This window comes from Ambystoma mexicanum, chromosome 3p (genome assembly GCF_040938575.1).
Source record: "Ambystoma mexicanum isolate Mex_15411 chromosome 3p, UKY_AmexF1_1, whole genome shotgun sequence".
In the NCBI taxonomy this organism is placed as follows: Eukaryota; Metazoa; Chordata; class Amphibia; order Caudata; family Ambystomatidae; genus Ambystoma; species Ambystoma mexicanum.
In genome coordinates, this window is record NC_090925.1 from 788,944,753 (window position 1) to 789,016,140 (window position 71,388).

General features: G+C 46.6%; 2 protein-coding genes across 2 annotated transcripts; both read right to left on the reverse strand.

The window, feature by feature from the left end:
* Positions 1 to 5,549: 5,549 nt before the first annotated feature.
* Positions 5,550 to 11,576, reverse strand: LOC138580887 (hemoglobin subunit beta-2-like). The gene is made up of 3 exons (XM_069651781.1): positions 11,402 to 11,576; positions 10,268 to 10,490; positions 5,550 to 5,904 (listed from the first exon to the last, which is right to left on the reverse strand). Exons 1-3 carry the CDS (start codon positions 11,491 to 11,493, stop codon positions 5,776 to 5,778), a joined length of 444 nt encoding a protein of 147 aa, XP_069507882.1. The 5' UTR covers positions 11,494 to 11,576; the 3' UTR covers positions 5,550 to 5,775.
* Positions 11,577 to 48,036: 36,460 nt separating this feature from the next.
* Positions 48,037 to 56,338, reverse strand: LOC138580886 (hemoglobin subunit beta-2-like). The gene is made up of 3 exons (XM_069651780.1): positions 56,163 to 56,338; positions 55,044 to 55,266; positions 48,037 to 48,392 (listed from the first exon to the last, which is right to left on the reverse strand). Exons 1-3 carry the CDS (start codon positions 56,252 to 56,254, stop codon positions 48,264 to 48,266), a joined length of 444 nt encoding a protein of 147 aa, XP_069507881.1. The 5' UTR covers positions 56,255 to 56,338; the 3' UTR covers positions 48,037 to 48,263.
* Between the last annotated feature and the right edge of the window lie 15,050 nt (positions 56,339 to 71,388).

Below are 71,388 nucleotides of genomic sequence, written 5' to 3' on the forward strand. Positions count from 1 at the left end.
ATGACTAGGCTGCATCAGTGAATCTGTACATTGTCACAGACATGTGTCATGCATCCATGGCATTCACAAGTCACAGACACGCAGGTCAGGCACACAGACATGGATACCATATATGTACCTGGCATCAGCACCCATCCCTCACCCCCACCCATGTCCAGGAACAGAGACTGCCATGCTCTCATGTGTACAATCTGCATAGGGCTCCCCATGTCGCATTTAAACACATGCAACAACCGTGCGGTTCACACATTACTGGTCGCACATGCATTACCATGATGTCCCTGCACACATACATGCGTACATGGCCTATGTCACACATACAGGCAAGTATCAGACAGACAACTAGCACACTGCAACATGCCCTGTCTCACACAGCAATGCTTGGCCACTTACCGCTCAACTCCAGACGGGTCTCCCTCTCAAGGACCTGGGCGTGGAGCGCTGGGTGTACGCGTTCCAGGACCCTCATCTGGATGGAACTCATGCGGCCCCGGCCCCCCTCCACGAGGCACCGGGCCTTTATGAGGGTCCTGGACTTCAAGTCCTCCCAGCGCTTCTTGACCTTCTGGATGGTGCGGGTTGCCACCCCCTCCGCGTTGATGGCAACCACACAGTTGCCCATATCCTCTCCCGTCCTTCCTTGCTGGTGCGGGACGATCCACCACTTGCTCCACCACTTGCTCCACCAGGACACCAACTTCGGTGGCAGTGAAGCTGCTGCCCCTCTGCCCCTCTGGCCGGGGGTTGCCACTGGTGCCAGATGTTGATGCGCCCGACATGGCAACCCCAGGTGCAGGAGTGGGTGGGCAACTGGGTCCTGGGGCTGGGCTGTGGAGCGATGTTATCCGAGTCGGGAGTCTTCTGTTCCAGCAGGGTGGACACAGCAACTGGACCCCTGCAGATGGCTGATGTGCAGGCACCAAATGGCAGGGCACGGTGGCAGCAGGCAGGCAGGCAGGCAGCAGCAGATGGCACGTGGGCGGCTGCTCGGGGCACTGGGGGGCAGTAATTCGGCCTTCTGGGCAGGAGCGTGGTCTTCCATGTGTTTTCACGTGGCCAGCTTGATACGGAGTGATTTGGCACGTGAAAATCCTGCACGTCAGCGTGAAATCCGAGGAAAGGCCCTTAGCGCGTAAGCGCGTCAGCACGCGTACGCGATTTCATTGGACCAAAGGCCCTTACAGCGTAAGCGCGTCTGTGACGTTTCGCGCACGGGCGTTGCCCTGGCAGGGCTTGGAGATCCCGCGTGCCTTTACACTGCTCTGTACGTGCTTTTCGTGCGGTGCGTGTGTTTTCCATCCGTTGGGGTTCATACGCTATTACTTCACAGCGGGTGTTGGCTACACGTTCTTCTACACGCAAGGCAGATGGTGAGTGGTACCCAACCCCTGAAATACACGTAGCCCGCTCCCCCAGGCCCGATCGCGTGAAAAAGTTCACGCGAACCCCTGATATACACGTAGCCCACTCCCCCAGGCCCGATCGCGTGAAAAAGTTCACGCGAACCCCTGAAATACACGTAGCCCGCTCCCCCAGGCCCGATCGCGTGTAAAAGTTCACGCGAACCCCTGAAATACACGTAGCCCGCTCCCCCAGGCCCGATCGCGTGAAAAAGTTCACGCGAACCCCTGAAATACACGTAGCCCGCTCCCCCAGGCCCGATCGAGTGTGTGACTTCCCGCGCACCCCCGGAATACACGTACCCTGCTCAATCGCGTGTGTAACTTCCCACGCAACCCCAAAATACACGTGCCCCGCTCGCACAGGCCCAATTGCTGTATGTTGCCACTTTTGTAATGCGCAGGGACGCTACCGCCTGCCTTCGTGTGGCGGACGTGTTTCGGCTTGTGCGTGTCTTTGGCTGTGCGTGGCTTTGCCCTATTCGATTCCATGAATACGTGTGGTTCGGGTGCGTGTGGACGTTCCGTCTGCTTCCCTGCAGTACATCCCCAGTTACGCCCTTATTTTCGCGCGTTGTTCCCCATTCCGCGCGTTACGCCCCGTGTTCCGCCCACTTTCTAGTGTATGCGCCGAGGTTGTGCGCTTTCACTATGCGCGTCGCGCACTTCTTTCGGGATGTTGCAGTGACGTGTGCGCAATGCACGGGTTTGGCGCACATCCCGAGGAAAACACGCGCAGGGACTTCCATGAATCGCACGCGTGCGCATGCGCCTGTTTTTTTGCGCTTGCGCCTGCTTGCGCCTGCTTGCGCAAAGATTTTCGGGGCACGTTTGTTCCATGAATCGGCCCCTAAATGGCGTCAATTTAATGAGGCAGTCCAGCTCCAGGAGGATTCAAGCAAAATGCAGCACAGCAACTCTTCCCGTCTCCGGAACAGCAAGGAAAGCAAGCAGGACTTCAGAGTGGTTGGTGCTAGCAGTCCAAGAGAGGAATGCACCCAGTTCAGGTCTGTCTAGTCGATAAGAAGGCAGGACTCAGCAATTGTCCTCCTGTGTCCTCTAGTGTTCCTTCAGCTTTGAATATTAAGATACTGTAGTCTACTCCAAGAAATAGCACCACTTCCTCTCTTCTTATCCTAAATTTCAGTTATGGTGGGACCCCAACCTTCCAATAATAATGACCTTAAGCTTTCAAACAGGTAGGGGGTGTCCAATTGTGGACAACACAGTCGGCTACCTCACATCTGCCCAACAACAAGAAATTATCCTGGCTTGCGTGTGAAGGGGGTTGGGCAGCCCCTTTTGCCCTTCCCTGCGAGCCCCGGTACTACCAGGTACCAGGCACACTCTCCCGGCCTTCTGGCAAGATTTCCATGAAGATGCATGGCCTTACAAGGCTTTCTCCAAGCTTTCAGGCAGAGGTGTCTATCAACAAGGATGCCTGCAAGTGCAGGGATTAACCAACGAAGTCCAGGGCGTTATGGCCTGGTACATGATCTCCTCCTTATCAAGTCATGCAGGAAAACACGTGTTATCTTGGTTTTTTGTGGAATTTGCTCCACCATGGGATCCTTGAGACATCCCATTCCAGGTTGGACAGCTGCATGTAATGCAACCACTGGTCTTGGCCTAGTGGGTTCCTCGACAGAACTCAAGGATGGGGCTAGGAGGGTCTGTAGAAAGGGAAGACGGACAGAAATGGCTCATATTGGTCATCATATCAGGTGCCCTCTGTCATTGGGCTGTCACTTAGCCAAGTGGGAGTTTCCCTGAGGTGATGTTGATGTTCACCCTTTGCATTTTTCCTTCAAATCCCTCTAATTGGTGGAGGCCTCACTTGCAAGGATGAGGAGACAAGAGGGTACTAGAGAGATCTGAGGAGATCGTCAAAAGGGGAATATCCTTACTGTTCTTCCTCTGCACGCGGCCCTGCGACGAGGCTGAGTGATCCCGCACCTGTGCAGTAGGGAGAGGCACTGCTCTCCTCTTTCCAAGAGGAGTCTCCTGTGCGCTCATTCTACGGAGCTCCGCTCCACCCCAGGACGAAGGCTGGCATCTTGCAGCCACCGCACCAGAGATATCCCTTCAGGAGGTTCCCGCATCAGACACCTGTGTATCCAGATAAAGCCAGAAAGCTGGATAGTTTTTGGGAGAGCCCATAGTGCTGGGATGAGGGATCTCTGGGGGTCAAGGGGATCCACATTACTCAGACTAATGGTTCCTGGGGAATAAGGTTGCCCAAAGTGCAGTTGCTCGCCTGCCAATTTAAATAATTCCCCTAGAGACTGAGACTTTGTATGCCCTGCTGGTAATTCTTAGGACGCTGTATAGATGTTATACAGAGGCTGAAAGTCATCTGCCAGTGGGTGAGGGAATATTCCCCAACCACCCATTCTTAGCTGCTACACTACAGGAAAAGCCCTTACTAGAACCTGTTTACGCCTCCCTTACTAGAACCTGTGTACGCATCCCCGGCTACAGGGGACTGCCTATCTAGGAGTCACAGATCCAGCATCCTTGCATCCTCATTCATGATGTTTGTTGTTTGACTTTCTCCACCGTTTTCTATGTCATTATGTCCTATCCTTGTCTCGGGTTTATGTTCCCACCTTCCACTGCAACATCTGGTCTTCAAGTCACATTCTCTCACCCCAATTTAAAGGACGCATGTCCTCCGCTCTGTTATCAATGGTAAATACTGCAAGTGGTTTCATGCTGTCCTTGTGATTTTTATTAATAAGCAAATAAAAACTGTTTTAAGTCGCCCTCAGAGTCATTTCTGCATTTTGGGCATTTGCAGCTGAGTAACATCTGGAAGCTTCATTTTCTGGAGCCTTTCGCCATCCACTCTGTACCAGCTACTCTCCGTTGGCTTTGGTGTCTGCTTTGGCAGGAGCGGAAACACCAAAATCTGGAGCATATCAAGAGGCCTTCCCCTGGGGAATGAGAGTGCACTGTCTCAGAGGAACAGGCAATGCCAAATCCAGCCAGCATAGTGGTGCCACTTCTTCTACTCTATGCCCCTATTTCCTGGCACTGGGACACATGTTTGGGTTTATGAGGTTTCTCTTTGCCTGCCCTGATACCTGTTTACAGTTGGTTTCTCCCAGTGCTTTGTAAGTCTGTGAGACAGTGGTTTATCTGTGAGGTACCAGGTCACGCAGGTGTCCGCTTGCAGGTGGCCAGTGGGCAATGCTTCTTACTCCCAGACCCCAGAGACCATATCTACAGAACCCTGTGAAGGATACTTATCTACAAGGCGTATACAGGTGGGAAACCTGGCACCATATACCCCATTGGCCCTTCACCATTCTTCCACTGCACTCGGGTGACAGTCGGAGGGTGTTTGCTGTATGACTCACACCCGCTATAACTCCAACCCAGACAGAAGGCGCCAGTCTCTCCCTGACTCTTGCGTAGACCAGATTCACTGGAGGTAAACAGAGTCTTTCTTGGTGTTCTCCTCTCTGCAATCCTAGCGATGTTCAGTGACCGGTGGGGACATGAGGGAGCCCGACAAAATGAATGCATGAATGAACAAGACAGTACAAGATGGCTGACAACAGCACCGCCATCAAAGGGGCACCAGGCGTGCCAGAGCAGGCCTACAAGGCGCAAACCTGGCTGCATTGTAAAAGAACATGGACCTCAGAATGGCACTTTACCTAAATCCTTACACCACCACACCACCCCTAAAGGTGCCCACCATGTGGAATTCATAGCCTTGCTGGTCCAGTGCCATGCCAGCTGAGCCGGCAGTGCTTTTTCTTTAGTAGAAGAACTCACATTGGTTGGGCCAGATCCCCAGGGTGGGAGGAAGAGAGGGCAGCCTAGGGGATGTTAAGAATGGCCTCTGACCAATCCAGCCACATGTACCACAGTTGGCTGGAAAGGCACTAAGCAAGTCAGTTAGGGAACATTCCCAGGAGCCTGGAAAATGACCATGTTCTCACTTGGGTTTAGAGCAAAATGGAGGCACTTGAGATCAACTCCTTGATTATGATCACACGTGTGACTATCACTCGCCCTTTAATCTCTGCAAGAATTGAGCAATGTGTTTCTGGTAGTGGTGAGTGACACTGATACATTCCCAGTTAATGGAAGCACTGCGGCCTCTAGTGGAGGAGACATCACACAGGACACAGAGGGTATTAGAAAGGCGCTGGAACTCTTTATTATTGATGTTGTAAGATGTTAACACAATTGCAAATGAAACCTCTGCCTGTGCTGCTGGAATTCACAGGCCGCCATCTACAGACCACTGTCCCCAGACGGCCGCTCACGGAAGGCTGTCCTCAGACCAGTGTCATAACAGAGCAGCGTCTGCAACCAACACACACAGAGCGACGCATGAAGCCTCCAAGCAGACAAGCCTTTAGTGGTAGTGCTTGGACAGGCCGGCGCAGGCCACTGCCAGGAACTTCTCCCAGGCGGCGTGCACTTCCGGGGTGAAGGCGGCTCCCAGCTTGCGGGACAAGACGATCACCAGGCAGTTTCCAAGGAGCTGAGGGAGGAAAATATAGGGGCTGTTAATGAAGGTGCAGCAATCGGGAAACCCCACTGAGTGTGGGATACACTGTGACATCAAAGAGTGTGTGCATCGCCAGGGCCATCCCTCAAAGTCTAATTGAATTTCATTTTATTGGCATGACAAGTTTTAGCAGTGCTCTCAAAGGAAACACAAGACTTTTATTTAACAGAAAAAACACCATGTTACTTTTCAGCTTTGACAGAAAGGCACAAACATAAACATACATATGTTTAGATAGGTAAGCTTGATATTATATTTTTCATCTAGCCTGCTGACATAAGCAAACATATCTGGCAGCTGATGAGTATTGACAAGAAGAACAGGAGACGTGTTGGAGGTAAGCTGGGCTTAGCAAAATGCCATGGGAATGCTTAAGTGAGAAACAGAGTTGGAACCCTGGTAGGTCTGTAGCTCGGCTGAACCATTGGGAAAACAACTATGAACTTCAATACTCTAATTAGGAGGAGTGCAAAGATTAGGGATTGACATGTGATTACCAAAAGCCAAAATGAATTGTACCGGACTATTAAAAAAAGCCACATATCAGCCAAATACTTTTACATATCTACTGATATGTTTACACGTGAGTACACCATCTAGTGATTTCATTGCACACCCTAATTTGAGCCTCAACTTTTCTCCTCACATACCCAAACATTTTGACGATTCGGTCATAAAATGATGCATAGGAAATGCATTCAATAGATGCCTTCAACGGGACAAACAAATAATGTGCACTCTTCTTAAAATCAATCTTTGGTGTGGTGTTAAGATTGACTATGGGCCTCATTACGAGCATGGTGGTCCGGGAACTACGGTACCTATAGGCATGCCCGTACCATAGTTCCCAGACTGCCATACTACGAGCTCTGCTCGCGGGTGCCGTCTCACCCACTAGATTTTTCCTGGCGGGTGTAATGGCACACGCGAGCAAAGCACTTCGGAAGCACGGCACAACTCTGAATGTGCCGGTGCATCCGACGTCCCCATCCCCATTCAGCCCTATGAGGGAGAATGGGGATCGGGAGGCTCTTGATTCCGGCACCCGCGAATGGGCAATTACCGGGTCCGCCAAGCACGGTTCTTGCTCATTCGCGGGTGCCGGAAAAAATGCAACTCCGGCGGCAGCCGTGCCGTTTTTAACGGCACGGCTACCGCCAGAGTTGTAATGAGGCCCTATGTCTTAGGACTGACCTGCCCAAAGCTTCCCACGAGAGGACACTTCACATAATACCTCTTGACCTTCTCTCCAAATGAGACTTATTACACAAATTGATGCTCATATTTTATTGGTGCCGTGCCTTCCATGCAGAATCATTCATTCATTTGAGTTCTCACTGCTTTCTTAAGCCGACTTCATGGATGCCCGTTTAGTTGCATCATTTGTATACATCCTGTCAACTGGCACTTCACGGGGAGAGCAACAACTATCCTCTTATATTGTCAGATCAGTGGTTTCTTATCAGGTGGGCTTTTGTAGACCACTTGCTTTGGTAACCAGACCAATATTCCAGAATATTAATGAGTTATAGTGAATGTAACCTCAAGAGGGTGATGCTATCGGGGCATAACCTAAACAGGTGTGACTCCCTGAAAAAAAACGACCACTCGGCTTCAAGAGCAACAGACATAAACTACTTGTAAGAAATACTTTGTTCAAGAAATGATTCTGTCTCTACTCCACAAAATGCCCCTACTTGTGTGTATGTGATAAACACAAAAACTCTTACATCTACGCCGAAATGTGATACCTGGATATGTTTAAGGCGGGTGAGTAAAAAGGGGGAGAGCAGCACGGATAAGAGAAGAAGGGAAATCTAAAGGCGAAAAGAAAAAGAGGTAGGGCAAAGGGAGGGAAAAGTAGAAGGAGACAAACGAAAAAAGGGTTAAGGGCAAGGCTAAGATTCAATAGCATATGGCTGGCAACTTCTGTAATGGTGCAGACCAGTGTAACAGTCCTGGCATGGAAGATTGCCCAGAGCAATGCCCGTGGTCATGATATGATAAGACTCATAGACACATTGTCTTTCAATCAGTGAAAGTTTGTTTACATCCGTTAAGGATTTTACAGAAAAATGTTCTTGTTGGATGACCAGGAGAGCGCAGGCCATATAATAAGGCCATGGATCATGTGATGGCAACATTAAGACTCTCATGGAGAAACGATCCGCCATTTTATGCCAAATCCAAAAGAAAGGTCTCACTAATGCAAACACTGAAATCCTGGGCCCATGGTCGCGACCGTTTAGCCTTATCAGTGGGAATTTCCAATGACAAGGCAGGGGCGTTGCTAGGGGGGGGCTAAGGGGGCTATAGCCCCTGATCTTTTGGTTGTAGCCCCGGATAGAATCTCAGGAGCTACAGCCAAAAGACTAGCTAGCCCCCAGTCCCAACAGTTCTCACATCAGCATAGCCCCGGGTCTTTTCCAGACCTAGCAACTCCCCTGTGACAAGGTATCAAGGATATGTCCCCCTGATCTCTCTGTACACTCTGGGGCCAGTGCCTTGAAGGTGATCCCGGCGCTGTTCTCTGTAACCAATATGTGTCAACTTTGCAGTGTTGTGTTGCGTGGCCACTGACGCATATACCCCTTCTACGACGTAACCGGGGCCTGGCCAGAGGTTTTCCATGGCTCCATATGCCACTCATTCCTTTATGTGTTACAGCATCTTTAAAATGGTTTAATACACATCACTATGAAAGCACAGGCGAGTGTTGTATATCCTGCCGAAAATCAATTCGGTATGAGTTTGGACTTGGTTCTTTGAAAAGTCTTATGGACTGTAAAATGATTGCACTATACAGAAAATGTGTACTTAGCGATAGTAATTCTATGTATAAGCTACTTAGTGACAATGTGACCTAGGATTTTATGCAGAATCTGAAAATTGATGTGGAAACAATATTGTCAAACGTTGGTGTTACAATGAAATGTCTTATTGAGAAACCATTAAAGGTAAAAAGCTAACCAAAGCGTTTGATTGGGTGTGTAATAACGCAGTTATATTGAATTCTGAGTTGTACTGTCAAATTGTATCAGCCTGGGAATGGCACCCAGAGCCAGAGAAATACCCTGTAAAATACCCCTCGCGTCATCTGAGGAACAGTACGATGCGATTTAGGTGCAACGTCTTAAATACAAATGAAATTGGTTCTATGCGTAAATTAATCCCTGAGGACCTGAAAGTATGCAGATTTTGTTTAGCCGTTGGGGAGACTGAAACTTTGATGCACCTTTTATTGTTCTGCCCATAGCTGAGTAAGGAGAGGTTGGACTATTTCTCCAAATTCGTCCGTGATACATCTAATGTACAAAGTGACCTGATTTGGAATGAAATACTACATGGTTTATCAATGTCTTTAAAGATCAGGGTGAATTCCTTTTTTGAAGAATGTTTGTAATGTGACTTAGGGTGCAGATATGTGAGGTTGTTTTATATTGAAAGAGGCTTGTATTTTTGTTGTGTTGTCAGGAATGGAGTGATCGTCGCTTTGTGGCTATTTTATCCCTGTCTATTTTGTATTTGGGAATTTGTAATGATTCTGTGTATGTCAAGGAATTTTTGTTTAACTATTGTGCTAGGAATGTCTTGTTCCTTTTGAAATGATAAGCATTTGAATGCTTTACTTTATGTTCAAACGAATTTTGGAGATTGTTTTTGGAGAACATTTGAAAAGATGTTACCTGAATGTTTTAGCCTTATGGTTTAAAGAATTTTATGAGATTTTGTAAAGGTTTATATAAACCAATAAACAATATATGTATAATATTAAGTATGGGTATAATTGCCAGCTTTTCTCTTCCATCCCAGTTCCTTCCACTTGCTGCACACCATTCCATCTCTCCTCAAGTCTTCCCCTCTGCCTCTTGCCCCGCCTCTCTGTCAGTCACTATAGTTCTTGCACTCACTGCCTGTCTCCCCTCACTCTTTAAATCCTTTTATCTCCCTCATGGCCCATCTCTTCCTTCTCTCTCTCACGCTCGGCTCTTTCCCCTCTCTCCTCTCTGGGGCAAGCCCTCATATTAGTCTGTTGTCTTCTTGGGGCGCTAACGGTTGCTGTTTCCATGGGGATGGTGTGGAGAGAGATTTTCTGCATCTAAGAACATTCCCAGCAGGACCTTCTCTGGTCTATTGGGTTAGTCCTCTGAGAAGTATTTACTCGTTCTTCTGTTCTCTTCTCCCTTAGGTTAGACTCGTAAGAGGTATATTCACTCCCTCACTCCCTCACACACTCATTCCCTCACTCTCTGTTGCCACCCCTCTTAGGGGTTTACACTTTCTCCTTGAGGTCACCCCTCTGAAGTGTGTGAATGCTGATCAGTTTCCTCCTTACCTTGAAGTTCTGGGGGTCCACGTGGAGGGTGTCGGCGTGCAGCTCGCTTAGTTTGCTCAGCGTGTGTTTGATGCTATCTAGGTGGTGAACGGCTCCTCCCAGGGCAGTCAGGACTTTCCTGCCGTGCTCGCGCACCTTGGGGTTGCCAGAAATGGCTGCCGCACTGGACAGGGATCCAAAGCTGCTGAAGTACCTCTGGGTCCAGGGATAGACTATCAGCACCCTAAACGGCAGGAGACAAGAGGGGGGCACGTTAGGGATGTGGGGTGGGGCAAATAGTTAATATTTTCATTTATCTGAGTCAGTCTTCATCTGTGATAGAAGGATACACATGACAACCTCCAGAGGCCCAATACATTGGACAGACACACTGGCGAGAATATGGAGCAAGTGGCCCTTTAAACATATATATAATTTATTTATTTAGTTAGTTATTTTGTAATTTGTATGGCGCACTCAACCAGGAGGCATCTGGGCGCTGTTCTTTACAGTAAGATAATCCAGGTTACAACGTCACGCAAGTGAGCGTGGCAATCAGAGGTACAGAAGGGGAGTGTGCGCCCTGATCTGCCAGAAGAGGACCTATATAGGGGTGGACAATATTAGGCTTTAAGTTCCGGTGTTTATATTTCCCGTCAGTCATCGGCTGCAGCCTTCCTCCTCTTTTGCAGGATTAGGGAAAACACCTGACTGCGCTGCAGAGGAAGGGAGGGTGACTGAGGAGTTGTGGAAGGGCGGGGGAGGGGCAGTTTACATGTGGGAGGGATTACATACTGCAGAGGGAAAAGTGAAGATGATTGGAAGGGCCTGCACAAGTGAGGCTTCATGGGGGGTGGGGGGGGGTCATTGGAGGTTGGGGGTCTAAGTTGTTTGGCGCAACTGCATTTGAGACACAGAACACAACGCATAGAGATAGAGAGGGTGAGAAGGTAAGGACGTGGATACACAAAAGGACTAGAAAATAGTGAGAATGAATGACTTGCAGTTATTAGAGGTCAAGGAAATCAAAATGATTAGACCCAGGTAAAATATGGAGGTGCTTATCTCAATTAGGGGTGTGAAAGTAAAAGGAAACTAAAGGAAAGGAAGTAAAGAAGTGGAGCGTGGGGTGCGCCAGCGATTGGCTCTGGTTACCTGGCCAGGGTGTCCTGCCCATCAGCCTCCACGTCCACCTGACTCCACACAGAGGCGATGGCGGCCTTCTCTTCTGCTGTCCAGTGAACCATCTTTGCTTTGGGTTCTGATGGCGCTGTGGTCTGCTGAGTCAGATTCTGCTGCTGGAAGCTGCTTCTGCTGGAGAGTTGCCAGAGCCCCGGAGATTTATAGGGACCTCTGCCAGGTCCCACCCAGTGCTGCTCCTGCTGAGTCAGTGTCGCCCCTCTTATCTCTCCTGCCAGACCCTTCTGCCCCTCTCAAACAGCCTTTTCAGGACCCTCCCTTTAAAGGGAGGTGTTTCTTTTTTGAGTGTTTTCTGCATCGCATCCCCAGCACCTAGAACACTTTGCCATTCTGCTTTCCAGTGTGATTTTCTGCCATGCCTGGTGGTGTTTCAATCAAACAGTGAGGCAGCTTGATGGCTGCATCCATCTGTCCCAAAGAGGAGGTGGCACCTTGCTAATGGTATACAAATGTGTATGACACGTCCTGCTGGAATTTTCATTCTTGCAGAAAAGTGTGGCAGGGATGTCCTCTCTCACAAACACACACACACACAAAGGTAGCAACCCCAGATTTCCCCCTAGCTCTCTGCCACAATTCCATGGCCTTGCTGCGCTCCTCAGAATATCAGAATTCATGAAGCAAGCCCTTTCTGTTGACCTGCCCGTCCTCTGCTGCACTGTGGGAGAGGGTCGGTTTCTTCCCTAGGTGGTACATTCAACTGAACACCTATTTGAACCCTCACACCCCTCACACCCTCGCTCTCGCGCTCTCTGCCTCTCTATGTGCAGAGCGCACCTGCTCTCCTGGGATTTCAGAATCAAGGGAAAGCCTATAATAATATATGAAGTCCTCTTTCACTGGCAGTGCGGAATTGGCAGGAGGTATTTGCTCTCCTCCAAATGTCAGAGCACTGCTCAGGGGACTGTCCTCTTCCTATGCAGTGTGGCAGGAAGTGACTGCCTCAAACTAGTATGAGAGTACACTGAGCACTTCCTTTCGCTTTCGCATTGAGGCACTGTGAGGGTGTACTTGCTCTTCTCAGAGTCTAAGACTACATGGACTACTACACAGTGAAGTGTCCTTCCTCTATGTCAGTTTGTCTTCCCTCACAGAAGCTTGAGTATATGATATCATTGGATAGGTTTTTTATAACACTCTTAATTCCCAGAGGTTTCTAAGCGCGGACCCAGGATTGAACCTGTGTTGTTCCTGTCGTCTTGCTTCCAAGGCGAGCACGTTGCCCGTGAGCTATCCATACATGTATCCGAGGGCTTTTGTTCTCCTACTTGGGTGTCCCATGTGCCAGGACGATTTACGACAATTTTATTTTCAAATTTGTTTATTGGCATTTATTATTTAATACATTTACAGGACCTGATATGTCCATAATTCGAGGATAATGAGCATTTCAGAATAAAACATTTAACAAATTAACATTACAACATTAACTATCTCCCAGTGTTTTTCCCGTTGAGCTAATGCCGCTTGGTGGAGCGGGGGGGGGGTCCAGATGGTCTGGAGGGGGGAAAGGGAGGGGCCCATGCCTGTGAGAGCCCAGTGAGGTAGCAGTGAAGTGGTCACAGGTCTTGCCAATTCAGTTCATGGGTCTGTTTTCAGTGGATTCATACCAGTTCATGGGGGCTTGTCATCTGAGGGGTAAAACAGGGAGTCTGTGAGTTCTTTCCAGGCCTCGAGGGTCATACTAGAGTCATCTGTGGATCTGGCTACACTGTCCTCTCAAGCCGTTGTTTCTGCTCGTACCCAGCGTTTCAGCTCAGAGTGACAGCTTTTCTGTTGGGGCCCGGCCGTTTTCTTCCAAGACATTGCCATAGTCCTCTTTGCCAGTATACACATAATGTCCATTAGTCTGGTGAGGTGCTTGAGTTTGGCCGGTCTAGTGTATGTGCCCAATAGGCATTCCTCTGGGGTCCGTTTGTATCTAGTCACCCCCAGATTATCGCTTGTCTGCTGGATGGCAGTCCACAGGGATTGTGTCTTAATGCACTTCCAGAACATGTGGATCAAGTCAGCATTATTCTGTCCACACCATGTGCAATTGGAGGGCGACATATTATTGATTTTTGCCAGCCTGGATGGGGTTAAGTATGTTCGGTGTAGCAGGTTGAGTTGTACTTGTCTGAATCTGTGGTTTCTGGAGACAGACTTGGGAAATGTCAAGGCCCTCTCCCATTCTCCATCTGACAAATCCCGGCCCATGTCCGCTTCCCAATTTGCCTCTCAAAACGGCACTCCGTGGGTTGGGGATGTGTAAGAGTGCGGATGGGAAAAGACCACTCTTGACACATGTTACGTTGAACTAGTAACTTTTATTAAACTTAGAGTCCATAACCTTTTCTTCAGGCTTTTAACAGTCTTTGAATTGGTGAGGTTAGAATTTGGAATGTCCCTCTGTAGTAACTGCCACTGTTTGTAGGGCAGGGCCTTAACCTCAGAGGTTGTGTCTTTTCTATAACATGGATCTCACCCCCGTTCAATAAAGAGAGTAGATGTGGCCTTTAACTGATTAGGGTCAGCTTCGTTCCCCCAAGAAACAATAATTGCTCCCTTAAAAGTCTACGACCCTCATTGACATCATGAGACCTCTTTCACTTTCATAGTTCCCTTATAAAATGCTTTTGCCTCTGGGTGTATAACAGGCCTCTCTTCACAGTTCAGACTGCCCTTTGTGAACGATTTGACAATAGTCCTCTACCTCTCTTTAACATCTCGGGAAATCATCACACTCCTCACCTCCTTTATGTTCTCCGCCTCCGCAGCACTGTCGATGGAGCAAGGCCTCCTCCTTGCCTTTCTCTCCTTATGTCTCTAGGAGATCGACTATCTCCGGAGATCCTCGTTCGCTCAAAGACCTGGTCGCACAGTCAGCTGCTCCTTGACAATGCAGATCTCCCCTGTTTGGGAAGCTGCGTCGCCTCAGCCAGCTCTGTGTGGGACTCCGCCCCTCCGACGGTGGGGGCCGGAGCGCAGGAGTGAGCAGCACTCGACTGTTGGACTGAGCGGCTGGGAGGCACAGCTGACTGTCAGTGTCAGCTTCGTGCTTCAGGTTCCGACAAAGGCTTCTCTGCGTCGGTTATCCTATGAACTTGACTTATAAACTTTAACCCCTTTTAAACGTGCTCAACCGGAGCTTCCAGCGTTAGCACGCCATCTCTTTCCTAATAGGTCCATTCATACGCGGCCGTTTCCTCATGCGAGTCTCCTTCCTCTTCGCCGCTTTCAGCTGCCTGCAGACCCCATCTACCAGAAAAAAACAAAACAAAACATCCACATTAAAAACCAGTATTGTTTTAAGAAAAGCACCCTTTCTTTTCCCTTTCTTTTCTCATTTCGAACAGAGACCCGACTTTCCCTGGAAGACCCTCCCATCACGACATCATCTCCTGCTGACATCACAATCCCCTCAGCTTTCCTGCCTTCCTGGATGACTGCACCATCAGTTGATTGGCTATGATAAATGCTCTGATCTGCACCTTTCCCTCTTAAACTGTCACATTTCCCCTCCCTTAAGCCCTTACGCTCGGGAAGGGCATGTATTCTAGACAGGAAATCTGCTTGAGACATCTTGCTTCCAGATTGGTTAACAGTCTGGAACGAATAAGGCTGCAACGACAGGAACCACCTCAGGACACGGGGGTTGGTCTCTTTGTTTCGGGACAACCAGACCAGTGGCGCATGATCTGTAACTAGTGTGAACTTCCGGCCCAGTAAATAATATCTCAAGGAATCTATTGCCCATTTTAGTGCCAGGCATTCTTTTTCTATCGTTGCATACTTCAGTTCATGCGGCATCAATTTCCTGCTAATAAATAGAATGGGTCGCTCGTCCTTCCATCTGTTCTGAAAGAGAACGGCTCCTATGCCTGTTACCGATGCATCTGTGTGTAGATAAAAAGGCACCTTAAAATCGGGGCAGTGAAGAACAGCTTTGTCCGTTCTTGAGTGCCCTAACTGCTCCTTCAGTTTCAGGATTCCTCCACTCCCTTTTTGGCAGTGCATCAGATTTTAACAAATTCGTTAAGAGTTGAAAAGTGTGGTATGAACCGACGATAATAACCCACAAATCCTAGAAATGCTCTAATCTGGCTTGTATTTGCTGGGAACTGTAACTGCTGGATGGCCTCCACCTTCTCTTGCTGCGGACTGATGGTTCCTTGTCCCACATAATATCCCAGATATCTGGTATGTGAGTTTGCAACATTTGTCTTCTTTGGATTTATATGTAGACCTGTTCCCTTCAGTCTTCGAAAGATTGCCCCCAAATGTTTCAGGTGATCCGCCCAGGTTTGGCTATAAACCATAATATCATCCAAATAGGCCCCCACATAACCGTCATGGCCTTTAATTAGGTGATTCAGCAACCTTTGGAAAGTGGCTGGGGCCCCGTGTAAACCAAAAGGAAGGACGGTAAATTGAAACAAGCCGCTGGGTGTAGCGAAAGCAGTCTTTTCCCTGTCCTCAGGAAACAAAGGAATCTGCCAGTAGCCTTTGGTTAGATCAATCGTTGTCAGGAATTTTGCTTCACCCAGTTTCTCTAGGAGGTCATCGATCCTTGGCATTGGATATGCATCAAATCTGGAAACCTCGTTTCCATGCAAAATCCATGCAAAAGCGAATGCTCCCGTCTGGCTTCGGAACCATCACAAGAGGAGAACACCAGTCACTATGGGAAGGTTCCACCACCCCTAGCCGAAGCATCTCTTGAACTTCTTTCTCCACAGCTTGTAACCTGGCCTCTGGTATTCTATACAGTCTTATTCGTACTCTGATACCCGGATCAGTCTGAATGCGATGGCAAGTCAATGTCGTTCTCCCAGGCACTGAGGAAAACAAATCTGCATAGAGATCCAGCAACTCGGCCAGTTCCTTTTTTTGAATAGGGTCTAGCTGTGAGTTGATGTTTAAAGTCTCCATACCAACTGCCTTCTCAGAAGTCGGTAGATATTCCGTTGCTCCTTCCTCCATGTTTATCATGGCAATCATCACGTCTGGTTCCACCCACTTCTTTAATAAGTTGACATGGTAGGTTTGAAGAGGGATTTTATTATCAGGTTGGCATTCCTTATAGGTCACCGGTCCCAGCACCTTCTCCACCGTATACGGGCCCCTCCAAGACGCTAACATTTTGTTTTCAGAGGTAGGAAGAAGCACAAGGACCTGATCCCCAACTTGGAAAGTACGTAACCGTGACTTCTGATTATAATATTGCTCTTGCTTCCCCACAGCTTGTTGCAGATTCTCACGGGCCACAGCTTGAAGCTTCTCCACTCTTGTCTTTAACTCTGAAGCGTATTCTGTTACGGTAACCTCTGGGTGAGCTTGCTCCTCCCATCCTTCTTTTAGAATATCTAAGAGAGTCCTCACTGGTCTTCCGAACAAGAGTTCAAACGGGGCATAACCCGTTGAGGACTGAGGTGTATTCCTCAATGTCATTAAAATCTATGGTAACAGCCTATCCCAATTTTGCTCTGCAGGTTGTACAGTCTTCCTCAACATCTGCTTTATTGTCTGGTTATATCTCTCAACCAGGCCATCTGTTTGGGGATGGTAAACGGCTGTTCTAAGTTGTTGTATGTGTAAGGTCTCGCATACTTGTCTCAACACAGCTGATATGAAGTTGCTGCCTCTATCTGTAACTATCTCTTTAGGAATACCCACTCTTGCTATAAATGGAACGAGGACATCACATATCTGTTGCGCAGAGGTGGAGCGTAATGGAAAAGCTTCGGGTTACCTGGTCGCATAGTCAACTACTACCAGCAGATATTTGTGACCTCTACTGGTGGGATCCAAGGGACCGACGATGTCCATTCTTATTCGTTGAAAGGGTTCTAAAATCAGTGGCATTGACTGGATAGGGGCCTTGACTACATTTGCTCGATTCTTTTTTGGCATTCCGAACACTGCTGGCAGAACCATGCTACTTGGCCATATACCCCCGGCCAGAAAATTCTCGCTAAAATCTTTTGCGTGGTCTTCTCTACTCCTAGATGACCTTCCCCTATTTATGCCTTCCTGGATGACTGCACCATCAGTTGATTGGCTCTGATAAATGCTCTGATCTGCACCTTTCCCTCTTAAACTGTCACAGGATGTCACTTTGGTGGCCGTAGATCTGGGACACCGGCTTCCAACCTTCACCCAGGGCATAAAGTAGTGTAATCAGGGGGTTTGATACCGGTTCCTCCGTCCATGACGTCCACTTGGTTTGTGCTACGGTTCTCATCTTCTGATAACACAGGAACTGGCCTATATGGACTCCATCTACACTCTGAGGTGGTGCAGATCTGTGACGGAGCCGCATAGGTCCGAGAGTAGTGGTATGTCCGGGGAGTAGTGGCGCTTAGTGCAGGTAAGGGTTACTGTCCTGCGCCAAATTATTTGTCCCAGGATGGCCGTGAAAGGGGCATTTTGCATCAGGTGGGAGGGGGCCCAGATGAGTTCTTTCATATGCAACGGGTATACTAGGGTCTGCAGCAGGGGGGTCTCAGATGTGGCTTCATCTGCTAGCCATTTGGTGAAAAAACTAAGCTGTGCTGCCAGGTAGTACTTTTCAAAGTTTGGGAGTTGAATTCCCCCCTGGTGTACGGTAGCATCAGGGTGGAGAGTGCTATTTTGCGTCTCCCTGACCCCCACAAGAAATCCCGGGTTATCCTTTCAAGCAGGCGGAAAAAAGGCACATTGATGTAAAAATGTATATTCTGGAACCCGTACAAGAATCTGGGAAGGACAATCATTTTAATTATTGCAGCTCTTCCCATCATGGATAGGGGAAGTTTCACCCAGAATTGCATGGATTTTCTCAGGGCTGGGATCGCAGTCTTCGTATTGTGCTCATGCATTAATGTAGGGGTATGCATTATGTGTATCCCTAAATACTTGAATGAGGTCAGCTCCCACTGTATTCCTACCGCAGGAAGTTCTGTTATGTCTTTCCCCTTGAGGCCTGCCAGGGGGAATAGGCAGGACTTCGCCCTACTGAATTGTATACCAGAAAAATTTGCAAAGTTGTCTAAGACATCTAACATCGTGGGCACGTTGTTTTGTGGGTCCCTGACGTACAGTAGTATGTCGTCTGCGTAAAGGGAGATAATATGGTCAATACCCCCCAGCCATATCCAGGCGTCAAAGAATTGTCTTCGGAAGTATATAGCAACGGGTTCCAGTCCTAGTACGTAAAGCATGTGGGAGAGTGGGCATCCCTGCCTAGTGCCCCTACATATGTCCCAGGCCACTGATATGTATTTTCCTGTTTTTACTCTGGCCTTAGGTTTGGTATAAAGTATCTTGATCCATCTAATGAACCCTGGGCCAAAGCGAAACCCATAAGAACCGCCACTAGCCACTCCCAAAATATAGAATCGAACGCCTTAATGGCATCAAGGGACAGCAGCTTATATGTCTCTGTATTAGCCTCCGTCTGAGCAATAATCTGTTGTACTCTACGTAGGTTCTTGGTCGTGTTCCGGCCTGGTATGAAGCCACACTGATCCTCATGCATCTACATCCCCTATGATTTTGGCCAGTCTACCTGCTAATACCGTGGTCAATATTTTCACGTCGTAATTAAGCATGGCTATTGGGCGGTAGGAGTCACATTTGTCGGCAGGCCTATTAGGCTTGATAATTGGAATTAACAGGGTCTCCCTCATGCTGTCAGGAAGTATCCCTCTCTCATGTGCCTCCTGAAAAACCTCATGTAACAAGGGTGTTAGGGAGGTCTCATATGCCTTATAGAACTCAGTGGGTAGTCCGTCGCTCCCGGGGGTCTTAGCGGTGGCCAGTGACTTGATTGCCTCTGTTATATCCTCCGCTGTGATATCTGCATCAAGAGCGTCAGCCTGTTCAGGGGTCATTTTGGGGAGCCCTATTTCCTCCAGGGTGTCTATGATTTGCTCTCGGGGAACCTGATCCCTGTGAGAGTAAAGGTGTTCATAAAAGCCCTTGAAGGTTTCGTTTATATCTTGCTGTGTCTGTACTACCTTACCTTCTTCAGTCTGTATCATGGTGATCGTGTGTTTGGGGTGTTCTTTCCTACATAACCAGGCCAGCATTCTGCTAGGTCTATCGGCTTCTCTGTGCGTTCTGTTTGTTTTGGTGGCATAATCAAATGTGGCTAGTCTTTCCCATGCCAGGGCACATTTAACTCTAAGTTCCTTAAGGTTATCTTCTCTTTGGTGAGTGTTCACCGGGGTAGCTTCGAGTTGCTCAACCTGTCGTTCCCACTGATCTAATTCAGCCCTCAATTGTTTCCTGATGCCCATTGCTTTCGCGATGATTTCTCCCCTCGCCACTACTTTAAGAGCGTCCCACATCGTGCTCAGGTGGGTAACGCTCCCTGTGTTCCTCTCAATGAAACTATCTATAAATTCATGCATTTCTTCCCTGAACGCCGGGTCGCTTAGGGCGTCTATCGGCATTCTCCACATAGGGATAGGGGGTCTGGGGCCAGTTTGATTCCATTCTATTAAGAGCGGCGAGTGGTCAGAAATGGTTCTTCCCAAATTTTGTGCTTCTTCTATTTGTGACAGGTGTTCTTTACCTATGAAGATGTAGTCTATCCTCGTGTGAAGATCATGAGGGGAGGAGAAGTATGAGTACCCCCGGGAGTCAGGATGACGCTCTCTCCAAATGTCAGCTAGGTTCAATCTATCTGATAATAAGGACAAGGCTGTGGTTGCCGCTGAGGGGCCTTTCGGGTGAGGCAGGGACCTGTCAAGGTTTGCATCATGGACACAATTAAAGTCTCCCCCCCAGAAAAAAATACTATGTCTGTAAGGTGCGATTTTAGCATACATAGAGTTCAAGTGTGTTGGAATGTTAGCATTGGGGAGGTAAGAGTTTACTATGCATATTTCTTCCTGTTCCAATCGGCCCCAGAGAATTACAAACCTTGCCTCAGGGTCTGTCTCAGACCTGATTAAGTGGATTGGGAGTTGGGGATGGATCCAAGTGTACACACCTCTTGCGTATTTAGAGTAAGTAGTGCCCACGCGCTGTCCCCCCCAATGTTCCCCCAGTCTAGCCAGGGAGTCGCCGTGCAGTGTGTCTCCTGCAGCAGCGTTATTTGTACTCTTTTTCTGTTCAAGTAGGACTTGATTCTGTTTCGTCGTAAGTAGGCTCCCAAGCCCCTCACATTCCACGTCATTATCTTTATTTTAGCGTTAGATGCCATGTCAGATCAATCGAATTGTCTCTGAATCAGTCCGGCACCTACCAGTGTCTTCTGCAGGTTCACCTGATCCCTGCCATCTCCCCTCCCGTCCACCTTCTTCAGCATCTTTTGTTTCACTCGTAGGAGATTCTGTAACTTGAGTAACTCCCATTGCCTTGAATGGGGAAAACAAACAAAACAAGTTGAACAGTCCCTAGCAGTTGCTCCCAACTTGCAACGCTCAGGGGGTCCCGAGCCTTCCAGGCCACTCCTGGCCTTCTGGATCAGGCTGTGTGTGAGCAGACTGCTCACACAGTTTTCAGTGGGGTGGGTTGCCTAACTTCGCTCGTGTGGTCCTTTGAGCTCTCGTCCGGTATAGCTTACTTTACAAAAGACTTGCATTGAATTGTGCTTGGCTGGGGTCGGTCATTATGTGGGGAATACCCATTTCCTTTTCTTTCTGGCAGGTTCCTGTTCAGCCCCGATCCAACTTTGATAGTCCTGTTCCATCATCTGCCAGGTTGTTATGTTCAAGCCACATGTTGGCGGCGGCTGGAGTCTCTAGGAATATCGCTTTTCCGTTATAGAGAACCTTGAGGCATGATGGTTAGAGCAGCATGTATTTTAAATTAAGTTTCCATAGCCGGGCTTTTATTGGGATCATGGAGTTCCTTGCACGTTGCACTGCAGGGGTATAGTCGGGGTATATAACTATTGTTGAATCTTTCCTCTTTATCTCCCCACCTTCTCTGGAGTATCTCAATATGGTTTCTCGATCTCGGAAATTTAAGATCTTGGCTCTAATTGGGCGTGTATGGGATCCGGGCGGAGGACGTTTCTGAAGGGATCTATGGGCCCTTTCCACGAAAAATCCTTGGGAGAGGTTACCCGGTCCTATTTCCTGTAGCAGTTTCACTGAAGTCTGTCGGGTCTGGGCCCTCCAAGTCCTCAGGGACCCCTAGTATGCAAATATTATTTCGGCGGGCTCGCCCTTCGGCCTCCTCAGAGCTGGCCTCCAACCTAACCACTTTCTGTTCCAGATCCTGGACCGTCCTCTTCAGGTCTCGGGTGTCCTCTATGTTTTCCTGGAGAGTAGTCTCTGCCACCGTGACCCTTTCAGTTAGGTTGTGGGCGTCCTGCTTGTAGGACTTGCGTATGTTTGAGATCCTCCCCTTGTTGGGGCAGTTCGTCGACAGGTTCTGGATCTTATTGTGACTGTCTCTGGGGTCTAACTGTACGATTTACGACAATATGCAGCCCAGCCTGCATCCAAAATATGGGGTTTGAAAACCCAGATCTCAGTATGATGAATACTTTAGTTATTAATGCAATCAACATATAAAATGTATTTGCACTTTTCTCAAAGTGTATGACAACGGGTTGTTAAAGTGTTGATATGTTGTGCTGTGTATGTTGTTGGTTATGCCACGCTTTGCTTGTTAGTGGCTATACTCAGCCAGCAAAATAATGAATTCTCTCACTTTTATTCATACCCGGTGGGAGTGGGGATGGCAGCCTGGCCTGTAACTATGGGCCCAAGGGCATTACCACATCAAGTAATGCCCTGGGGCCCCCTGCAAGGGGCTCATTGCTTAATTGGTACCCTCGATGTGATGTGCTGGGTTTTTATAGGTCGATATGTGGGCTATACGAAACAATACAGCCTGCAGATTTTTCAGCATGTTACATTCAATCTGCTCAGCCCCACTGCGCCACCATTAACTGCTGAACGCATATGCATGCATTAGTAATGGCTGAACCCCAAACCCTCACCCATAATGATAGGCTCACAACTTGGTTCAAGTGTTGGCAATAAAAAGGCAGTAGGATTTTATTGTACAGATATGGGTTATGACAATAACAATATCACATATCAGATGGGTGCCGTCGTCGAGAAAAAGGTCTGGGTTGCCTAGTGTAATGGCTGCGTGTTTTATGAAACCCAGTCCTCTAGTCATACAGAATCTCTCTATGGTCCTGTTCAGTTTTCTTCTGGATATGTCTATAGCTTTGTAGCAGTTGGCCCCTAGCCATTTCTTTCTTGGTTAAATGGCTGAGAAATATATTTCGGTACCCCTCCAGTTGTGCGAAATGCCTGCTAGGGAGGAGCAAATTTCTTCGCATAGAGTGCGTCTAGCTGTGCTGACTAGGTCGTTGCCCCCTAGATGTATTATCAGGAATTCAGGTGGGTCCCTGTATGCCACCAGTTCCGCTAATGTTTTTTGGACGTCCGCCCAGCATAGGCCTCTGTATCCCCACCATGAAGTAATGGTGTTTCTGAAAGGTGGCCCCTCTTTAGTCTCTTCTGCCAATCTGCCTGTCCTGAAAACGAATGAGTGGCCAACTATCCATGCTGATCAGAGTGTGGTCCTCAATTCGCCTGTTGTTTCTGTGTTGGTGGGAGGGAGGGAAAAGCAAGACAAATTATTAGGGCGGATGGCTATATCGGTTGCGGTCTGATATATCTTTTATAACAGTCTGACTTCCATCCCCCTATGTTTTTTAGTAGTTGCGGTGCTAAACCTCCTTGCCATGCTGCTGTGGTGGCACCTATCCTGAAGGAATGAGTGCCGAAATGTTTGGGATCCCACCCTGCTCGGCTGATTGCTTTCATCAGCACTCCTTTAAATTGGTAGCAGCTTAGGGCTGATGCATCCTTGTGGATTAAAAAACTCCCCCGTACTTTGGGTCGTTGTGCGTAATAGAGGTTGGTGATGCACACCGGGCAGTTTGTTGCCTCATCGATGCAGCAAATATTGATGGTTCTTTTTGCACCCGTTTTCGACTGTTGCATTTCTATATTAACACTCTACAGTCTCACCCTGATTTCCATGACGCCCAGGCCGTTTGTGGCCTTGGTGCTGGAAGCGATGAGTTCTCCTATCCGTAAAGCCCCGAAGTAGGCTAGGAAAAAGGCTGTTTTAAATAACATTATCTCGTAAGGGTGCCAACATATGGCTTCCAACTGGCTTGCTATCTGAACCAGTTTGGTGAAATCAAGGGGTCGGCGGGTGTCCACTTGAGGCCCCTCTAATCTGCCCCATCCCTTCATTGCATAAGAAATGAGGGTGTTCTGGGTGGGGTCTGAATCGCCCCGTATTTTCGTAAAGTATGAGATTGCCACCAGGTGTCTTTTAGCCCAATCCCTTTTGAAACCTTGTTCCCGGGCCCATTTTAAAAATACTTCTATATCTTTAATCGTTATTAGTTCTACGTGGTTTAAACCTGTGGCTTTGAATACTGTTTGCAAACACTTACTGTACTGTGTTGCTGTGGTGCTTGCCACCGCCCTCTCTGCCATCTCTATTAGGAAGCCTGTGAGGTTGTTGGCACCCGTTGTTGTTGTGCCTGATTCTTTTTGGGCATCCCGGCCTGGGCTCTCTGGCACTCGCGTTGATGCCAATGTGTTGCTGGCACCCCTTTTAGAGGTGCCTGCTTTGTATTGGTCATTCCGGCCGGCACTCTCTGGTGTTGGCGTTGATGTTGATGTGTTGTTGGCACCCGTTTTAGAGGTGCCTGGTTTTCGTTGGGCATCCCGGCCTGTGCTCTCTGGTATTGGCGTTGATGCCGTTATTCTTGTCTTCCCATTATTGCCCAGCATTCTGCTGGTATTGGCGTCATCTGTTCTTGGGCGTGCGGCGCTAGCTCTCGGAATCTTGTCCACTGGAAGCGAGATAAGGCATCAGCAATGTTATTATCTGCCCCTGAAATGTGCTTCGCTTTGAGTACAACGTTTACTTGTAGTGTGACTGTTGTAATGGCTCGTAATACTTTTAGTACTAAAGGGCATTTCGTAGACCTTCTGTTTATGGAGCCCACTACAGCTATGTTGTCGCACCAAATCAAAAGTTCCGTATTCGCTAGTCGCCTGCCCCAGATGTGTAATGTTAGCCAGATGGGGAATATTTCTAATAAGGTGATGTTTCTTGTCCACCCTGCTGCTTGCCATGAATTGGGCCAGTGTCCTGCCACCCATTCGGAGTCTAGTATGGCTCCAAACCCCTTGCTCCCAGCTGCGTCGGTGTATAGGACCCTGTTAGACGGGGTGTTTAAAGGCGTTCGGCAAAGTAAAGACCCGTTGAAATCTCTGAGGAATATTCCCTATGTTTCCAGATCCTGTTTCACCTCTCTGCCTAGCCGGATATGCAAGTGTGGTTTGGTGAGTGATTTGATTTTGAACTCCAGGCTTTCTGGAAAATATCCTCCCTTGAGGTATTATTTTGGATGTGAAATTGAGGCTGCCTGCTAAGGATTGTATTTCCTTTACAGTCCCCTTATCTCTCATTGTCAGGTTTTGTATTTTAGCCCGGAGTTCGGATATTTTTGTTTTTGGGATTCTGCAGAGCCCCTTTGCTGAGTCTATTTCAATGCCCAGAAAGATTATGTTTGTGTCTGGTTTGGTGGTTTTTTCCCTCGCTAGGGGAATTCCCCACTGTGCGGCCATGTGCTCCATTCCGCAGAGTTTGGTGGCCCTATGACCATGAAATCATCTAGGTAATGCACTATTTTTGTCCCTGGTCTCTGCTTTAGGAAAGCCCATTGAAAAAAGGAACTGAATTGCTCAAATAGTGCTCAGGATACTGCGTACCCCATGGGAAGGCATCTATCTACGTAGAATTTGTTGTTAAAAGTGAAACCTAGCCACTGCTGTGACTCTGGGTGGACTGGCAAAAGTCTGAAAGCAGATTCGATGTCCAGCTTAGCCACCAAGGCGTTTCTGCCGCACTCTTGTATGAGCCTTACCACTTCTTGGAAATGCGTGTAAGTTATCGCGGATTCTGTGTGTGGGATGCCATCGTTTAAAGACTGGCCTTTAGGGTAGGATAGGTGGTGGATTAGTCTCATTTTTCGGGTTCTTTTTTTGGGAGCAGGCCTAGTGGAGATATGAAATAGTCCTTTAGAGGCATGGCATTCCAAGGACCTGCTACGCTGCCCAGCTGCAGTTCTTTCTTGATTTTGGTTGCTACTATCTGGGGGTTGTCCCTGGCTGACTTTAGATTCATCGGGATGTATTGTGACCCAGAGCCCTTAAATGGGATGAAAAACCCTTTGGTGAAACCCTGCGATATTATCCTGCTGGTTTCTATGTCTGGGTAGCTGTTTAGGGCGTCCCTAAAATTGCCCGGGTTGATGGGCGTTCGTCCTGGTTCTAAAATTGGGATATCATTCTTTCTTGGCTGGGAGTCTGGTGCAGTTGCTTGTTGCATGGTCGCCGTTGCAGTTTGTGCAGGTGTGTTTGTACCAGCATTCTTTGCCCCATATACACTGGTTTTTCCCAAAATTTCTGCATGGGATGTTGGATTTGACAGCCTGCTGTTTGTTCTGTCTGTGGACATTATTTTTCGCCGCCCAAGGCTGGTTCCTCCGAAAGGGCTGCTCCCTTTTTTTGGATTTATCATTGTCATGGGATTTGCTTACTTGCAAATTTTTGCTATTTTTGGAAGAAGAATGCATGGTATCTTCTTCCTGGGGGGGTTCGGCTTTGAGGGTGTATAAATCATTCTGGACTTCATCCCACTCAATGGCTGGCCTTTCTGACATGCTCCTCCTAAATCTGATGTCGTATGCAAGCCATGTCTTCCCCCTCTGTGTTACTTTTACTTCCCTTATTTTATCAACGTATGTCCAGAGCTTCCTACCATCCATGGGGAATTTTTCTTCATATATTGTTGCTAAGATGGCAAAAGCCTGTAACCAGTTGTCCCAGTTTTGTTCGACCTGGGCGTTTCTGGCAGTAGCTTTTTCTTCACTTTTTTGGGGGGTCTCTGAAAGTGTCTTTCCCTTTGCGCTGTGCTTCTATTAGGGAAAAGATTTCTATAAATTCTTTGGCCCATATGGTTTCTTTGATTGTGGTATCAATGTTCCATGCCAGGCATCTTTTGTATCTATTTAATATCTCTGTCTGTAAAGATTTCATTTTTTGTTCTAATTGTGCATTACAGATTGTTACAATGTCAGTTGTATTGCTGTCAGGTGCCCCTGTTGTGCCTGTGTTGTCTGTGCCTGGCGTTGTCCATGCTTTTAGGGCACCTGTTGTATCAGTTGCTGGAGTTGTGGAAGCTGTTGTATTTATAGCTGTGGGCGCTATTGGCAACTGCTGTACTTGTTGTGGCGGGATTGCTATCGGTAGAGTTACGGTTGGGTTGACAACCGTTATAGTAGGTTCAATTGCGATGGAGGGGTTTGAGGCCCCAGGTTCCCTTGTGGGTGGTGTCTGTTTCCCCCTTATTTCTACCATTAGTTGCTGTAATTCCGCTATATTCTTGCATAATTTTGACAATTTGTTGGTACCTTTTCTGGCGTCTTCGGATATTTTTCTCCTTTTTAATGGTGCGGAAAACTCCTCCTGGCTGGTTGAGCTGCTAATTCCTTCCCTGGGTAGGCCGTACATCTTTTCTCTAAACCATGCCCATCCGTAGTGCTCTGCCGCTTCAAAGGCTGCTAGCAATTGTGGTGATTTGGGCTTCTCCGCCGGTGTTGGGGGTGCCTGTGTTTTCCGTTTGGGCCCCATGTTTTTCTATGCCTGCTATAGGAAAGAGAAAAAGGAGTTTTATCATGGAGTTAAACCGTTTGTTATCGGCGAATTCTTTGTGTCTGTTTTATTTGTTGCCCATGCTGGGTAACTGTTGACTGGTGCCTTCTTGCCCGGGTTTCAGAAAATTGGGCACCCCCCAGGCTTGATTTACTGGATTTAAATAATAGGTTTCGCTGTGAGGACGCCCTGCAATATTACAGAAACTATTTTAAATCTGCAGTCTTTGGGCCCGCCAGCTTGGATCTGTGTTAGCCAGCTCTGCGTGGTGATATCCTGCCCTGTCTGTCGTTATAACGCGGGGGTTCCGGTCCACGTAATAAAATGTATCTCTTTTGGACATAAATGTCTATTTTTCCTCCCTCGTAGCCCCAGCGCGGTGGCACACCTGTAAAGTGATGAATCGGAAGCCGTCCGCGCTGTGCTGTTTGAGTGTCGCTTCTCCATCGCTCGCACTGGTCTTGGAGATGATTCCGCAGCACGCGTCTTTGTTTGTTGTGTTTGGACACGCTCGCCGCTCGCTTCTCGTTCTATGCCAAAAATTGTTGAAGTTGACAACGTCCGCGCTGGCCGTTCGGTTGCCGCTTCTTCCTTCGTTAAAGCTGCATTGCAATTGCTTTGAACAGTACAATGTTCAGGAAGGAAAAGACACTGCGATGTACAGCGAACTTCAAGAATTGCTAAAGAAGCAAGAAGATTTGGAAGACACTGAGTAAACAGTGAACCTCCTGTTTGCTTGGGTCCCCGTTCAGGGTCCATAAACAGATTGTGTTTACTCTGAGCATGCTGCTCTCATTTATAGGACCCAGGGAGGCCCTGGGTCTTTGTTGTGTATGTGGTGGGGGCCGCTGTTGTCGCAGCCCCCGGCCGGATAGCTGACTGTCTGACCCCCTGGTAGGGGCAGATCTTTGAACCTGGGCCCTGCCTGATGGCTGTTTCCTTATGGCGCTTAGCACCTTGCTGTTTGGAGGAAGGGTGCGATGACTGTTCGCACCTTACCCTTCCGTGGCTTTTGTGCTGCCGAGACTGCATGTCTCTGTAGCCGGGGCGAAGGAGAAGAGCAGGCGGGGGGGTTGGGGCTGCCCCTCTCCCAGCTGCCAATGGTGACAGCAGTTACCCTGCCTCGCTTGTGGGATGCCCATGTAGCATTGCCCATCCTCATTCCCTTCAGGTCCTCGCACAGACATACTTACGGTTTCTCCTTCAACTGTGAGGTTCCTGAGCCACAGGGCTCCCCTCAGCTTACTGCATCTCCAAGCAGCTGTTCTTCTTGCCTTTCAGACTTGCCCAATACTTTCGAGACTCTCACCCGCCACTCCTCTGCCTGTCACTTCTTCTGCCGCCATCTCACAACACTCTGTATTAATACCATGGGGCTGCGGCGGGACACGTAGTTGGACTCAAGGGTACTAATAGTTGTATACACCTCTCCCATGGGCTACTAATCCCTGAGCAAATCACCACCTGTGTAGCCAGTAGGGCTATACATTCCAACACAGACATCCTTTCAGCCATTCAGAATGCTCGGAGCCCAGTCTACAATCAGGGCTGGACTGGCCTTTAGGGAACTCTGGTTATTTCCAAGTAGGCCTCTGCACCCAGAGCCTCTTTTGTGTGGTATTTCCACACGTTTTCATAGGAAAGGGTTGGGATTGCTGAAAATATGTAATATAGGGCCACTTTGAATAATATATCCAGGGACTCTTAGTTCCCAGTCCACCCCTGTCTATAAGCATCCTGAAAACATTCCCTTTCATTCTTAATTGAACAGCTCCATGTGGTAATAGCTTTACAGACCCCTGGGGAGTCCATCAAGTCTTGGGCATAATGACCTTCCCTAAATTATATCCCTCAGCAATAACTTGGGGGAATGGTCCCTGCCAGTAATCCTGGCCCCTCCATCGGTCTATAAAGCTTATTTAAAACATCTATTCACTTTCAATCTCCAAACAACTATCATCAATTCAGTGGAAACGAAGAAACAATATATCTTTAATCTCCTTTTGTAACATACGCACCATATGTTCTTTCATTGCCAAATTGGTATCCAGTGAAAATGTTGCCAACTAAAATGTCAGTGAAAAGACTGTGGTGAAAATATATTTGCAGTGAAAAAATCAGCAATCAAAATGTAGTAAAAATGCAGATGAAAAGTAGCCAAAAATGCAGTGCTGTAAAGGTAAGGTCAAGGGTTAAGTACAGTTTTGACAGCTTGTGATTGGCTGCTTTAGGTTTAGGTTAGGGGTTCAAGTAAGGTTATGGTGGGTTAAGGTAAAGGCTTTGGATATAATTAGGGTAGGGGTTGGGTCGGGATGGTTGTGAAGGGTTGGTGTTGTCGGGTCTGGTTATGGCTTAGGGTAGAGTAAGGGTCAGGGTATTAGAGTAGGGGTTATGCTAAGGCTCAGGGTAACAGTGTATGGATTTGGGTTAGAGTTAGGGAAAGGGATAGGGAGGCTGGTGATGTTGGAATAGTATAGGGAGCGGTATCAGGTAATAATGTCCCTATACTTGATGTCCCCATACATAATTTTGCCGGCAAAAGCCATTGGCAACATTATATATGGTGATATTATGTATGGGGACAGGTTGCAGGGATGTCCCCTGCTCCCCTTGTAAAAATCAATTCAGGACCCACATGTTCAATGTAATAATGTCTCTGCAAAAAACAGCGACTTTTTTGGCAGGAGACATTTTTGAGGGGACATTATTACATGGAACCTAGGGAGCTAGGATAAATGTAGGGGTTAAGGTAGAATAGGGGTTAGGGTAATTGCTCGAAGGCGGGTTAGGGTGAGTCTAAGTTTAGCGTTAGAGCAAGGGTTTGGTTTAGTGTAAGGGCAATGGAGGTTGTGTTGGGCTGGTGGTGTGGTTCTGGTTAGGGTCACTGTTCAATTTCTATTTTTATTTATTTGGTGTTCTGTATTGAATCACATGCACATAAGATGCTTTAGAGCAATGAAGGTTTAGGGTGAGGAAAAGTTTAAGGGTGAGGCAGAGAGTAAGGATTGCAGTTAGTGAAAGGTAAGGGTTTGGTATAGGATGATTGTGTAGGGCACCAGCATCCCGCTGGTGCCCTATAATGCGCCCCCGGCACCAAAAACTGCCTCTGCTACTGAACATCATGGTGTGCATTTTCCATCCTGTTGAACATTCGTCCAATCTGCATTTGCCTTTCTCAAACATGGCAGCTTCAGGCACACCCTGAGTGGGTGACTACTCAACAAAGACAAGCATTCATGCAATCAGGCTGTGCCTGTCCTTGGTACTACGTTGTTACTTCTTTAGTTGACTCAATTTGGTGGAGCTATGTTTGACCTTTTTTTTGTTAGGGGTTCCACCCATTCCCACCATGCCCAGTCCCTGTGGGAGTCTCCCATCTGCCCCCTTCTATCCACCCCTTTTGCAAAAACCAACTCCCCAACCCCTTTACTCCACTAACCCATACACACACACAAAAGTGTAAAAATGGACTAAACATTTGAAGTTCTTGGTAAGATTCATTGACGAGCTATTTGGGTATGGGATGGTTGAGCAGAATTCTTTGAATTTATGAACATGGTGGCTCCCAGAATTAAATTCACATCAAAAACCTGTAAATCTGCCATAGAATTCCATGATGTTGAAGTGTATACCAAATTTGGTAAAATTGAAACTATAGTATTTACTAAAGCTACCGACAGGAATAGTTTGTTGCATGCCAAAAGCTTTCATCCAAAGAAAACTGAGGTAGGTATACCATTTAGCCAAATCCTACGTTATAGGCAAATCATTTCAGAAAACTATGAACCTATCATCAAAGTGAAAAACTTAAAGTAAAATGCATTAAACGAGGATATGACCAGGCATTAGTGAACACTAGTGCAGAAAAAGCTGTTAACACCAACAGACTAGAAGCATTGAAACTCAAAACACGGGTTCTAGTGGAAAACTTGTGAAATGACCGCCAGCGAATTGCAGTTAGAGGAATAATAACAGTCCGTCTTTCCTTAAAACACATTGTTGTTACGGTATGTACACTGTTTAATTATGTAACTATGTTAGCACAGAGTTTTAATTTACCATAAGATACTAAACAGGGATTGTTTTTCTAGGTCCTTCATAACGTCTACCAGCACATTGAAAGACACTTTCTCAAAGCACCTAGTATCACCAAACGGCTAACTCTGAGTAACCTGTGATTTTGGTAAGAATCCAAGCGTATAATTACTTTACCAGAGAGCAGCAGGCATCATCATAAGAAAATGCAGACCTTTAAGCACAGTCTATATTGTTACTATTATACAGGATTTTGAGCGCTACACTAGTGCAAAGCATGAAGTTGACTCGATCTCAAGCAAACTAGACCCATTGCTTATTGCATCGAGGTGAGCATTTTTATCTGAACCTTTTTAACAAAAAACGTTAGTGCATCGTATCTTTTCATTTCCAAGGGCCATGATATGGGACCCAGCACTATTTTGTAGTGACACACATTTGTTACTTATCTTAGTTTGTTTCCCATTTTCCCCAGATTACATCCATTTATCCTAAGAAAAGATGTAATCATTCAGGTCCTCAAGTGGCAGCCATTGCTGAGGTTAGATGAATGGCTGAGATACTCAGGTCAGTGAATTCACACAGCTATCGTAGATTAGAAAGCATTATATTAGCACTCTAAAGCAGCAGGTAGTGATGTGTATATTTATTTAGTTCACAGAACTGATGAATTATTATACCTGATGAAGGGCAGCCAAGCCCGAAACTCTTTGTATGTATTGAGAGAAACAATATATACTGAGAAATCATTGTTGTATCCAAGTGTATATCTTTATTTGTGGAACCAAGAAAGTATCCATGAGATTATAATTTACTAACAACCATTTAAAAATTGTAAAAAATAATTTACTATTTGTACCATTTGTTAATGTTAATGTTAAAGGATATTTGTACCATGCACTATCACCATCGGAGTGGTCCCCTGGAGCTCTGGTGGCTCTGAAAATGGGATAGGGGGGGTTGATTTATTGGGAATAAGCTGGAAAAGTGCAAGAGAGCAGTGATGTGCTGTTGGCGGCCTCAGCCCGGTAACTGCGTTGGCTGGGCTTGGGGTGTTTTATGGTCGGTAGTCGTCGTGTGCTGTTGTACGAGTCTATGTGTGGTTTGTTTTGTTGTTGCATTGTAGTGAAGTTTGTGCAGATTGTTGCATTGTAGGCTTATGGTTGTGTTTAGTTAGAGTTTGAGAGGTGTATGCAGAGAGGTGAAATTGTTAGTGAATTGGTTAATTGGCATTGCTGTCTGGAAGCGAGGCACTAAACCTCCGTATTCTCCCCTGGGCGGGTGCGCGAGCATCTCTGTGTCTCTGTCCAGATCTGGGCCGTCCGACACTCACAGTCCCTTTCACACATGGCATCCACTCACATTCGTAACCTTGCCCAAGTTCGGCCCCGGCCACCTACGTGACACCTGTCTGTATGCGGGGCAGGTAGGCGTTTGTGCGTACCTTTGTGAAATATCGGAGTGTGATTGACACTTGAATATTATTGTTTTTTTGATCAATCATTCCATTGTTTTGCAAATTAATTATTCTAAATTACACATTAAATAAATGTATGATATGATATGATATGATATGATAAGGCATTTATAACGCACCCATACACAAGTGTTTCAGGGCGCGACGAGGCAAGGGAGGGGAAACAGTGGGAAACAGACAACGATCCTACTAGGCCAGGTGACATTCAGATCGCGCAAGTGCATGGGTAGGGAGAAAGGGTAGGTGCCTGGGGGAAGGGAGAGGGGGAAAGTGCAATGCAAGGGATAGAAAGAATAAATAAGATAATAAAAGCGGCCAGATGGTGGCAAGTGCAGGGTAAGAGCAGAATAAGTGCTGGTAGGGGACTGTAGGGATACAGAAAACAGTCCCCAGGTGCGATGGGTTGCCAGAGGGGGCAGGGCAAGTGTGCAAAAAGCGGGGCCTGGCCTGGACCCAAGATCAGAAAAGGTGGCCAGGTGACCAGAGCAGTTTCAGCCACGTGTTTCAGCAGGGGAGAGAGGCAGAGAAAGCAGCAGCAAAGAGGAAGGTTTTGAGGTGTTTCCAGAACCATAGATGGTTCTCCTCAAGTTTCAGGGAGGCAGGAAGGCTGTTCCAGAGGGAGGCCCCTGTTGCAGTGAGAGCTTGACCACCCACTCGTTGCTTGGAGAAGCGACTGACCCTGAGGGAGTTGGAGACAGATGAGCGAAGAGCCAGAGAAGGAAGGTGTTTGGGAAGAGAGAGTTGAAGGTATTCCGGCCCCAGGCCCCAGAAGGCCTTGTGGATAATGCAGAGGGTATTGAACTTAATCCTTGCAGCCACTGTGAGCCAGTGCAGAGATTTCAGTCCTGGAGAGATACGATCCCTGGGCTTGAGGCCAAGGACAAGTCTCGCAGTCCCGTTTTGGATAAGTTGCAGAGGGCGGAGAGTAGAGGCAGGCAGATTAAGATAGAGACTGTTGCAATAGTCCATCTTAGAGAGAACCAGGGCTCTGGAGACGGTGAGCTTCTGGGGGAAGGAGAGGAAAGGAAGAACACCTCTGAGGAGGTGCAGCTGGTAGTGGGATTTCTTAGAGACATCTGAGATGTGAGGGGAGAAGGAGAGAGAAGAGTCGAAGATGACCCCAAGGTTTTAAGCCCTGCAGGTGGGAGCAGGACGAGGGCCAAGAGAGGCCGGCCAGAGAGCTGCAGGGAAGGAGGGAGTGGGTGTGCCAATGAGTAGGATCGCAGTCTTACTGGCATTAAGGCAGAGGTCATTGGTGGTACACCACTCCTGGATAACAGATAAACACTCAGAGATGAGGGAAGGAGAAGAGGAGGCCGAGAGTAGCCTGAAAATGAGCTGGGTATCATCCGCATAGCACTGAAAGTTGGGGCAGAGAGCGGCGATGCGATGGGCAAGGAGTGCCAAATATTGGTTGATCAGCCAGGGAGAGAGGTTAGACCCCTAGGGGACACGACAGGAAGAGAAAAAGATATCGGAGAGGAAGGACCCGAGTTGGACCTGGGAGGGTCAGTTGGAGAGGAAAGAAGTCAGCCACGCCAGAGCCTGTCCAGTGATACCCAGGGGTTACCAGTCAAATGGTCGAAAACATTTGGTCGACAGACAATTTGGTCGACACCATTTGGTCGAATGCAAAATGGTCGAATTTTTTTTTTTTTTTTTACCCATTTTTTGGTTTTTTTTGGGGGGGTCCCCCCCCCAATCCCCTTTTTTTTCTTTTTTATTTTTTTTCCCCACACGAAAACCCACAAAACACATATATATATAAAAAAAAAAAATTCGACCATTTGGCATTCGACCAAATGGTGTCGACCAAATTGCAGTCGACCAGTTTGTTGTCGACCAGTTGACTGGACACCTACCCAGGTTGTCACAGAGACGATTGAGTAGGATGGCATGATTGAAAGTGTCAAAGGCAGAAGAGAGATCAAGTAAGATGAGGACACACGGGTTGTTGGAGTCAGGGTTGGAGAGCAGGTCTTCATGGATGTTCAGGAGAACAGTTTCTGTGCTTCTGGCAGCCCTGAAGCCAGACTGATGGTCATGAAGACAACCAACAGATTCGGTGTGGAGATTAAGCTGGGAGATGGCAAGTCTCTCCAGGAGCTTGCCCAGGAAGGGAGTGATGGAGATTGGGTGACAGTTAGCTGGGCAGGAGGGGTCAGCAGAGGGTTTCTTAAGAAGAGGGTGCACAAGGGAGTGCTTCAGGGGGGGTGGGAAGACTCCTGTGGTGAAGGAGTGTTTGCAGCAATCGGCCAGGGCACGATCCAGGGAGTTGATGTGGTCCTTGATAGTTTTGGAGGGAGTGAGGTGATAGGAGGAGAGTGAGGACAGGATGTCCTGAGTTTTTGAAATGAAGTGAGAAGCCAGTGCCGTGCAGATGGCCTGGGAGGGGGAGGGGACAGGAGAGGTAGAGACTGCGGCAGAATTGGCCAGTTCCTTGAAGATTTTAAAGAGTTCAGCCGAGTTGTTAGATGTACCCTGAATTTGTTTGGCAATGTTTGTTTGCTAAGCAGTTGTGCACAGATGTTAGTCTCAGTGTACAAGGTGAGACTCATTTTTCCTCACACACTTCCAATGGCTCCCACAAGATTGTCTTTGGGGCAGACTGCTTGGGCAGAAACACTTGTGCACAAGCACGTTATAAATAACTCATCGTTTCCAGTGAAAGACGAACCATGTGAGCGGACGACATTGGTGCTTGCATTCACTTGTAAGCTTAATTTGGTGATAGGCCTACCCTAGGTCAAGGGTGGAAAATATCATGCCTTTATTGCTCATACTTGCCATTTTGGTAATAGCGGGAAGCAAGTGACTGTCTATTTTGTTGTTCCAGTTCACACTATAGAGATCCACACACATCCTGTTGTCTCCCTCAGAACCTTTCCTTGCTACAACAATGGAGGCAGCGGTTGCTTCCACCCTCTCAATTATGCTGCCATCGGTCATTTCCTGTTGTAGGATCTCCAGTTTGTTTTGAAGGTTATAGGGTATGTTCCAGACATGGTGCTTTATAGGCTGTGCTCAGGCTTTCAGGACTGTCTTGTGATGGAAGCCTATGTGTTTTCTGATGGTGCTGGTGAATATGGGGTAAGGGATTGTAAACGTGTGCATCATACTCGGTGCGTATATAAGCATGCAGACTTATGTCGTTCTTGGTCGAGTTCCGCTATTCCTTCTAGTGGGTCGGCCCTCAGTACTTTTTTAGCAGCTACAGGACCAGCAAGGGTAAATTTCCAGCTGATGTTTATAGCTCGAAACACAGGGGCCTGTGGCAGCAACAAAGTTGTGTGCTTGGAAACACCCCAGAAATGTTATCAGGTGACCAGATTATGAGGTCATGGTGGTAGTAGCCATTGCTAGTGTGCCAATCTATCGGGACAGCCGATTGTTGAAGATATGGAAGGGCATGATGACGTACAAGTACCCATAACTGGGCAAGGAGATATTTGTCCATGTTAGTCAATCTTTCCGTGAAGATGGGTGAACACAGCAATGGGTCATGTCGGCAAAGTCCACAGAGTAGGACCCAAAGTGAGGGGGTTGGCATGGAGAATGGCACAGAGGAACGTGGAAAGTGCAAGAGGAAGAGATGTGACCGCTGGGTGGCGACCATAGCTCTCAACCATTTGCCTCGAAAAGGCGGGTGAAATCACCCGATTTTATTTTTGGCGGGTGAGATGCCCATTGGAATGAATGGGAGTGCAGGAGGCTTGGCGGGTGAGTCAGCCCTTTGCAAGGCGGGTGACACCCGCCAAAAGCGGGTGAGTTGAGAGCTATGGTGGCGACCCAGAAACAAGATGAAGGCCGGGGTCTGTGAGGTTCCATTAGATGGCAAGAGCAGAAGTACTCACATGGAAGTGGGTACTAGTGTAGCTGTAATCTGTGCACATTCACACACTATCCCCATCATTACACACCAATGCCGTAAACACTACACATACACTTCCACAGCAGTGAGTATACACTCCTCCCAGCAGGGCACAACCACTGCTCCATCATTGAACACACACTGTGCAGGGTAATGCCCACCATCACAGACATAAAATAAATAAAAACCTTACCACACATATACAGCCACCAGCATCATGCACAAAAACAGTCCATAGGGACTCTGACCTTTGAGGGGAAACTAGCCCTATTGCAACCTGGGCTTACAATGGTTGCTGAAGATAATTCTATCTGCCTTTCCTGTGATAAACATGAATTATGGAATGTAGCCTTACTCTGCTAACTCGGCATATTGGAATCTGGTACTGGTTTTCTAACTTTTCAAAATAATATCTGGTCTCACAATACTATGTGGACTTAATGGAACCTGGCATTGCTGTCCCACTAGGGCGGAATGCAGTCTGGCGTTCTTACTAACTATGCTTAATTGACTCTGGCAATGCTTTACTAATTAGACATAGCATAATCTGGCAATGCTTTACTAATTAGACCTAATGGACTGTCCATATTTAGTACATGGGATTGTTCATCAGGCAAACCTATTGGCTATGGCTGTGCTTTCTTCCTGTTTCCTGTGAGTGGATGACCGAGTAGACATAAATGCACTGAGTGCTCATGAAACATTTTCATAGATCTCTCCTTGACTCTGTGCTGTCTTTTTTCCAGGTTCGGGGCTTCCTCTACTCTCTGGCCCTCAATTTGCTATAATTAGCTATGCAGGATGTTTTGCTCTCTCTGCTGAGTGGTGCTAGGTTATGATGTGTAGGCCCTACTTGCAGACATCAGCAACCGCAATAACGGCGTTACCTAGCAGAGTATGGTATGAGGGACTAGGTCTGGCAGCAGAGACATCACTAGGGGAGGGCTGGGGGGCGGGGCAGATATAGCCCCAGGTCTTTTGGTTGGAGCCCCTCATATTATATGAGCTATGACATTTATAATGCACCTGTACACAAGTGTTTCTAGGTGTGACAAGACAAGGAGGGGAAACAAAGGTAGGACAAAAACAACAATCTTACTAGACCTTGTGTCATTCAGATCGTGCAAGTGCTGGGAAGAGGGAGGGGGAAGTGCAGGTAACTCAATAAGTGCAGCCAGCGGGTGGCTTAGAAGCGCAGTGAGAAGTGACTGTAGGGTTGCAGGTGCAGACCTTTAAGTGCAGGGGGAGCCCGGAGGCAGTGTAAGGGCAACTGGAAACCCACGATCCTGGGCCTGAGTTCAGAGGGTAACAAGCTGATCAGCGCGTGGGGCAGTGAGGGACATCATCAGGGAGAGGAAGAGAGAAAGCGGAAGTGAAAAGGACGGTCTTGAGTAACTTCCGAAACCAAAGGTGGTTCTTCTCAAGTTTGATAGAGGCAGGAAGCCTGTTACAGTGGGAAGCCCCAGCTGAGTAGAGAGATTTCCCCCCCACTCTCTGCTTGGAGAAGCATCTGACCCTCAGAGAGTTGGAGGTGGATGAGCGGAGAGCTCGAGAAGGAAGATGTTTAGGAAGAGAAAGTTGGACTGGATAAATTGTAATAGTCGAATAGTAGAGGCAGCCATATTCAGAAAGAGGCAGTTGCAGTAGTCCAGCCTAGCGAGGACCAGAGCTTAGGAGACAGTGAGCTTCTAGGGGGAAAGTGAGAAAAGGAAGAATACCTCTGAGGAGGTGCAGCTGGTAGTGTGATTTCTTTGAGACATCAGAGATGTAAGGAGAGCAGGAGAGGGTGGAGTTGAAGATGACACCAATGTTCTTTGCCTCATAAGAGGGAGCAGGAAGAGGGCCCAGATTGGGCAGCCATAGAGAGAGTGGAAAGACGGCAGCAGGTGTGTAAATGAGGAGGATCTCAGTCTTGCTTGCATAAAGGCAGAGATGAGAGAAGGTGCAGAAGTAGCTGAGGGGAGCCTGAAAGAGAGCTGGGTGCCATCTGCATAACACCAGACATTGGAGAAGAAATTAGCGATGCAGTGGGCAAGAGGTGCCAATTAAAAAAGCCAGGCAGAAAGGTTAGGCCCCTGGGTAACAGCAGAACAAGAGAGAGATAGAAGAGAGCAAAGACCCCAGTTGGACCAGAGAGGGTCGGTCGGGGAAAATGGAAGTCAACCAATTCAGAGCATGAGCAGTGCTACCCAGGTTATAATGGAGGCAAGTGAGCAGGATGGTATCAAACGCTGAGGATAGATCTAGGAGAATGAAGACAGAAGGAAGATTAGAGTCAAGATTAGAGAGCAGGTCTTCAAAGGTGTTCAGGAGAGCTGTTTCCATGCTTCTGGCAGCTCTGAAGCCAGACTGGTGGTCGTGGAGACAACCAACAGATTCAGTATGCAGATTAAGCTAGGAGATGATCAGCTTTTGCAGGAGTTTGCCCAGAAAAGGAGTGATAGCGATCGGGCGAGAGAAAGCCAGAGAGGAAGGATCGGCAGAGGGCTTCTTAACAAGGGGTTACACAATGGAGTGCTTGAGAGCGAGGGGAAGGTTCCAGTGGAAAAGGAGTGATTGCAGAAATCGGCCAAGGCTGGATCAAGGGTGTCAAAGTGGTCCTTGATGGTTTTGGATGAGCAGGGGAGAACCTGCTTTGATGACACTTTCATAGATCGGACATGTCTAGAATTATTGTCAGGGGTGAACAAGGGAAAGGAGGAGGAAAGACGGCCACAGATGGGCCAGGAGTGGTAGAGGACGAGGAAAGAGGAGGTAGAGGAAGAGAGGGTGGACAGGGTGTCCTGAGTTTTAGTAGTGAAATGAGAAGCCAGGGCCATGCAGAGGGCCTGGGAGGGAACAGGAGAGGTAGAGAGTGCAGCAGGATGGCCAGCTCCTTGCAGATTTTGAAAAGTTCTGCCGAGTTGTTAGATGCCACAGAGACGCAGGCTTTGATGTAGGCTCTCTTCTTAGAGAGGACAGATAGTCTGTATTGCCCGTGGAGAAGGCAGCAGGCCAGTTTGTTAAGGGGTGCACCTGATGCCCTCCACTTCCACTCAGCCACCCTACACTTGTGTTGAATGGTGACGAGGTTGAAGTCATACCAAGAGTTGCACTTGAATTTGGATCCTGTGAGTCAGCCAAAAGTGCAAGAGGAGAAGAGAAAGTGGTGGTGAAAGCCTCAACTGAAACACGCTTCATGGGTTGGATGACAGAGAAGGGAGGTGACAGTGCTGGAGTCGGTTTAACCTGAGGGGTAGAGAGAGAGATGTAGGACTATAGGAGAAAGTGGTCGCTCCAAGAGAGAGGAGTGGTGAGAGGGTTTGAGAAGGGGAGGTCTGAGGAGATCAGAACATCCAGGGTATGCCCTGCTGAGTGAGTTGGGCCAGAGGGAAGAATTGAGAGAGAGAGAGAGAGAGAGAGAGAGAGAGAGAGAGAGAGAGAGAGTTGCAGAGGCTGCAAAAGAGTCCTGAAGAAGGGCTAGTAGCATCCAGGTGGATTTTCAGGTCTCTGAGGAGGAGAGTTTGAGAGGTAGAGGCAAGGAGGGAGGAGGAGAGGTCAGCGGCAGCCCACTCAGAGAGGAATAGGGCAACCTGGCCAGGTGTCCTGTAGATAGTGGCCACTGTAAGAGAGAGGCCAGGAGAGATGGAGAGTCTGCAGACCAGGCATTCAAAGGAGGAGTAGCCGTGCATTGTAATGATAGAAGCAGGGATCCACTCTGGGAAAATCAGGGCTACACCCCCACCAGCACTGCTTAGAGAGGCTCTTGTAACCATCTGGAAGGAGAGTGTCAAAATCCGGGACAGAGCTGGCCGTGAACCAAGTCTCTGTGAGACCGAGTACATCCAAATCAAACTCTTCAAGGAGACTCCAGATGTAAGAGGAATGTTTGACAGCTGAGCGAGAGTTGAGAGTAGTGATATAGAGCAGGTTGGCACTTTTGAAGGACTTCCGTGGAGGGGTACAGGGCAGATGTATGCCCTGCGGAAGTGTTGGAGGTGCCCAAGGGTGGCCAGAGGAGGAAGGAGGAGAAGGCAGGGTAGTCAGAGAGGAAGAAGAGAGTGCCAGAGGGGTGGCAGAGGAAGGAGAAAACAAGGTGGCCAGAGAAGCAGCAGGGGGTGCCAGAGAGGTGGCTGAGGAACGAGACGCAGAGGAGCCAGTGAGGGGCAAGAGAGGATTGCAGGAGAGGAAAGGAAGTTGATATGGAAGGGATTATCAAAAAAGGAGGAGATTGACCTGAGTGGCTGGAGTGAACCCTTTACATTTCAGGCTGTTGTTAATGGAGGCAGAAATTACTGTTTTAGACCATCTAATTGTCACAAGAATGTGCATAGCATTGAAGATTTACTGATTGACATCGAACTGGCATACAGGCATCCCTCCAAAATTGCCAGAAGAGGAGCCTGGGCCACATATACCCTCTATGCCGGTAGCTCTTTCCTCCTGCAGGTGCCTTTGGCCAATAAAATTAAACATGAACTGGAAGCTTGTGTTCTGATTTCCGACTCTGCCTCCAGGATGAAGCCATGGGGATTTGGGCTAGGGAGAGCTCTCTGGAATTAAATATCTTAAGCTTTTCTCTGCTGTGAGAGAAGAGTGCCAGTGATACCTCTGGGTATGAGGGCTAATACAAATAGTAGAGCAGTGTTCAAGTGTGCAACACTTTTTTATTGGTGCTCGAGAGAATTTTACGGCCCTGTCCGACCCTGGTGAGAGATTGGAGATGTTTCGATAAATCCCAAAGTGGATCCTGATTTTGGATCGTAGCTCCACCCACTGTGTTTTCATGCACCCATGAGCCTTTATGAAGATCGACTTGATGATAGCTAAGAGCGAGATTGTTTGGCTAGGCAATAACAGCGCAGCGTCAAATACTCGCAGACCCAAAGTAAAGCAGTAATAAGGACATTTGCACAGATGTCTTTAGAATAAAAAAGGAAATAGGACCAAAATACATCCGATATCGAATCTTGAACTACTTCGCCCAACTTCATCTTCAATCAAGAAACCAAAACCTCATCGCCCAAGCTAAATTCAACACCAAGAAGCATGGAACGCCTTGGACCCAAAGATCAGAGGACAACACCACATTCAGGAAAGCCCTGCAGTCGTCCATTTTCATGCAAGCTCCTGAGAAACTTCTTCCTTACCCTGGAGAAAGACCCTGATAATAGAAAAAACTATTAGCACTCTTGGTGAGGGAGCCAGTCAATCAGGAGGCATGGGACGTGGGCGGACACTGCTGGTATTAGCCCGGGTTCCAAGCCAACTGGTGGCCGGTTCCCCCGCCCACCATCTTAGCCCCACCGGTCCTGCTCTTTTTTTCACCCTCCCCAATCCCACTTACCTGATTCCTGCGGCGGCGGGACATGCCGCCCAGCTCCTGCAGCTCCTGTCCCCGCTCCATTTGGGCACCATGGAAATGGAAGAGGGGCTGCATGCGGAGCCCCACCTTCCTATTCCATGGTGTTCATGTTCGTATAGTATTTTCTCTCTGTGAGTGGGACGCCGCGAGCCGCCCCATTCGCAGGGAGAAAATACATCCATTAAGAAGAAAAAAAAAACATTAGCACCCATGTAGCAGGTGTTTGGTCCACTGCCTGTACCAGACCTTATGCACTTCATATACTTAGACGAAATTGCTGTTTTGTTTTATTTTTTTGATAAAGTCGTGGATACCACAGGGTGTGTGCATGAGAATAGATACCGCTGCAAGACGTGTAATCCTCTCCAAGAACTCAGGTTTCATCCACACTACCTTCATACATGAGAAGGAATGCATGAGAATGAACATGGAATGATATATACTAAGATATCCGTTACATGTATTTATAGGTATTTTGGAGGGATTCCTTAAGTAAAAACTCTGTTGCTGCACATTGCATATTTGCACTAATATATTGCCCATTTGCACACTGCTAATTTTGCCGGTAAATCTTGGTTGGTGCTCAGAGGCAGCTATACCAGCCAAAGGGAGACTTATTGACTGAAAAATTGCGCTTTCGCACATTGTCTGGTCAGACTTATGTTTACTGTTGATTTGCACATGTTTTTACACAGTTAAGCACAACACCAGTGTTGTTAGGAATGTGGTTACTTGTGTGCGTTAGGTATGTTTTAAGCAATGAATAATAGGATTAAATCCAATGTATGAGAACATGGGATGTCTTATCACACATGAGAGGTTTCAAAGAAAGTGTAAAAATAATAAAACCTGGGTGAAAGATCCGCAGGACTGCCTGACTAGTTTTGTATTTAATACTTCATATTTAGTAATACAAATTAACACGTGGCGTTAGGCTCTGCTGGAAGCAACTCTTTGTGTCGCTATAACCTTCTGCCCCCCTGCAGGATCAGGCCACTTCAGAAGGGGGTGGAGCTTGCCATACACATTCAGCGACCCTTAAGATGACTCATTCAGGGGTGTATCCAATGGCGCTCCTTATTCACCACTGCAGGCCCCGCCCGCAATGCCTCAGCTCCTGCGGCTTAATCCCTTCCTCGGCTCGGATGTTGTGGCCGGGTTCAAGGAACGCACCCTGGGGCTGCACTCAGTGGCATGTCCAAGAAGGGGCCTGGGGTGGCATGTGCTGCCTCTGCAATCTTATTGGCCACGCCAGGTGCCATACCTTTATCCTAAACTATGATCATTATGTGTGTGTGCGCTCTTACTTAATGCCACCCCTGCATAAGTCAGTGCCCCACTTGGGCCACCCCAGTTAAAAGAGTCTGGACACGCCACTGGCTGCACAGAATTGTGCACAGGCCCCCGGCAGAAGGGATCAGTGCAGAGGGACAAACACATATGCTCCAACTACTGAACATTTCTGGGCACACTCTAAAGGTCTGGAGTGCCACTAAAGCCACAAAGCTGGGGGCATATGTGTACCCCCTATCATGGGCTACCCAGGGTGGAGAGGGGGAGCCCAACACTGCCCCGCCTACACTGGGCTTCCACTAAAGAGTCTCTGTTGAGAGGTTTTTCAGAGACACCACCACTTGTAGTTCTGGGAAGCCAACCTAGTGGACCTGCAAATGTTTTTCACACTAAAGTGCAGCCACATATTTCGCTTGGTTCTGAGGCTGAGCAGCTGGGCTGAGTCTTAGGAAATGGGGGTTTAGTGTGAGATTCAATTGACATCGAGGGAGTTTGGCAATGTTTATAATGTCCACACAGCTATAGAATAAAAAGGTATACAGTTTGGCAACCCCAACATGAGTACACAGGTAAGTAACCATCATTGTATCATTGTATTGGTATAGATAGGTCAATTCGAACACACACTGATGACTCGATTGGGCAGACTATACAACTCACTAGGCTTGAAGTGGCTTGAAAGATGGTTCAAAAGGCAAAGTCTGCAGTGTTAGAGCACAATGCAGATTATAAGGTAAGTATTCAAAAGGCAAGGCTCCTGTGTAGAAATGGCAGACTCCAAGTCATTAGTGTCTAAGAGGCACCACACCCAGAGGCAAAGCAAGGATAGCTGCTGGCACACATCACGCCCTAATGCTTTTCAATGGGGAAAGCGTTATGTACAGATATATAAGCCATCTAGCACCCAGACTCTGGACAGCGAAGCTAACACCCAGGAACAGGAGAAGGGGTCATTTGGGGACAACTGGCCTTAATGTTGGACTGTGCAGCAGCGGGTTCCTTTTCGTGGATTTCAGGGATCCTTCCGACGGTTGGGTCAGACACCAGCAGGCATCCCTAGATGGGGAGAGCATGGCTCGAAATGTAATCCGACAAGGTAGGTGGACGCTCCAGGAGGAGTAGACAGGAGCAACAGCAGCATCAACCATGGACAGGCTGCAAGGCGGTCATCCTTTAGTCACAGGCCCACAAAGCTGTCAGTCTCAAGACTAAATAGCGTCCATTTAATGAGGCAGTCCAGCTCCAGGAGAATTCAGGCAAAATGCAGCACAGCAACTCTTCCCGTCTCCAGGACAGCAGCAGGACTTCAGAGTGGTTGGTGCTAGCAGTCCAAGAGAGGAATGCACCCAGTTCAGGTCTGTCTAGTCGATAAGAAGGCAGGACTCAGCAGCATTCCTCCTGTGTCCTCTAGTGTTCCTTCAGCTTTGGATATTAAGATCCTGTGGCCTACTCCAAGAAATAGCACCGCATCCACTCTTCTTATCCTAAATTCAAGTTATGGTGGGACCCCAACCTTCCAAAAATAAGGACCTTAAGCTTTCGAACAGGTCAGGGTGTCCAACAGTGGACAACACAGTCGACTACCTCACAGATGCCCAACAATAAGAAATCATCCTGGCTTGAATGTGGAGGGGGTTGGGCAGCCCCCTTTGCCCTTCCCTGCGAGCCCCGGTACTACCAGATGCCAGGCACACGCTCCCGGCCTTCTGGCAAGATTTCCATGAAGATGCATGGCCTTATAAGGCTTTCTCCAAGCTTTCAGGCAGAGGCGTCTATCAACAAATATGCCTGCAAGTGCAGGGATTAACCAACGAAGTCCAGGGCGACATGACCTGGTTCATGATCAGCATAACATCATGCAGGCTCCTCCTGATCAAGTTATGCAGGAAAAAAGTGTTATCTTGGATGTTTGGGAATTTGCTCCACCATGGGATCCCTGAGACATCCCATGCCAGGGTGGACAGCTGCGTGCAATCCAGTCACCGGTCTTGGCCTAGTTGGTTCTTACATAGAACTCTAGGATGGGGCTAGGAGGGTCTGTAGAAAGGGAAGACGGACAGAAATGGCTCATATTGGTCATCATATCAGGTGCCCTCTGTCATCGTGCTGTCACTTAGCCAAGTGGGAGGGAGTTTCCCTGAGGTGATGTTGATGTTCACTGTTTGCATTTTTCCTTCAAATCCCTCTGATTGGCGGAGGCCACACTTGCAGAGATGAGGAGACAAGTGGGTACTACAGAGATCTGAGGAGACCGTCAAATGGGGAATATCCTTTCTGTTCTTCCTCTGCACGCGGGCCTGCGACGAGGCTGAGTGATCCCGCACCTGTGCAGTAGGGAGAGGCACTGCTCTCCTCTTTCCAAAAGGAGTCTCCTGTGCGCTCATTCTACCAACCTCCCCTCCCCCTAGGACGAAGGCTGGCATCTTGCAACCACCACACCACAGATATCCCTTCAAGAGGTTCCTGCATCAGACACCTGTGTATCCAGATAAAGCCAGAAAGATGGATAGTTTTTGTGATAGGCCATAGTTAATGTTAATGTTAAAGGATATTTGTACCGCGCACTATCACCACCGGAGTGGTCCCCTGGCGCTATGGCGGCTCTGAAAGAGGGCGGCGGGGTGAGTTAGTGGGAATAGACTGGAAAAGTGCAAGAGAGCATTGATGTGCTGATGGCAGCCTCAGCCCGGTGGGTCCGTCGGCTGGGCTTGGGGTGTTTTACGGTCGGTAGTCGCCGTGTGCTGTTGTGCAAGTCTATGTGGGGTTTGTTTTGTTGTTGCAGTGTAGTGAAGTTAGTGCGGATTGCTGCATTTTAGGCTTGTGGTTGTGTTTGGTTAGAGTTTGAGAGGTGTATGCAGAGGGATGAAATTGTTAGCGGATTGGTTAGTTGGCATTGCTGTCCTTGCAGTTTTGTCTATGTCTGATGTTTGCTTTCATTCACTATTCCATCGGTGCTAATTTTCAATATTCTGTCTAGATGTGAGGCAGGCTAGTGATCACGATTCCAATCAAGTGTTGCACTTACCATCATAGTGCTGGGAAGAGGGATTTCCGGGGTCAAGGGGATCCACATTACTCAGACTATTGGTCCCTGGGGAATAAGGTTGTCCAAAATGCAGTTGCTCGCCTGCCACTTTAAATAATTCCCCTAGAGACTGAGACTTTGTCTGCCCTGCTGGTAATTCTAGAACCTGTGTACGCATCCCCGGCTGCAGGGGACTGCCTATCTAGGAGTCACAGATCCAGCATCCTTGCATCCTCATTCATGATGTTTGTTGTTTGACTTTCTCCACCGTTTTCTATGTCATTATGTCCTATCCTTGTCTCGGGTTTATGTTCCCACCTTCCACTACAACATCTGGTCTTCAAGTCACATTCTCTCACCCCAATGTAAAGGATGCATGTCCTCCACTCTGTTATCAATGGTAAATATTGCAAGTGGTTTTGTGCTGTCCTTGTGATTTTTATTAATAAGCAAATAAAAACTGTTTTTACGCTGCCCCCAGAGTCATTTCTGCATTTTGGGCATTTGCAGCTGAGTAACATCTGGAAGCTTCATTTTCTGGAGCCTTTCGCCATCCACTCTGCACCAGCGACTTTCCGTTGGCTTCAGTGTCTGCTTTGGCATGAGCCGGAACACCAACATCTGGAGCATGCCAAGGGGCCTTCCCCTGGGGAATGAGAGTGCACTGTCTCAGAGGAACAGGCAGTGCCAAATCCAGCCAGCATAGTGGTGCCACTTCTTCTACTCTATGCCCCTATTTCTTGGCACCGGGGCCACGTGATTGGGTTTCTAAGGTTTCTCTTTGCCTGCAATGGTACCTGTTTACAGTTGGTTTATCCCGGTGCTTTGTAAGTCCGTGAGACAGTGGTGTATCTATGAGGTACCAGGTCACGCAGGTGTCCGCTCGCAGGTGGCCAGTGGGCAATGCTTCTTACTCCCAGACCCCAGAGACCATATCTACAGAACCCTGTGAAGCACGCTTATCTACAAGGCGTGTACAGGTGGGAAACCTGGCACCATATACCCCATTGGCCCTTCACCATTCTTCCACTGCACTCGGGTGATAGTCGGAGGGTGTTTGCTGTATGACACACACCTGCTATAACTCCAACCCAGAAAGAAGGCGCCAGTCTCTCCCTGACTCTTGCGCAGGCCAGATTCACTGGAGGTAAACAGAGTCTTTCTTGGTGTTCTCCTCTCTGCAATCCTAGCATTGTTCAGTGACCAGTGGGGACATGAGGGAGCCCGACAAAATGAATGCATGAATGAACAAGACAGTACAAGATGGCTGACAACAGCACCACCATCATGGGGGCACCAGGCGTGCCAGAGCGGGCATACACGGAGCAAACCTGGCCGCATTGTAAAAGAACATGCACCTCAGAATGGCACTTTACCTAAATCCTTATACCCCCACACCACCCCTAAAGGTGCCGCCATGTGGAATGCATGGTCTTACTGGTTCCGTGCCACACCAGATGAGCCAGTGGTGCTTTTTCTTTTGTAGAAAAACTCACATTGGTTGGGCCAGATCCCCAGGGTGGGAGGAAGAGAGGGCAGCCTAAGGGATGTTAAGAATGGCCTCTGACCAATCCTGCCACATGTAGCACAGTTGGCTGGAAAGGCACTAAGCAAGTCAGTTAGGGAACATTCCCAGTAGCCTGGAAAATGACCATGTTCTCACTTGGGCTTAGAGCAAAATGGAGGCACTTGAGATCAACTCCTTGATTATGATCACACTTGTGACTATCACTTGCCCTTTAATCCCTGCAAGAATTGAGCAATGTGTTTCTGGTAGTGGTGAGTGACGCTGATACATTCCCAGTTAATGGAAGCACTGCGGCCTCTAGTGGAGGAGAAATCACACAGGACACAGAGGGTGTTAGAAAGGCACTGGAACTCTTTATTGATGTTGTAAGATGTTAACACAATTCCAAATGAAACCTCTGCCTGTGCTGCTGGAATTCACAGGCCGCTATCTACAGACCACTGTCCCCAGACGGCCGCTCACGGAAGGCTGTCCTCAGACCAGTGTCACCACAGAGCACCGTCTGCAACCACCACGCACAGAGCGACGTACAAAGCCTCTAAGCAGACAGTAAAGCGTTTAGTGGTAGTGCTTGGAGAGACCGGCGCAGGCCACTGCCAGGAACTTCTCCCAGGCGGCGTGCACTTCAGGGGTGAAGGCGGCTCCCATCTTGCGGGCCAAGACGATCACCAGGCAGTTTCCCAGGATCTGAGGGAAGAAAATATAGGGGCTGTTAAAGAAGGTGCATTGTAAAGTATATCGCATTAAATAAATAAACAAGAAGGTGCAGCAAGCGGGAAACCTCACTGAGTGTGGCAATACACTGTGGCATCAACGATTGTGTACATTGCCAGGGCCATCTCTCAAAGTCTAATTGAAATTAATTTTATTGGCATGACAAGTTTTATCAGTGGTGTCAACGAAAACACATGACTTTTATTTAACTGAAAAAACACCATGTTACTTTTCAGCGTTGACAGAAAGGCACAAACATAAACATACATATGTTTAGATAGGTAAGCTTGATATTATATTTTTCATCTAGCCTGCTGACATAAGCAAACATATCTGGCAGCTGATGAGTATTGACAAGAAGAACAGGAGACGTGTTGGAGGTAAGCTGGGCTTAGCAAAATGCCATGGGAATGCTTAAGTGAGAAACAGAGTTGGAACCCTGGTAGGTCTGTAGCTCGGCTGAACCATTGGGAAAACAACTATGAACTTCAATACTCTAATTAGGAGGAGTGCACAGATTAGGGATTGACATGTGATTACCAAAAGCCAAAATGAATTGTACTGGACTATAAAAAAAACCCACCTATCAGCCAAATTCTTTTACATATCTACTGATATGTTTACAGTTGAGTACACCATATAGTGATTAAGTTGAACACCCTAATTTGAGCCTCAACTTTTCTCCTCACATACCCAAACATGTTGACGTTTCGGTCCTAAAAGTCTGCATAAGGATAGAATTGATTTGATATGGAATATTGTATTTCAGAGAACCCCATCTACAGTGCTCTTGAAATCCCCACAACATTGTAGGTTTATTGGTTGTGCAGCGTTAGGTTGGATTAATAAAGTCCTCTTGCTCGCAAACAAACAAATATTAAAAGTCTGGAAAACCAGGAAAAAACCATGGGTAGAAGAATGGCTAGTTAATGTACAAGTTCTCTCAAATTTTGAGAAGATCAAGTTTAAAAAGCAGCATAGAGAGGATGTCTATGTGGAACAGTGGGATCGTTTAATGAATTTTCTGACTGAATATTAGACAGAGTATATGATATGATATTTTATTTGTATCGCGCTCGTACACAGAGCGCGACTAGGCAAGGGAGGGGAACAAAGGAGAACACAGTACAACATAAAAACGATCTTACTAGGCCCAGTGACATTGAGAATGTGCAAGTGCATGGGAAAGGGAAAAGAGAAAAAGTGCATGGAAGGGGGAGAGTGGAAAGTGCAGAAGCCGAGGAGCGCAGATAAATAAAATAAATAGAAAATTGGCAAGTGCTGTGTTTAAGGCAGCAGACTGGGTAAGTCTGAATAAGTGCAGAAAAAGAAGAAAAATGGGGGGGCTGTATGGGTACAGATACAGTCCCCAGTGCAAGGGGTGGCCAGGAGTCAGTGCAGGAAGGTGGCAGGGTGAGCAGGTACCTGGGCCCAGGGGACAGATGGTGGCCAGGTGCACAGTGCCAAGAGAGCAGATCAGCAGGAGAGAAGGGGAGCGAAGGAAGAAGCAAAGAGGAAGGTTTTGAGGAGCTTCCGGAACCGGAGATGGTTCTCCTCAAGTTTTAGAGTGGCAGGGAGGCTGTTCCAGAGGGAGGCCCCAGCCGAAGATAGAGATCTACCCCCAGCTCGTTTTTTTGAAAAACGACTGACCCTGAGGAAGTTAGAGGTAGTGGAGTGAAGAGCTCGAGAGGGGAGGTATTTGCGGAGGGATAGCTGAAGGTATTTTGGACCAAGGCCCCAGAAAGCCTTGTGGACAATGCAGAAGGGTTTGAATTTAATCCTTGCATCCACTGGGAGCCAATGGAGAGATTTCATAGCTGGAGAGATACGATCCCAGGGCTTGAGGCCAACGACAATAATTTGCTTGATGTAGTCTGGTAGGGTGGTTGTTTGTTTTGTGTATGTGTGTCTGGTCACGTCCCATGTGTTTTATTTATTATTTTTCTTCTCTATTATTTGGAAAGCCATTGTTAGATGTTAGTGATTTGGATTCGGATTCATTTTTTGCTTCAAATGTGCTATTGCTTGTTATTCTGATTGTTATTTACTTATAAGGATGGTTTTATTCTGCTGCATTACATATGTTACTTGTATGTTGTTTGTTTGGGGTTGCCTTTTAAAAAATGTAAATAAAGAGATTAAAAAAATAAAATAAAAAAAGTCTGCATATGCAATGCATCCAATAGATGCCTTCGCCAGGACAAACACATAATGTGCACTCTTCTTAAAGCCAGCCTTTGGTGTGGTGTAAAGTTGACTATGTCTTAGGACTGCACTGCCCAAAACTTCCCATGGGAGGACGCTTCACATAATATACCGATTGACCTTCACTCCAAATGAGACTTATTACACAAATTGATGCTCATATTTTATTGGTGCCGTGCCTTCCATGCAGAATCATTCATTCATTTGAGTTCTCACTACTCTCTCAAGCCGACTTAATGGGTCCCAGTTTAGTTGCATAATTTGTATCCATCCTGTCAACTCGCACTTGGCGGGGAGGGAAACAACTATCCTCTTATATTGTCAGATCAGTGGTTTCCTATCAGGTGGGCTTTTGTAGACCACTTGCTTTTCATTGTGGGTGACCAGACCAATATTCCAGAATATAAATGAGTTATAGTGAATGTAACCTCGAGAGGGTGATGCTATCGGGGCATAACCTAAACAGGTGTGACTCCCTAAAAAAAACGACCACTCGGCTTCAAGAGCAACAGATAGAAACTACTTGTAAAAAATACTTTGTTCAAGAAATGATTCTGTCTCTACTCCACAAAATGCCCCTAGTGGTGTGTATGCAAAACAACAAAAACACTCTGACATGTACATTGACATTTCAATACCTGGATATGTTCAAGGAGGTTGAGAAAAAAGGGGGAGGGCAGCATGGATAAGAGAAGAAGGGAAATCTAAAGGTGAAAAGAAAAAGAGGTAGTGCAAAGGGAAGGAAAAGTAGAAGGAGAGAAAAGAAAAAAGGTGTGAGGGCACAGCTATGATTGAATTGCTGATGGCTGGCAACTTCTGTAATGGGGCAGACCAGTTAAACAGTCCTGGCATGGAAGATTGCCCAGAGCAATGCCCGTGGTCATGATAAAATAAGACTCATAGATACATTTTCTTTCAATCAATGAAAGTTTCTTCACATCCGTTAAGGATTTTACTGAAAAATGTTCTTGTGGGACGACCAGGAGAGCGCAGGCCATATAGTAAGGCCATGGATCATGTGATGGAAACATTAAGACTCTCATGGAGAAACGATCCGCCATTTTATGCCAAATCCAAATGAAAGATCTCACTAATGCAAACACTCAAAACCTGGGCCCATGGTCGTGATCGTTTAGCCTTATCAGTGGGAATAACCAATCACAAGGTAGCAAGGATATGTCCTTTTGATCTCTGTATACTCCGGGGCTGGTGCTTTGAAGGCGATCTGGGCGGTGTTCTCTGTAGCCAATATGTGGCAACTTTGCAGGTTTTGTGTTGCGTGGCCACTGACGCGTAAACCCCTTCGATGACGTCAACAGGGCCTGGCTGAGAGGCTTGCTGTGGGTACATGTGTCACGCATTCCTTTATGTATCACAGCATTTTTAAAAATAGTTTTATACACATCAGTATGAAAGCAAATGTTGAGTGAGACATACATTCATCGAACAGTTAAATTGTATTTTTTCTAAATTCTTTTTGAGGCTGTTAAGTGCGGGCCTTAATGTGGTTAACGCTTCCATCTCTTGAGTTGGAGAGTTCTTTTTGCAAATCACATGTGTCTGGTCTCTATAAACCACAAACAGATATTTTTATGGCTAAAATGGGAATGGGGAAGTGCCTTGGTGAATGGGGAATTACCGCCCCCGCTCACCTTGGAGTAGGGCGGTATTTCCGCCATCCACCAAGGCGGACACAGTAAAATACCGGCGACAACCATGGCGCTAATAGCGCCATGGTTACCGCCTACCGTGTAATGAGGCTCTTTGTCAGAAAGAGACATGTTGTATCTTGGACTTTGAAACAAAACATCCAACCGGTCACAATATGGACAAGGCAATGTATACCTTCTTGGGACAGTAATTTCAGACTATATCAATCTCTATTCTGCCCTTATCATTTGGTATTCTTTTAGTTCTTCAATTTCTCACTGCCTTTCCTGCTGTGAGATTTTATACATCTTATATTCTAATTCTGATGGAAAATGTTTATGACTCCACACAGTGTAATCCATCTTGACTCTTTACCCCTCTCCTCTCAGTTTTTCACCTCCTTCCTCATTTTTCTTTTTATTTCTTTCCTCTTGTGTTCTACTCCTTTCCTTAATGAAGGATGAAGTTGTTGCTTGATGTGGAGACACTTATTGTGGTCTCCCTCTTTTTTGAAAATACACTTAGGGTGATCCTTTAAAAATAACTTTTTGACGATGAGTCATGTGATAGGTTTTTGAAGACAAGAAAGGGTGACTTTGGCAATGCATTTTCGGCAGTGGGAATTTTTACACTTCAATTTTGGAATTAGCATATCATGTTTTTTTATTGTGAATATATGTATGTTCACTAGGTATCAATGTTCTAAACATTAGCATCAACCAGCAGCCAACACAAATACAATACTCTTTGGTAGCTGCATACAAACACATTTTCTTCCTATTTATGACAATTTTAACTCAGTTTACAATGTTGTACTATAAGTCTGTTTTGGATGATCAAATTATTGACAACAAAAGGTGGGCCTAATGAGGCGTTATGAGTTTTTCATTTTTCACTTTAAGGAAGATATAGCGATACCATATGATGTTTTTAATATACCTGTGTAGTTTTATGATGTACTAGCTCAGAAAATGTAAACAGACTGGTATCGGAATCCATTTTGTAAAGGGTTTTTCAAATTGGTTATTTGGTGTTATCTGATGCATACATATGAACTTTGATAAGAATGATTGGGGCAAGGATAAAGCATTTCCCTAAACCTACAAATATCATGCTAATTATACATAAGTGAACAAAAAAGCGTAGATGCACTAGGCACTTTAAGCGGACAGCTAGCACCACGCACTTTGATGTTGGCATTGTGCACTTTAATATTGCAGGATTTTGCACATGGAATGAACCTCTGTTACCACATGGAGTTGGGGGAATCTCCGATGCACTAAGCACTTTCAAGTGAATTGCCGGCACTTTGCACTTTAACAATGGTTTTACGCATTTTTTGAATATTGCATGATATTTTTCGTATTAGTAGTGGGTCCCCATATAAAAAGCGTGACACATAGAATCAGTATATAATGTGTGTATAGGATGTCTGTTGATATTTAAACCAAATGATCTGACCCATTCCAAGATGGCCGATGCCAAGCCAGTTAACCACTTAGTCTTCTTTCTATGTTGAATATCCTGTCACATGGGGTATTTTAAAATGCATCCAATGTGTGGATCACTTGTTGTGATGAAGTGGTGAGGTAACAGCGAAATGCGTCAATTTGAGCCATTTATTGTGGGAGCGCCACGATATGGGTGGATTTTACTGACAGTCATGGGTTACATACGGTTTGTTTAAATAAAAGAGAAATATTTCTACAGACATCGGTTTCCTGAAAATTCTTAGGAGAACAGGGGAGTGCCTCTCATTCCGACTGTAAGAAAAACAGTCCAAATATATATATATATATATATATACACACATATATATATATATATATAATGGTTAAGGTGAGACCTATGATCCATTGACATTTGCGAAGATTCTTTTTCTAATAATGTTTGATTTGCTGAACAGATCTAGCTGCCATTTCCCAAACATGATATATATGTATAGATGTGGTATTCACAGACATTAACCAGGCTCAGGGAGGCACTGTGGCACAGGGAGTGCAAGGACATTGCACGCCTCCCACAGAGCGATGCCCCTTTGCCCATGCTGGCCTCCTCCTTGTCCTTTTTCCCCTGACCCTGGGAGAAGGCCTGCCTGGCCAGGCCTGTTGTCTCTGGCAAGGCTTGTTTTTATAATGCGACTGTCCGTTTGGGGATGCTGAAAGCATGGGTATAGTTGCCAGCTTTTCTCCTCCATCCCAGTTACTTCCACTTGCTGCACACCATTCCATCTCTCCTCAAATCTTCCCCTCTGCCTCTTGCACCGCTTCTCTGTCAGTCACTCTAGTTCTTGCACTCACTGCCTGTCTCCCCTCACAATCCTGTTCTCTCCCTCATGGCCCATGTCTTCCTTCTCTCTCTCTCTCTCACGCGCTAGCCTCATCTATTCTGCTCTTTCCGCTCACTCCTCTCTGGGGCAAGCCCTCATAATAGTCTGTTGTCTTCTTGGGGCGCTAACGGTTGGTGTTTCCATGGGGACGCGTGTAGAGAGATTTTGTGCATCTAAGACCATTCCCAGCAGGACTTTCTCTGGTCTAAGGTGTGTGTCCTCTGAGAAGTATCTATTCGTTCTTCTGTCCTCTTCTCCATTAAGTTACAGTCCTAGGAGGTATATTCACTCCATCACTCCCTCACACACACACACTCACTCCCTCACTCTCTGTCTCTGTTGCCACCCCTCTCAGGGCTTTACACTTTCTCCTTGAGGTCACCCCTCTGAAGTGTGGTCCCCCTCCAAAGAGTGTGAATGCTGAGAAGTTTCCTCCTTACCTTGAAGTTCTGGGGGTCCACGTGGAGGGTGTCGGCATGCAGCTCGCTTAGTTTGCTCAGCGTGTGTTTGATGCTATCTAGGTGGTGAACGGCTCCTCCCAGGGCAGTCAAGACTTTCCTGCCATGCTCGCGCACCTTGGGGTTGCCAGAAATGGCTGCCGCACTGGACAGGGATCCAAAGCTGCTGAAGTATCTCTGGGTCCAGGGATAGACTATCAGCACCCTAAACGGCAGGAGACAAGAGGGGGGCACGTTAGGGATGTGGGGTGGGGCAAATAGTTAATCTTTTCATTTATCTCAGTCAGTCTTCATCTGTGATAGGATACACATGACAACCTCCAGAGGCCCAATACATTGGACAGACACACTGGTGAGAATATGGAGCAAGGGGCCCTTTAAACATATATCATTTATTTACTTAGTTATTTATTTTGAAATTTGTATGGCGCACTCAACCAGGAGGCATCTGGGCGCTGTTCTTTACAGTAAGAAAATCCAGGTTACAACGTCACGCAAGTGAGCGTGGCAATCAGAGGTACAGAAGGGGAGTGTGCGCCCCGATCTGCCAGAAGAGGACCTATATAGGGGTGGACAATATTAGGCTTTAAGTTCCGGTGTTTATATTTCCCGTCAGTCATCGGCTGCAGCCTTCCTCCTCTTTTGCAGGATTAGGGAAAGCACCTGACTGCGCTGCAGAGGAAGGGAGGGTGACTGAGGAGATGTGGAAGGGCGGGGGAGGGGCAGTTTACATGTGGGAGGGATTACATACTGCAGAGGGAGAAGTGACGATGATTGGAAGGGCCTGCACAAGTGAGGCTTCATGGGGGGGTCATTGGAGGTGGGGGCATAAGGTGTTTGGCGCAACTGCATTTGAGACACAGAACACAACGCCTAGAGATAGAGAGGGTGAGAAGGTAAGGACGTGGATACACGAAAGGACTAAAAAATAGTGAGAATGAATGACTTGCAGTTACTAGAGGTCAAGGAAATCAAAATGATTAGGCCCTGGTCAAATATGGAAGTGTTTAACTTAATTAGGGGTGTGAAAGTAACAGGAAACCAAAGGGAAGGAAGTAAAGAAGTGGAGCGTGGGGTGCGCCAGTGACTGGCTCTGGTTACCTGGCCAGGGTTTCCTGCCCATCAGCCTCCAGGTCCACCTTACTCCACACAGAGGTGATGGCGGCCTTCTCTTCTTCTGTCCAGTGAACCATCTTTGCTTTGGGGTCGGGTGGCGCTGTGGTCTGCTGAGTCAGATTCTGCTGCTGGAAGCTGCTTCTGCTGGAGAGTTGCCAGAGCCCCGGAGATTTATAGGGACCTCTGCCAGGTCCCACCCAGTGCTGCTCCTGCTGAGTCATGCTGGCCCCTCTTATCTCTCCTGCCAGACTCTTCTGCCCCTCTCAAACAACCCTTTCAGGACCCTCCCTTTAAAGGGGGGTGTTTCTTTTTTGAGTGTTTTCTGCATCGCATCCCCAGCACCTAGAACACTTTGCCATTCTGCTTTCCAGTGTGATTTTCTGCCATGCCTGGTGGTTTTTCATTCAAACAGTGAGGCAGCTTGATGGCTGCATCCATCTGTCCCAAAGAGGAGGTGGCACCTTGCTAATGGTATACAAATGTGTATGGCACGTCCTGCTGGAATTTTCATTCTTGCAGAAAAGTGTGGCAGGGATGTCTCGCTCTCTCTCCTTCTCTCTCTCTCACACACACACACAAAGGTAGCACCCCCAGATTTTCCCCTACCTCTCTGCCACAATTCCATGGGCTTTCTGCGCTCCTCAGAATATCAGAATTCATTAAGCAAGCCCTTTCTAGTGACATGTCCGTCCTCTGCTGCACTGTGGCAGAGGGTCAGTTTCTTCCCTAGGTGGTGCATTCAACTGAACACCTATTTGAACCCTCACACCCTCGCTCTCGCGCTCTCTATGTGCAGAGCGCACCTGCTCTCCTGGGATTTCAGAATCCTGGGAAAACCTATAATAATATATGAAGTCCTCTTTCACCGGCAGTGCGGAATTGGCAGGAGGTCTTTGCTTTCCTCCAAATGTCAGAGCACTGCTCAGGGGACTGTCCTCTTCCTATGCAGTGTGGCAGGAAGTGACTTCCTCAAACTTGTATGAGAGTACACTGAGCACTTCCTGCCACTTTGGCATTGAGGCACTGGGAGGATGCACTTGCTCTTCTCAGAGAGTAAGACTACATGGAATACTGCACAGTGCAGCGTCCGTTTGTCTTCCCTCACAGAAGCTTGAGTATATGATATGATAGGATAGGTTATTTGTAACGCGCTTAAAACCCCGAGGTTTCTAAGCGGGACCTGGGGATTGAACCTGTGTTGCTCCTGTCGTCTTGCTTCCAATGCGAGCACGTTGCCCGTGAGCTATCCATACCTGCCTCCGAGGGCTTTTGTTCTCCTCCTTGGGTGTCCCATGTGCCAGGACGAGTCACGGCAATATGCAGCCTAGCCTGCATCCAAAGTATGGGGTTTGAAAACCCAGATCTCGGTATGATGAATACTTTAGTTATTAATGCAATCAACACATAAAATGTATTTGCACTTTTCTCAAAGTGTATGACAACGGGTTGTTAAAGTGTTGTGCTGTGTATGTTGTCGGTTATGCCACGCTTTGCTTGTTAGTGGCTATACTCAGCCAGAAAAATAATGAATTCTCTCACTTTTATTCATACCCGGTGGGAGTGGGGATGGCAGCCTGGCCTGTAACTATGGGCCCAAGGGCATTACCACATCAAGGAATGCCCTGGGGCCCCCTGCGAGGGGCTTATTGCTTCCCTCGGATGTGATGTGCTGGGTTTTTATAGGTGAATCTGTGGGCTATACAGGGCTGGACTGGGAACTAAAAGAGGCCCTGGAAATAATTACTGGGGACCAAAAGAGGCCCTGGAAATAAAGTTCAAAGTGGCCCCATATGACACATTTCCAGCAAGCCCAATGCTTTTCCTATGAGAAAATTTGGAAATACCACACAAAAGCGGCCCAGGGTGCAGAGGCCCACCGGGAAATCTCCAGAGTTCCTTATGGGCCAGTCCACCCCTGGGGCTAAACGAAACAATACAGCCTGCAGATTTTTCAGCATGCCACATTCAAATCTTCTCGGCCTCAATGCGCCACCAGTACTCATAACCTTCAGGTACTCGCACAGACCTCATACTTAAGTTTTCTCCTTCAACTGCGAGGTTCCTATGTCACAGGTCTCCCCTCAGGTCACGCCATCTCCAAGCCGCTGTGTTTCTTGCATTTCCGACTTGCCCAATACTTTTGAGACTGTCACCGGCCACTCCTCTGCCGGTCACTTCTTCTGCCGCCATCTCACAACTCTCTGTATTAATAGCCTGGGGCTGTGGTGGGACACACAGTCGGACTCAAGGGTACTAATAGTTGTATGCACCTACCCCATGGGCTACTAATCCCTGAGCAAATCACCACCTGTGTAGCCACTAGGTTTGTGAATTCCCCAACAGACAACCTCTCTGCCATTCAGGATGCTTGAAGCCCAGTCTATAAGCAGGGCTGGACTGGCCAGTTGGGAGCTCTGGAAATTTCCCGGTAGTCCTCTGCACCCTGGGTCTCTTTTGTGTGGTATTTCCATATGTTTTCATAGGAAAAGGGTTGGGCTTGCTGAAAATATGTATTATAGGGCCACATTTAATAATTTATCCTGGGACTCTTAGTTCCCAGTCCGCCCCTGTCTATAAGCATCCTGAAAGCATTCCCTTTCATTGATAATTGAACAACTCCACGTTGTAATAGCTTTACAGACCCCAGGTAAGTTCATGAAGTCTTGGGTATAATGACCTTCCCCAAATGATATCCCTTTGCAATAACTTGGCAGAATGGTCCCTACCAGTAATCATGGCCCCTCCATCGGTCTATAAGTCTTATTTAAAAAAAATATTCACTTTCATTCTTCAAACAACTATCATCAGTTCAGTGGAAGCAAAGAAACGATATATCTTTAATCTCCTTTTGTAACATACGCACCATATTTTCTTTTTTTTTGCCAAATTGGTATCCAGTGAAAATGTTGCCAACTAAAATGTCAGTGAAGGAACAGTGGTAAAAATACCTCTGCAGTGAAAAAGTCACCAATAAAAATGTAGTTAAAAAATTAGCCAAAAATGCAGTGCTGTAAAGGTAAGGTCAAGGGTTAAGTACAGTTTTGACAGCTTGTGATTGGCTGCTTTAGGTTTAGGTTAGGGGTTCAAGTAAGGTTATGGTTGGTTAAAGTAAAGGTTTTGGATATAATTAGTGTAGGGGTTGGGTTCGGGATGGTTGTGAAGGGCTGGTGTTGTCGAGTCTGGTTATGGATTAGGAAAGAGTAAGGGTCAGGGTATTAGAGATGGGGTTATGGTAAGGCTCAGGGTAACAGTGTGTGGATTCGGGTTAGAGTTAAAGAAAGGGATAGGGAGGCTGGTGATGTTGGGATAGTATAGGAGCTAGGATAAATGTAGAGGTTAAGGTAGAGTAAGGGTTAGGGTAATTGTTAGAAGGCAGATTAGGGTAAGTCTAAGTGTAGCGTTAGAGCAAGGGTTTGGGTTAGTGTAAGGGCAATGGAGGTTGAGTTGGGCTGGTGGTGAGGTTGGGGTTACGGTCTCTGTTCAATTTCTAGCTTTATTTATTTGGTGTTCTGTATTGAGTCACATGCACATAAGATGCTTTAGAGCAATGAAGGTTTAGGGGTAGGGAAAGTCTAAGGGTGAGGCAGAGAATAAGGGTTGTAGTTAGTGAAAGGTAAGGGTTTGGGATAGGATGATTGCGTAGAGCTGCTGACTACCTAGCTTTATTCAGTGTGTGAGTCATTGTTAGGGTTGCAGCATTGTGCATTTGAGTATTTAAAAACCGATTATCAGTGACAAAATGTTTGCACTTTACATTGCTTGTATAGAATGACTACATTTTGAAAACAACTTTTTGCTCACTACTTTTTCACATGACTGCATTCTCCTGATGACATTTTCAAATAGAACCGATTAATTCAGTGACTCCAATTCTAAAGTAAAAACATATCTGGGAGAGGTGCATCTAGGTCATGTCTCCACTACATGACCTATCCTCTGTAATTCCTGTCCTGGTCTGTCTGCATGCGCTGCCGGTGTGCATCAGGTCACATCATTGGGTATCAATGTGGTAATAAAAAAATCCCTAGGGAATCCTATGAGACTCCAAAATGGGGAATCATTTTCGGATCCACTTGACTTGTAAACCTGCGGACCAAATGAGTGACTGCATGCTTAATGCATATGGGAACAGTATTAGCATGTTGCAGTATTTTGCAATCAGACATTTAGTGTTACAAGAGTAAATTAGATGTGTGATCTTGTGTTTTGGGTGGAATGGTTTGGTCGTGATTGTGTACGTACATGAACTACAATGACAGAAGCTGAGATGGGCCCTCAGGGGTTCCAATGGGTTGCCAGTCAAAGGATCGAATCTAAAGAGTCGACAGGTCAAAGAATCGACACCAAGGGTCGACAGGCCAAAGGATCGAATGTTTTTTTTTTTTTTTACATATTTCTTTTTTGGGGGGGGGGGTCCCCCCAACCCCTTTTTTTTGCTAAAAACCACTTTTTTCCCTAAACGAAAACCTAAAAAAATATATATAATTTAAATAAAAATTCAATCCTTTGACCTGTCGACCCTTTGGTGTTGATCCTTTGACCTCTCGACCCTTTAGATTCGATCCTTTGACTAGACACCGTTCCAATGCACCAACAAGGTCAATAATTCTGAGTGAGAGAAAGAGAGAGAGAGAGAGAGAGAGAGAGAGAGAAGAAGAAAGGATAAGCAAGAGGTTGAAAGAGAGAGTGCGTGAGAGAGAGGGTGAGCGAGAGGGTGCACAGTAGAGAAGATAAGGTGCGAGAGACGGTGCACAAGAAAGACAAAGTGGAAGAGTGCTAGAGAAAGGATGTGAGAGAAGCAAGTTTTGGAGAGAGAGAGATAATGAGAGAGTTAAACACACACACACACACACACATACACATCAGCGTCAATTTCTTTGTTATTTTATTTAAAAAAATTATCATCCCAACAAAATGTGGGCCAGATTATCCTAGTAGAGTCAGAGGGTGGCACCACGGCATGCAGTGCAAGGTCAAGGCACGTGTGCAATAAAGCCAAGGCTCATTTGGAAAAGCGTAACAGAGGCCAATGGAGGAAGGCGATCAATACTCATATTCTGTTCTGCAATATGTACAGTCAGTGATGAAACGACTACTGCTTTACAGGGGTGATGGTATGAGTAGTGAGTAAAACACCTCCTCAGCCCCACACTACTACTAAACCAGCAGTGATGCCAATCATAAAGGTGACACAGCACAGCCGGGGAGGTGTACCTGGTTCTCCTTTGGTAGAGCGGGCAGCCGTGTCTTCAGGAGGGGTGTGAGATGATACAGTTGCAACCCAAACAAAATAGTGCAGTGGCACAAATAAAAATAATGTCCAACCAATGCCCTGAAAAATTGGGGACTTTAATAAAAAACAATCAGTGCATAAAACTAAGACCCACCCTTACAAAGCAAATACAGGGAATACAGAATCTTAGAAGAAGGGGCACTCTGTGCTGCTCAGCAGGGGTGTTCAGGCAGAACATTTCAGTAGCAATGCCGGACAAAACATGTCTTTAAAACGCAAAAGGGTGTGGGGGGTTTAAAAAGTCACTATGGGGGTCATTACAACCCAGGCGCTAATTGCGCCAACTTTACCACCATGGTGTAAACTATGTTTACACCATGGTGGATGGCGGATTTACCGCCCCATTCCAAGGTGAGTGGGGCGGTAAATCCCCATTTCCCATTTTCCCTTCCCATTCCCATTTTTGCCCCATAGGGCATAATGGGAGTGGGGAAGGCGCTAATTACGCCACCGTAAATTACGGTGGCGTAATTAGCATCATGGCAGGTTAGCGCCATGGATTTTAACTGCTGCTAAAAGCAGCCATTAAAATCAGAATAGGCGTTAAGGGTTAACGACGGCGTTAACCCTTAACGCCTGGGTCATAATGAGGCCCTATGATCGTTTAAGGTGGGCCAGAGGCACAGGGATTAATCAAATACCTTTGTAAAATCACGGAAATATTAAGGCTTGGTACCACCAAAAATTGGATCCGCCAGTCACAAAGTTTCAAAGATTTATCCTGCACAGATTCAAATATCAAAGCCGATAGCTATCTGGTTCACAGCACCTCGCAGCGTGTACCAGAAACACTGTGAGGGGAGTGACTCCTAGTCATCACAAAACATGCAGTATTTATACACAATCCACGTCATAGCTCATCCCATCTCCATACTAATAAGTTACACATTTGGGTTCGTGCCCAGTTCACATAGTAAATGCAACAATATTGTCTCTACATACTTCAAGTGTTTTCCAGCCCTCAAAATACAATGGTTACAACTTTGTTCTGTCTGGTCATGTTAGTTATTCAGCTTAGGCTGATCCTCGTTCCAAGAAACAAATTCAATAGCTTTTTGTTAAGGTACGCAGTTTATAGTTTGCCTACATTCAGTTCTTATGTTTGAATATAGCCGAGGCTATTGATACAGAAAACACTTTAAATTGGAGATCACTTTAGCTCCAAGGTTCCTTAAACATACTGACAAACTTTGTTGCCGTCAGCTGTGTGGATCTTTAGCTTTCCAATGTACACAGGATTCCTTCGCAGCATCAGTTTGCATTCATTGTATAACACTGTTTGTGGGAAGATGAGGTTTGTACACATAGATAACATTTTGAATGGGAGTTTGTTCTGACTGCAAAGTCTTGTTTGCACAGGACAAATAGTCTACTCTGCCAGCCCTGGTGTTGACAAAGGCTCAAAGGTCAATTCTGCTTTTGCAGTTGAAAACATAGCTAATTATTTACTGAAGAGTGAGCAGGAGTTTTAGAACCAAAGATGGAGGGCTTTTTCGAAGATGGCGCTTGAAGTCAATTCTAATTCAGAACTTTTCAACGTGGTTTTCCCCATAGAGCAACTAGGCTTAGGCCAATATGAATCAAAAGAAGGCACTAATATGATTTCCGTTAAACAAACCCTCCTTTTGGCCTAAGCCAAGTGCTAAACTAAAACTAGTCGCTCTACGAGTAACTCCACGACTCAATGTCCATACATCCTGAATCACATTCATCAGATATATCAATCGCCATAAGGTCTGCAGCAGAAATTTCCTTCAACACAAATTCGCTTGTCACTTTCTCTGGGGCACGTACCTTTTGTCCTAATGTTCCCATCGCCTATGCACAACATCCTCCTAACACCGAACATATGCCAGGAAGACACTGTATACAGCAACAGAAAAACAACAGAATACCCAAAATAATCAGCAAGACTGAAAGTAGCTTCCATCCCCAAGAAGTCCCAGAACCAAGCGCTAAGATCCCACTTTCCCTCGGAAACATGCACTTATGAACTAAGGACTTGCAGATTTTGTATTGCCTTAAAGATGGTTGGGGAGGAATCTGACAAGAAAACACAACATGCGGACCCCACTAATTTACATACTCCACTAAGCTCAGCCAGGATGACGTCTAATGCCATCCGGTTCTGAAGTGCCACTAACCTTATCGCTTTCTGTTCTAAAGTCATGTTATAGAGTATGTCAGTGGTCCATTGATGGTCCTCTCCAGTACTTTCGCTAGTCTTCTGATATCCTCAGAGTTCAGTATTTGCCCCCAAAGTGGTACAAAGAATTTTGCTACGTCACCCAGAACTTGTGCTGAAGTATCACCATTCTCGTCCCGTCTTGGATGAGCCTTTGAAATTTCTACAGTGCTTGCAATGAATACCCCGGGTAACAGAATCACTAAATAATAGGTTCCCTGCCAATCCCTAGGTAACCAGGGGAAAGCTACATTACCCAAACAAAGTAGACAGGTTCGCCTACATACAAAGGTCTGTCCTCACTGGCCAAGTTCGCAGCGTTGGTGCAACTCTTGAAATCACCCATTGACTGAGTACCATTCCTCTGTATGCAGAAAGAAACTTAATCAGGGCTGTAGTTAACAGTATAAGAAGGTGGTGTGGCATCCCTATTGCCTATAGGAGCCATCTTGAAGGAGATCAAAGATTGAAAAGGACGGAACAGTTTATCAGAAGGCCTAATAGAAGCAATATTAAGCTTGCCCCATATGCACAAAGAGTGAGCATCCCAGGGGCGTTAAAAGACGTTTTTCAAAGTCATTCAAGTTAGTTCCATCAAAGTTCCCAGAGATGCTATCATTCCATCGGCCAAAGAATAGTGGCATTAGAGAAGCATATCATGCAGTCGTCAAAGGTAAAGGATGAATATACCAGCCCAGCCCCTTATCTCCGTGTTGCGGTAAATGCGAGCAGACCCAACAATTAGATTTGTCAAAAATGGCGTGTGTGGCATTCACGATGAGTAATAGAGTATTGTTATGGTAACTCTGTCTGTGCCGAGAGTCTCTAGGGAATAGAGTGTGCAGATGCACGAAGGGTGTAGAAACAGTAGGTATATTTTGAGTGGGTAACAGAATTTCAAGCGGATGTACTTCCTCCAAATACCAAAACCCTAAGGCAATGACTATTGTGAAAGCAGTTAACTTAATCACAAGACAACAATACGTTTTCGGGGCCCACGCATTCGATTGTTCATTTTTACAATCGGTCACACAGTCTCTTATCTGTTCCGTATGAGTGGGAGCGGTTGCGGGCATTGTTTCTTCAAACAAATACACCAAAGTTAATGTGCTGGCGATCTCCAGATCGAGCGTTTTCTTAGTCCTTTCCCAAACCCTAGCCAACAGAATCCCCTTATGTACAATAGATGGGGCCAAAGAGACAAGCCCATCAATGATTTTCCTTGATAGCACAGCCGAACCGTGCAGTAAGTTTATTTCCTCGGACGCAGATCGTACCTTGTGATTCCTGGTACTGAGTGATCTGCAAACAACGTGTTGTTACTCCCTGATGGAAGCAGTGAATTCAAAGAAGGAGTTAACACAAGATTCGGAATGGAATTTGAAAAAGGAACTGTTGGAGAGTGTGCAGATGAAGCGGCTGTTTCCCCAGATCTCACGGGCTCAGGGAGAGTCTCCGACGCACTCTCGATGCTGTTTGATGCTTCTTGATCATTGGTTAAGGTATTGGTGAGGGGTTCTGTGTCTTCTGCATCTTGTGGCAAAGGGAAGGGAATCCTCTTGATGTGGGATGCGTCGATCCAGTGCTTCCTGCCCTCCACTCGCACCGCAGCCTGTGTGACCAGGAGAACTTGATGCGGGCCCCGCCAACAAGGTGCAAGGCAAGATGATCTTTCAAATGATTTTATCAAGACCCAGATCCCCGACCATATGCTGTGGCCTGGACCCTCGTGCCTAACAGGTAGAGCTTCTCGCACCTGTTGGTAAATCAAATACAGATTTTTAGTCAACTGTCCACAGTAGTCAGAAAGAAGTACATGTTCAACATCCCGTAGCGAGCGTGGCTTTGGCAAATTCCAAATGTTAGCTGGCCTACCCATGACCACCTCAAATGGAGAGAGCCCAGTCTTAGTTTGAGGGGTCGTTCTCATAGATAATAACACGATCGGTAAGGCGTCCGGCCATTTCAGTTTGGTGCCGGCACACGTGTTAGCGAGCTTGTTCTTGATGATGCCATTGTGTCATTCTACTAAACCAGCACTCTGAGCGTGCCTAGCTGAATGGAACCGTTTATCGATTTGTAATCCCGCGCATATCTGCAAAATTACAGCAGCGATAAAATGTGGACCATTGTCCGACCAGATGACCCTTGGCAAACCAAACCTAGGAAAATATTCCTTGAACATGGTTTTCGCCGTTGTCATAGCTGTCGCATCTTTAACAGGGAAGGTTTCAACCCATTTACTAAAAGCGCAGACAACCACTAGTACATATTTGTAGTTGTTGCAACGCTCCATTTCAATAAAGTCAAAATGTATAACCTCGAAGGGGACAGAAGGTGGACCAAAACTACCCCTAGGAGTCGATGTGCCCTTTCCCACATTATGTTGCAAACAGATCATACAACTTTGGACAAAGTGCTCGGCTACTTTGGAGATCTTATCATTCACCCAAACAGTTAGCAACATTTTGGTGATTTTTCATGTACAGATATGGGTGGGACCATGAGCCATAGTGACCATCATCGTAATGTATGCATCTGGCAGTAACCATTTCCCTTCCACCTTATCCACCCAACACCCGTCATCATCTAATTTTGCCAAACCCTCAGCCCATTTGTTAGATTCCTCTAAAGTGGCGCCAGCTTGAATGTTTGTCACAGATTCGATACCCTCATCCAAAGTACAGGCATTTGTGGCTTCCCTTGAAGTATACATTTCAGAAGAGAGATCAGTGGCAGTCTGTTTGGCTATCTGGTCAGAGAAAGCATTCCCTTTTCCCACATTATCTATGACCTTCCGATGTGCTGCGCATTTCATGATTGCTAACTGAGTGGGGAGTGCAAGTGCTGAGAGTAACCATACTATCAAGGAGCCATACTGGATTTTAGTGCCACGTGAGGTCAAGAAACCTTGTTCTGCCCAAAGTCTGCCGAAGTTGTGAACCATAACAAAAGCATACTGACTATCAGCATATATATTTAATGTAAGCCCTTCGGAAAGTTCACAAGCTCGAGTCAATGCTATAATCTCTGAGGCCTGCGCAGAGTTATGTGTGATTCTTTTGGTTTCCACAACCGTGCTCAATGTGGTGATTGCATAAGCAGCCGTGGATGTACCATCTGGAAGTTTGAAACAGGAGCCATCACAAAACAGCTCCGCTTGTGAATTGTTCAAAGGAGTATCTTTTAGATCGATTCTGCTTTTAGTCTCTTGCTCTGTGGTTTAGAGGCAGTCGTGTGACTCTTCGTCACTGCAAGCAGTACCTTGCGGGAAAGGTAAAAGTTCAGCCGGATTGAGAACACAACATCTCTGAATTTTGATGTGGGGTGCAAACAAGATCAATTCGTATCTCGTTAATCGTGTGGAGGTGAGATGTTACGTATGTGTTCTGTTTAATAGAACATCTACAGAGTGAGGTACTATCAGGGTTAAAGCATGGCCTAGGACCATTCCCTCACTCTGTTTCACGGACACAGCAGCAGCAGCGACAGCTCTCAAACATCTTAGCAAAGTGCATGCAACAGGATCAAGGGTGGAAGAAAAGTAGCTGCACGGCCTACTCTTCCCTCCATGTTCCTGCTTTAATACAGCCAAAGCACATCCATCACGTTCATGCACATACAACACAAAGGCCTTCTCATAATTTGGTGTGCCCAAAACTGGTGCCGAACACAGTGCAGTCTTGAGCAGATCAAACGCTTTCTGGTGTTCCAAGTTCCACGGCAATGGCGAAGAAATGCCCTTCTTCGTCAAAGCCAACATTGGTTTAATCGTTAATGAAAAATTGGGGATCCACTGCCTACAGTAAGAAGCCATTCCTATCAAGGCTCTGACTTCCTTCTGTGTATTTGGGACAGACATGCCAGAAATGATTTTTATCCGCTCAGGCGTCAACCTTCTTCCCTCCTTTGACAGGAGATAGCCTAAATAGGCAACCTCCTGTCGACAATACTGAAACTTTTTGAGTGAAGCTTCGTGTCCATGTCTTGCTAGGTGAATAAGCAACAACACGGTGGCCTCCTTACAAGCGCTCTCTGAGTCAGCAGTTAAAAGTAGATTGTCTACATACTGAAGCAGTGTACACGTGGTGGGCAACTCGAGTGTGTCAACCTGCTCTTTCAAAGCCCTACTGTAGATGCTAGGACTCTCCTTGTAAACTTGTGACGCACGGGTGAAGGTAAACAAGCATCCCCCTAAGTTGAACGCGAACAAGTATCTACTGTCTTTATGTATAGGAATACTAAAGAAAGCGTTCTTAAGATCCACAACACTAAAGTGAGTAGCTGAAGCCGGAATCATAGTTAATATTGTCATCACATCAGGCAGAATGGGAAATTGTGGAGCAACAATCTTATTGATGGGACGTAAATCAATAATGAAACGAAAAGGAATTGCTTTATTGCCTTTTTTGTACACAGGCAAAATCGGACTATTGCACAAACTACCTGCAATTTCCTCAATTACCGCACGATGCACAAAATCGGAGACTATGCACTTCAAAGCTTGCTCACCATCAACCAAGATCTTATACTGGGGAATAGGTGGCAACTTTACTCCATGTTTCAAAATAATCTTAACAGGCTCAATTTGCAAAACACCAACATCATTATCATCAATTGCCCACAAACACTCCGGAACAACACTGAATTCCGGCGGCAAAGGTCTGGTCAAGAACTGAGAGACAGAAAGTTGCTGTGGTGAAATCGTCAAATGCACTGCATCAGAAGAACAATGAATTACCGCATTTAATTCCTTCAACAGATTCAACCCCAACAAATTCTCTCTGCAATTCGTAGTCAAAAGGAATGGACAGTGGTCCGTAAATGGACCTAAAGTAATTGGTACCGGTGAAGAAACTGGGCAGACTACTGGTGTGCCAGAAAACCTTACAGAAACATTGGCTTGCCCTGACAGTGGAATGTTTGGAACCCGCGAGTGGTCATTGGAACACTTCTGTGCCCCTGTATCTATCAAGAATAGATGTTTCCTATTTCCCACTAATATCTCAACGTAGGGACCTTTCTGATTAACGGGAATAGGCACGATGCACAAAATCGGAGACTATGCACTTCAAAGCTTGCTCACCATCAACCAAGATCTTATACTGGGGAATAGGTGGCAACTTTACTCCATGTTTCAAAATAATCTTAACAGGCTCAATTTGCAATAGGCGTCAGTTCCAAACCCAGCTTCGGGCAATCCTAACAAAACAGAATGTCATCAAAATGAAGTTTTTCGGAAAGGTAAGCAGCAAAAGGATGATCGAAAATGTTTCTATTATCCACACTCGCTGCCTGATTATCCTGTGAAAAAGGTTGCTGTGAATCTTGTGAAAACTGACTTCTACCCGGACCCCCTGGCCTAGGGCGGCCTCTGGACCGTCTACCCATATTACCAAATGCATTATTCGACCTCTGCTGGAGGATCGGGCATTGTGCACGCCAATGACCCTCTTATCTGCAATAAGCACACTGGTTTATGTTTACAGGACCCAAAGGCGCATTACCCTGTGGAGCATACTGTCCCCTAAATTGTGTATTACCCCCTCTAGGGCCTCTAACAATCTGTTGCAATAGAACTTTAGTTTTTAGGTCTCCCTTTCTCTTTTCAATTCTTTCTTTTTCGTTATTGACACGATTCTCATAGTACTGAGCCATATGCAATACTTCTGACTGAGACTTCACTTGCCAAGCGCTCGCTGAAGACATAATTTGCGACTGGATGTCAGGCAACAATCCACGCACAAATGTTTCCAAAAATAGTCATTTTCCAGACTCTGTGCTCAAATCTTGTCCACTCACATCTGAAAACACTTATTCGAACCGATTAAAGAATTCGGTAGCACCCTCAGATTTCCCTTGGACACAGGCAGAAAGTTTGTCCCAAATGATCCTTCTTTCAGGATTTACAGCTTTTAACCTTGTAACTATTCTATCATGCAAAGTCAGTATTACCTGTGGTGGTCTCTCACCAGCTGGCCTTTCTCTATCTAACATGACCATATTATTACATGTATCCCCTAACCCTGGTACATCATCTACAGTTCTAATCTGTTTCCACAAATCAACAGGTAGGAGCACAGGAAATAGCAGATCAATATCGGTCAAGGTAAATACTGATGACTGCATGACAGACTCTATCTCTTTGTAGAACCCTGTTGGATTCTTCCTAACATCGAGAATGGATTGTTTAATGGTGTTCACTTCCTGTCTCGAGAACGGGACGTGAACAAACTGTGACACATAATGTGCAGGAATATCTTGAGCAGGTGTATCTGCTGCAACATTAGCAGGAATCTCAACTTTGGGGACAAATGTCGGAGGAACCTCTCTCAAAGGCAACTGAGAAGTAGGCAACTCCAAACACTTACTGAGCAACAGAGCTAAATCGAGCGCTAAAACAGCTGAAGAAGTGTCAAACGAAAAAGCTCTCTTATAGATATTCAATAATTCTGCAGGACAACAAATCTTTCTTTTTATACATTCATCCTGCAGGTATTCTACCATTACCTGTATCACTTTCCTCTGCATTTCTGGCGTATACTGACTATACGTGTCATATACTTCAACAGGAGTTATCGACATGTCTGAAATCCACCTAATCGCATCTTTTGTGCAAATTCGTGTTTCCTCATTTATCAACTTACGACAAGGAAGGAACCGTTTCTGTACTAACATAGCGTCCAAACTATCACCATCAATAACTTCATTCCGTAACCTCTCCAACTCCCTTCTATACTCAAAAAACCTCTCAACATGCTCATGTACTTTCTCCACAGTATCTCATGAATATGCTAAAATATTCAGATTCCTCAACCCTTGTGGGAGATCTATATCATCTTATCTGTTCCACATTATACGTAAATGAACTCCCAATCCTTCAATAAAAACGTTTTTCTCAGGAAAATTTTCTAAATTAGAGAGTGTGGCAAAAACATCAGCTTTTTCACCCCTCTCCATACAATGTCTAGCCCATGCAGTCAATTCATGCTTTCTCTCTGGAGACACAGTATTACGAGTTACAATTCTTGATCCCGCTCCCCGATCAACTACAAGCGGTACAGAACCACTTGGAAGAGGAAGAGTAGGCAAATCTTGTACATTCGGTAACAAAGGTGTTATTACTGGTGCAGCAGGTAGACCCACCAAACCCGTAACAGCAAGCAAAGGTGGAGGAGCAGGTGGAGGTGCAATGACAAGAGGAGGAACAACAGCCGGAGGAAGAGGAACATTAAGAGGGGCGACAGGAGGAGCAGGAGGAGCAACGGGAGGAGGAATAACAGCAGGGAGAGGCAAAACAGCAGGAAGAGGAACATACGGAGGTGGCGCAGTGGCACCAGGCCTTGGTTCATTTAGAAGTTTGTCAATCAACTCATCAGATACATGAAAGTCTTTAGAAGGATAGATTTTCTGAATACCAAGTGAAAAAGCCCTGTCCATACTCCTAACTGACTCAGACTGTTTATTTTGATCATATAACAACGCTTTTTCGGCGTTGGTCATATGACGGCGCGCATGTTTTTCTCTACTCTTAAGTTGCTGCATAGCTTCTTTCTTCCAATTCTGTAATACATCAAATGTGCAGGTCTAGCCCTTTTCTTTAATAATATGGATTCTAAGTATTCTATGCGAGGAATTTCAAAACTACCATTGATTGGCCACTGAAGTTCAGAAGCATGTCTAGTTTGTCTGTACCAATGCCGTGCTTACAGTATATAGTACACACCGGCGAC

Excerpts from the sequence above, each read along its gene's own strand:
- LOC138580886 (XM_069651780.1), bottom strand. The coding sequence starts at position 56,254 with ATGGTTCACTGGACAGAAGAAGAGAAGGCCGCCATCACCTCTGTGTGG. Across the intron at positions 55,267-56,162 it reads GGGCAGGAAACCCTGGCCAG|GGTGCTGATAGTCTATCCCT; the intron begins GTAACCAGAGCC and ends CCTGCCGTTTAG. Across the intron at positions 48,393-55,043 it reads TGGACCCCCAGAACTTCAAG|ATCCTGGGAAACTGCCTGGT; the intron begins GTAAGGAGGAAA and ends TTCTTCCCTCAG.
- LOC138580887 (XM_069651781.1), bottom strand. The coding sequence starts at position 11,493 with ATGGTTCACTGGACAGCAGAAGAGAAGGCCGCCATCGCCTCTGTGTGG. Across the intron at positions 10,491-11,401 it reads GGGCAGGACACCCTGGCCAG|GGTGCTGATAGTCTATCCCT; the intron begins GTAACCAGAGCC and ends CCTGCCGTTTAG. Across the intron at positions 5,905-10,267 it reads TGGACCCCCAGAACTTCAAG|CTCCTTGGAAACTGCCTGGT; the intron begins GTAAGGAGGAAA and ends TTCCTCCCTCAG.